The sequence below is a fragment of the Serinus canaria genome, chromosome 4 (assembly GCF_022539315.1).
Source record: "Serinus canaria isolate serCan28SL12 chromosome 4, serCan2020, whole genome shotgun sequence".
NCBI lineage: Eukaryota > Metazoa > Chordata > Aves > Passeriformes > Fringillidae > Serinus > Serinus canaria.
The window spans coordinates 4,228,173-4,298,940 of record NC_066317.1 but is presented as its reverse complement, the minus strand read 5'-3'; the positions used below and the strand labels follow the sequence as shown (position 1 = coordinate 4,298,940).

Here is a 70,768-nt window from a genome sequence, read left to right as displayed (position 1 = left end):
TGTACATGCATTGTTCTGAAATAATTACCTTATTTCACAGTAAATTTCATTTTCTATCTGTAAAGGCCTGTTAATGTTTGTAATTTGAAAACATAAGTTACATAATTTAAAGTATTGAAAGATCTGGAGAAAGTCTCTAGTAATTATCTAAGCAGTTGGGCATGGCTGCAATAGATTTATAAATAAAACTGTGGGTTTAAAAACTAAGAAGAGGCTTGATGTGAAGAACACTCACTCTTCTTCCAAGTACAAAGACTCAGGATTAGATCCCATTCAAACACAGTAAGGATGGTGGATGGATCTCAGGTGTGTTGATGGCAGAATTCCATTGAAGTTGATGGCTGTTCAGTTGGCCCTGACATTTTAAACACAGTTTATTTCTTTCTCTTTTTCCTCTAAACAAATCTGTTTGAAATACTTCTGTGAAGGATGGTCAACTTCCTTGCTCAAGAGTCTCTTAGCCTTGATGGAGGTTTGAATTTCAAGGCACTTGAAGGTCTCATGCTTTCAGAAAATGGGAAGCATTGTGTAGTGAGTTACAATTCAGGACAAGCACCAGAGTCCTGAAGGGATATTATATTGTTAACAACAGTGACACCCAGGGACCCCGTGCATGGTGGCATCAGAAGCTTCAGGGAAGCTGAAGTTCTGTTCTATTTTTGCTTTTGGTACATAGATGTTTTTCGGCTAGCTTTTACCTATTATTCATTTGAAAATATCATAGTGTTTCTTGTTTATAAAAAAATTTTGTGGCTGTTTTGTTGTGGCCTCCAGGTCCCCAGAGTGTGTGCTGTGTGCCTCAGCACACAGTGTGTGTGTTTCTATTCCAGCCAACTCTGCCTAATGAAAAATATCCTTTTGCTTCCCTTTTCTGCAAGGGCTAATGTCACTTGTCCAGCTCAGTAGGCTCAGCCTGCAGGCATTATGTAGAATTTTGCTTTTAGCTACTTTTGTACAGCCTCAGTGCTTACTTTTTGTGTGTTTGTCTTCAAAAAGATGAGTTAGGGGTTTTTTTTGCAGCCTTTTCTCCTGGGAATTCAGCTCAAGGCATAGTGAGTGGTAGTCTGTGCTCTTTGACAGTGTGGTTGCTGGGAAGAAAATGAGAAGACATCTGAAAAAAAAAAAAAAAAACCAAAACAAAACAGTGGGCATCTGGGAATTTGATATTTCTCTCCCAATTTGGGGTGTTCCCTTTGTTCTTTGAATAGCTGGGCACCAGCTGGAAATTCCACCAGACTGATGGTGAAAGTTAGTCTCGTTTTCTTACTTGAGTAATAGTGATACTTGTTTACTTCCTAAGAATACCCTGGGATGCTGGGACTTTAGTGGAGGAGTAGTGCATTACAGGGAAATCCCTGTAAGGCAAGTATAGTTCAAGTGGATTTAAGTCTGGCCTTTTTCAAACTGTAAGAAATAGCCTATGGTGAAAGTTTGGGGTTTTTTTCAGTTTTGGTTTGTGTTTGTTTGCTTGTTTTCAGTTTTCCCCCAGCTTCAGCACTCAGAGTTGAACTCATTTCCTTAGTGAAACAGGAACTTAAGCATTTCATTAACAAGTTTGGCTCTTCTGTTTGTTATTAGTAGTAGCAGGAGTCCCTTCTAACTTAGTGAAGCAAAAATGTAAAACCAGCTCTTTGGTCACATTCACCATTTGCCATGTGCAGAGTAGGTAGGATTCGAGCTTGCTTTTGGTTTTATCTCACCACAGAAGTTTAAGCCCACTGTGTGAAGGATGTGAATTTGACAGAGGGAGTCTGGTTCTGTACTGGGTGTAGTGAGAAACTGATGAGATGCTGAATTAGTAAAATATTTGCTCTGTTTCATGAGACATTTCCTTAGGCATTACTGATGGCAAGAAAGGAGCAGGGGTAATTTTATTTTATAAATTGCAGTTGTTAAAAGATGTGAGGATGTCTTGTCTTGTTCTTCTTGATGCCCTAGAAAAGTACAAATTGGGTGAAAACCAGACATGCAGCCCAATGGATCCTCAGCCAGGCAGTTCCTATTGGCCATGCTAAAATTTCAGTCAAGGAACTTGAAATTGGGCTGCATGGTGTGTTTTCATTCTGGTTTAAGCCAGATCTGTGTGCACCTCCATTGTGTTGCTGGTGTTGAATATGTGCTTGAAGGGTGTGTGATTTCCACCCATTGTTGGTTGTCTTCTCCTTCCGTTTGTGGAGCCACAGAAAAAGGGATTTTGGGCAACTAGAATTGGCAAGACCAGTAGCCAAACCAGTTCCTTCTTGTAAACTGGAGTGGCTTTAGCCTGGCCTATCAAGCAGAAGTTTCCTTGTTCCCCTCATGGAAGGTAGGAAGAAGTTTTCAGAGTTTTCTGTTTGTTTTCTCTTTTCTGTGCTGTTACTGCTTAAGATGTCTGTAGCATCTTAAAGCTTGACTGAAAATTGGATGGGTACTTCTTAGGCTGTTTTGGGTTTATGGATTATAGCTGGGTAAGGTATAAATAAAGGTCTGGTAAGGATAATAACCCTGACTGTTGCTGAAATGAATAGCTGATACTAAACTGTAAGAGTGTAAGGGAACTCTGGACATAGAGACAGAGAAAATTATCTCAGGGTCAAAAAATGGGTAAAAGAGAGGTAGATTGGGAAGGGCATTAAGGTCAGATATTTTTTCAGAATTATTTATATGACTTTCTAAGATGGTTAGGACTTGAGAATGGGTAATGGAGAATGACTGATATGTTAAGAATTGAATATGGACTTTTGTTGCTGACACAGCTTTCCAAAGTTGGAGTTGCATAAACACAATAGGAATCTGTACAACGTAGAAAATGCAGGCAGGAAATTGCATTTGGTTTGGAAAGGAGCACTAACATAAATTGATAATCAGCAGAGAGGGAGACTTGGAGAACAGAAGGATGATGAAGAGATAGAATTTTTCCTTTTATGCCTCCTCCTCTATTTATCTCACTTGACAGGATGATGCATTAAATGCCTGAGCGTACAGATAGAGTGATACGTAAACAAGCTTAAGGAATGTGTTTGCAACAGCAGAAAAGGTAAACTTTTAGACAGGTAACACCCAGACCTTCATAAACTGCAGAGTAATCTGCCAAAATGAAAAATAATAAATGGCTCTGTGACTTGACATGTCTGAAAACGGATGATGGACGACTTGGTCAAAAGTGAAATAGGAGTGTCAGACTGGTAACAAAGCAAGTGAGTATGTCCTTAGAAATCTTGGCTTTGTAGATGTGTACAATAAAGAATGGCTGTGGAGAGCTGCATTTGACAAATGGCTTAAATAGGTGACTCAGCAGTTTAGATGTTGCAATAAATCTGACAGTCTTGGTCTGTTATTTTTAGTAATGGAGTCTAGTGTTCATAGCTGTTGCATGCATTACTTTCTGATTATTCCAGGTGCCTTCGCTTGCAAGATGGTTCCATTTGTTCAGTCCACTGCTATTGTAACTGAGATTCTTACAATGACTTGCATTGCTGTGGAAAGACACCAGGGAATTGTGCATCCACTGAAAATGAAGTGGCAGTACACCAATAAAAGAGCTTTCACCATGCTTGGTAAGATTTTAAGCATCTCCAGTAATTGTCTGTGAGAAATGATCTTCAGTGTGGATGGCATGGCATCCACAGAAGGCAGTGATATGACCAGTGATTCAGAGGCAGAGTTAATTGACCTTTATAAAATAGCTCAGGGATAGTGCCTACAAGTAAAGTGTTCACTAGCCAAAACTCTCACAAGGCTTGGCATCTGAAGTCAAAAATGTACTTAACAAAGATCAACCTTTAGCAGCCATTTCTTTTTTTTTTTTTTTTTTTTTTTTTCAAGAAAAGCTCAAAATGTGCAAGTGCTGCTTAAGAAATGTCACAGGGGAAATAACCCCTCCATTGTTACACAAAGAGGTTTATTTAATGCTCCTTATGCAGATTAAGTGCTTTTCCCTGTGGAATATCAATAAATGGAGGTAGTTTGAGAGACAGAAGGCTGATGTCAAAAGAGCACGCTGTTATTGATGTGAGTGTTTGACTGATGAATACTTCATAGAAAACTTTATTATTTGCTACAGTTTTCTACCTTGCCTGACTTTTCAAAGCTGTTGAACTGTTCATACCAAATTTTGCTTGTTGGACCAAGTATGAAAAAATGTGTTTGTTTACAGGCATAGTCTGGTTGCTGGCTCTCATTGTTGGGTCACCCATGTGGTACGTGCAACGGCTTGAGGTAGGTCACATGGGGATTTGCTTATTAAACTCAGTCCTTGCTGGATCTTCCTGTACCTTTAGGTGAAATTGAATCAACTCCTGTGAAATTAGAGGGAGGTAAGGGAAGTGGAGCTTTGGTTCTGTGTGCCAGCCTGGGAAGGGCTAAGGATTAGAGCTTGCCTGTACTATGGAAGAGGGAATACAAGCAGGGACTAGTCATGCCAACTCTCCCTAATTACATCAAAGAAGAGTAATTACATCTGTGACTTCCACTGTGGATTTCTTTTGCACTGGCACACAGGAATAGAGGGCTTAGATTGCTTTTTCAGGATGACCCAGTGCTCCCCAACATCCGGAAGAACTGTGCTTAGTTTAGAATTAATCAGCTCCTCATTATAGCTGATGAGTTACCACCCATGTTTGGAGGCAGAAGACTTGGCAGAATCTGCTGCTTATGAATCTGAATGTTAATAATTTTTTTTTGTTTGGTAAAGAGGCTAACATGTGAGGTTTCTCTACATCCATCTTTATTTGCAAAATGTGTAGCCAAGGTCTCCTCTGAAGTGCAAACCAGAGCATCTCCCTGCCTCCCTTTGTCAATTTGGATTGAACTCGATATTTGATTGGAAAAGTGCTTGAAAGAATTTTGACTCTGAAAAATCTGTTGAATTTTGGTTGTTCCATTAAGAGCAAGGAATATCTGAATGTGCTTGGGATTTGCACTTGGGATAAGCACCTTAGTGACTCATCTTCTTTGCATATGTTACAGGTTAAATATGACTTTCTATATGAAAAAGTGCATGTTTGTTGCTTGGAAGAATGGGCCAGTCCCATTTATCAGAAGATCTATACGACCTTTATTCTTGTTATACTCTTCCTTCTTCCACTGATGTTGATGCTTTTTTTGTACACTAAAATTGGCTATGAACTCTGGATTAAGAAACGAGTGGGAGATGCTTCAGTTCTTCAAACCATTCATGGGAGCGAAATGTCTAAAATATCAAGGTTTGTAAGTAAAATGCACTTGGAACTTTGACTTTTTGAAAGCTTTTTTCATGACTCTTTTATTCCTCCTGAAGGGAGTTGAAAATGCCTTGCAAGACGTGCTAATGTCATGCTGCAAAGTGCTCTGCTGTCCCAAAAAAGAGAAATAAAGAGCTAGATGTGTATGATGATGCATTTTTTTTTCTTTCCAAGGGGATTGTGTACTTCTGAGCTTTGCTTGAGGGTTTTATTTGAATCTGCAGCCATCAGAACACAGTCACAGATGTAACTTGAAGAGAGATATGTAACTGCCAGCCAGTTCCCAGTGATTCAGTGTGGAATTCTTGGTGCAATTTCAGGAAGAAGAAGCGAGCAATTGTTATGATGGTGACAGTGGTGTTTCTCTTTGCAGTCTGTTGGGCCCCTTTCCATGTGATTCACATGATGATGGAGTATGGTGAGTACCTGCCGTATCTCATAGAATAAACTCTGGGATTTGGGGTTTTTTTTTTTGTAATGGGACTTGAGATTGTGAAAAGATAATGATGCTACGGCATTCAGCTCTAGAATACCTTCTGATAGCCAAGGTTGATTTCTGCTTTAAGGAAAAAACAGGAATGTTAGAGGGGTGAGCATCTCTGTGTAGATTGTTTTTCTTACCATGTCTGTTACACTGCCCTCATTTGCTGAAAGATCAAAAGGGCTTGGCTGGAAGGTATAAGTTATTTCTGGGCATAAAACATCTTAAAGATTTTAATTATATTTAATTTAACTTAACTGTTTTGAGTTAGACTTACAATGAAATATTTATCCCTTTTATTGAGGTAGGCATATTGGAAATATAAATACCGGACATCACAGTGATGATATCCAATGAATCCAGCTGGTGTTTTTCAGTGCTTTTTGCTGAAAACTGGCTTGGAAATGCCCTCAATGCTTTTGTGTTGGCTTTTTTTGCTATTTGCCTTATTCTCTGGGGTCTTGCACTGTTCATCTCCCACCTCCTCCACGGATACTGGAGCAGCCTACGTGCAGGAACAAGAGGAAATTTTCAGTAGTTGTACTCTACTTGCTAAAGGCAGGAGCTGTTTCTTTGTCTTCTATCACAAAAACAATTGTAGCAGATAAATCAATAGTTCAGCCAGTCAGCTTTTTTGGCTCATAAATTTTCTTTCTTTTGATTCTGTTACTACCTGCCTACAAAGCAGGACTCTGTGATAGGTCTTGATTTTATCTTGTTGATGAAACTCAATTGCTAATGTTAAGAGCTTCCAGCATGGGTTTTTGTTGATTTTAAACAAAAACATCTAATGCCAAACTGGATATAAAGAGGCTAAGTAGTAAGCATTTATGACATTCTGTACTTACAGCATATTTCTCTTCTCCTCTCCAGGTAATTTTGAGAAGGAGTATGATGATGTGACAATCAAAATGATTTTTGCTATTGTCCAGATCATAGGATTCTTCAATTCTATTTGCAACCCTATTGTGTATGCTTTCATGAATGAGAACTTCAAGAAAAATTTTCTGTCTGCCCTCTGCTTCTGCATTGTGAAAGACAACACATCCCCAAGCAGGCAGCTTGGGAACTCAGGAATTACCATGAGGAGGCAAAAGCCAAGTGCATCTCAGAAAGATCCCATGGATTCAGATGAAGGCAGGAGGGAGGCATTCAGTGATGGCAACATCGAGGTCAAGTTCTGTGATCAGCCAGCTTCCAAAAGGAATTTGAAAAGGCACCTGGTCTTGTTCAGCTCTGAGCTTACTGTGCACTCTGCAGTAGGAAATGGACAGTAGCATCACAAGGGGTTTGGGAATGGAGAAGTCATTCTCTTTATCATCATTTCAATAAGCCATTTAAAAGAGTTTGCTGCTTTGCATGCTGAAATGAGGGGGAAAAATAATGTGTAGACTCTAATAATGTTGGGATAGTGGCTGAGAAAATGTAATATATATTTTATAATTATGAGGAGTGAGACATTGGAAAAGAACTTTACTGTGTGATTTCTAGGAGAAAATAATTTCTTTCTGACCTAATTTAGGGCTTGTTTGCCCTCTGCTTTAGGTAAACCAAACAACTGCTGCTTGCTCCATTTATTGTGTGTCTGGACTGTACCCAGCTGAATGCCAGAAGACAGGAACTATGGAGAGAATGTGCACCTTTTTGGGACAGCTTGGAAGTCTGACATGGGGATGACGTTGTAAGATCTACTTTCTGCAGCTTTGAGGACAAAGCAACTTCAGATCTGAGTGCAGGAAAGATGGAGGCTGAGATGCAATTCCATTTTAGAAAAAAGAAGGGGAATCTGAAAGAGTTATCCAGAACATGACTCTGAAGAGATTTAAGATTTAAACATCACACGCATGTTCAGATTTTGTTAACAGGAAGCATACTAATAATTAACAATGCATGCATAATTACTGTGCTGTTGTTTACAGGTTAATTCTTGGGTACCAATTTAAATGCCATTGTACTGCCCTGCAAACTGCATTCTTCTGCTGGAAATTGGAGAAGCTGGAAAACTGCTGTACAGGAGAGTGCAGATGCAGAAGGTGTGGTCTGTAAACACTGAATTGAACTTCCAGTCATGCTTGAACATGTGACTCTCAGGTTGAAAGGGTGGTGTTGCCATTTTCTGGAGGGTTATAGGGGCCTGATCCAGAGCCTGTTGGGACTTCACAGAAGACTTTCAGTGGAATACCATGGTCTTTTGACCAGGCACTTCTCTGAAGACATGTTTGTATTTTTGTCTGTTCATCATCTTCAAAGGAGATTAATTCCTGTCTGAAAACTTGGCCAGTGCTTTGTTACTTTAGGCTTCACAGTAAATTGTGGGGTTGATATCCACATAAATTATAAATGGTTTTGCTCTCAGTGGGCCAAACTGCAAAATTGCAAAGGTATGTTTGCAAGTGTAGGACTGGAGGAGAAGTGTGATCTGAACTGGTACACTGGGATCCCATAAATGAGGCCTTGAAATACAGAATGTGCCACTCCAGCTGAGGTTAGGTTGGGTCCTTTAACAGCCTGTAAAATGTCAGTGCTCTCTTCAGTCACCCCTTGCCTCACCTATGGGACCTTGGTGCTGCTTTGGCAGTCAATTTAAGGTTCTTTTACATTGCTACTTCACACTTCATTGTAAATGAAAACTTGGGGTAAAATATCCTTGTATAATTTGGACATAATCCTTCTCTGTCTACAGATTGCAATGGGTTTGTGACACTCTTTGTTTACATGTGTATTTTTATATTCTATATGATACAGACTCCTGTGCAATGACAGAAAGCTCCTGACTTGTCCTGAGGGCCAGGAATTAAGAGCTTAATGGGTTAGCATCATAGTTTTCCTCAGCAGATGTAAAGTTTAACTGCCTGATGGTGAGAACTATGTGTTTGGATAGAATCTGTGACTGAAAACTAATTTATTTTCAGCTATTTATTTATTTGCACTGATAATTTCAGTGGCAGATTTTAACAAGCTTTTAACCAGAACTTCCAAGTATCTTCTGTTTTTGTTTTGTCTTCCCTGCTTCTGTTGTCGTTGTGTCAATGAATAACTGCTGTAGTATTAATTTTATTTTCATTAAAGTTCCTTTATGGCTTTGTTGGTGCTGTTTTGCACTAGGGGATATCTACTGTAAACTTCACTTGGAGTCCCTCTTTGTTTAAAGATGGATGTGAGCTTATCTGTGCCTCTTTAGTGATTCAATTCCAGTCCTGTTACAGTTGCCAGCTGTTCCTGTAATCCTGAGAGCTGTGATTTAAAGAACTTTACAGAATAAGGTGAGAAAGAAGAAGAAAAGTCCATGTCTTGGTAGAAAAGAGGTGATAAATATTTCAGCATAGATGTATGGGGCTATGGTTAGATTAAATATAAACTAAAATATAAAAGACAGTTCTCATGCTGTTCTTAATGATAATTATATTATTTGTGCATTTTCGACAGAGCAGTTGTCTTGAAGCCAGGTAATCTTGTCCTGGCTGCAGGGAATAAAAGATCCATTATTGGCATGAGCACCACCAGGATTTTGCCCACTGTTTTTTAAATCTGTCAGAGCTTCAGCTTTGATTTAGCCAACAAAACCAGCTGTGCTGTTGAAGTGTGTCAGTTTTAGCCTGGTTTGCCTATCCCTTGCAGTGGCTTCTACCCTGTGTGTGGCTGTAACTGAGTGCTTCAAACCAGCAAAAGCCCAGCTGTCCCTCAGCCTGCCTGTGCTTATTTCCATCTTCCAGTAACAGAATTGCATGGTTCATCTGATCACAAAAATATTCCTGGCTAATGAATTTATCAGAGAACAGAAAAAATAACCACGCTCATTTCCATAAACTGACAATATTTATCAAAGCTGTCATGTTCTTTGAGGAAAAATGTTTCTTCAAGTTTTTTATTATCTTATTTACGAGTTAGTTATAATTTCTTTGATAAAATTAAAGAGAAACTTCTTTTATTCTCAGCTGTAAGGGACTAAGCCTTTAAGTTGCAGTGAGATGATGCCAGGGACTGACAGGCTGATGAAGACAGGAGCCTGAAAAGACACAATGAACCAAACAGAGACTCTGGAAATTGACTGGATGAGGAAAGAGTGTCAGATGTGTCAGCTTGTTCAACTGATACCAGAGTAGTAACAAGGAAAACAGTGAGTAGAAAGGAGTGAACCGTCTCAGTAATTGCAACAGTAGCAATTGAAAAAATAGCCAATATCAGCCTGCTCCAAGGAGTGACCAATTGCCAATGACTGCCAAAGCAGCAGAGATGTGTGATGTGCCTGCATCCAGGGAGTAAGCACATAAATTGTCAGCCTGGAGATGTGTTAGCCCTGTCTGTGTGCTGATGACAGGATTAGCTCATGTGCAGTGGTTGCATGTGCTGCTGGCAGAGACTTGGAGCATGGCAGAAGCCATTGAAACAAGTGATCCAGCAGAGTGAAAGGGACACCTGAGAGATCAGAGAGATATATTGCAGAGGAGACCTAGATTATTATTGCTCAGAAAAAAAAGAAATAATAACAAGGAATAAGTAGAGGAAAGGATTTAGTAGAGCTGTTGACTTGGAGAGATGGGAGAGGAAGATAATCATGACAAGCTAGGTTTTTATATCAATTAGGGTTGATCTGGGTGTTAGAAAAGTTGGGAGAGTTTAGGAACTGTGTATTCCTAAAAAGAGCAGTTCTCTGAACAGAACAGCATCTCAGTGCACAGGGCAAAAGGCTGGAAGCTGCCCTTCTGGTGCCTCTCCAGGTGGGAGTAGCAGAAGAGACCCGGATTTTCGCCAGCCTAAGGAGGAGACAGGTAAATGTGGATTTAATGCACACCGAAGAGGTTAGATTGTGTATATCCCTTCAGAAACACTGACATAACAATCTCTGTATTTCTGTCTATACTCCAAGTCCTGCTTCACCTCTTCAAACTAGCTTCCAGGAGTACTGCTGGATGTTCAAGCCATCATTAGTTTCCTCTCATGAGGCTGATGGATTATGAAGTAATTTTAAATGCTCTGGTGTGGTTTGAGATGAAGGGTCACATGCTGGTTTATTATGAGGGTTTAATCTCCCCCCAACTCCTCATCCACATGAGCACAACAAAACCTGCTCAGTCAAAAGCAGTAACACTTGGTTTCTTTGATTGCAAAAAATACAAACTCACAGCCCTACCAGTTAGGCTCACACAATGTTTGTTTTGCTACAAAAGTGCTGTAGCAAACCCTACAAGCCAGGGTTGTTTTTGAGAAGGTTTAAGGATATTTGTATATATTTAGGGCTTTCATAAAAGAAAAAATCTACTAGAGATACAAACAAACTTCTAAAAATTGCATCTCTGCCCTGTAGGGTGCTTAAAATGCCAGCCAAGACTTGAAAAGATGTCTTGCTGCCTGAAAAAGGTTGAATTTTGTCTCTCAGCCTCCTGTGGAGTAATACAAAGCTTTCTATGAAAAGCTCTTCTTTTCTTGCATTTTGCTTGTTTTTCCCCACAAAGTAGAAACTTCTGCTTATTTCTTATTCTTTGGTGAAATAATCATAAAACCTTTTCCCCAAACATAGTGTGGAATATATTCAGTTGATGATAGGGACAGTGTCCTAAAATGACATCTGCTTGCATTGAAAAGCTTTTTTACATTAGCACTTCTTAGATGAAAATGTCTTTATTTTTTTAACCTTCTGTTGAAATCTCTTGACAGCATTCTAGCTTTTATTTGCTCTTTCCAATGCCATCACTAATTTTTTCTAAGTTAATTTCAGCAGGGTTTCTCAGGACTCTCCTCAGGTGAATGTACTGTTCCCTTGAACATGGTCCTTTTTATCCTCTGTCTCTAATTTTTTCCATTTATTAAATTGTATGGTCTTAGACCATCTTCCCCCATGCTCCTGAGCAAAGCCTTAATTAATTGATTTAAAATTTATGGCACAGTCTCCATAAATCTCTTGTTACATCTTGGAAATTCATGAGAAAGCTTTCAGGCTTTTTCTGTGCTCTGGGATCTGATTTGTAAATCCATTTCATTTTCCCATCTGAAATAAGCATCGTTGCTATTTGCATTTATGCCACCTTGATAAATATTCTAATGTATGGACATGGAACTGCTGCAGGATCAGGGATAGTTCTCCTGTGGTATCACAGGTGCAATCTTTTAATTTCATATTCTGCCTCAACAGTGTGCTCAAGCAAAAATTAGTCAGGGTTGAACTGTATTTTCCAGTGTTGACAAATGAATCCTTCACTGACTTAATAAAGCAGAAGTGTACTTAGTTACAAATCCATCACACTAAAGGGGAAGAAGATTTCAAATGTTTAAAAAAAAAAAAAAAAATTCCTAAGTAATGTTTCTACTTGTAAAATAAAAAGATCAGCATCATTGAGATTTTTAAGCAATTTTCTTCCTGATTACTTTTTAAGGTGTCTTTCCCTATTGTCCAGACTCTGCTGTGTGGGGTGAGAAAGCTGCTGACTGGAGTGTGTGGGAAGAGGCTGAATTATAGTTCTCAATTTGTATCAGGGCTGCTCTGCTCTGCTTGTTGGCATCCCTGGCAACCTTCTGCTTGCATGGTGTCACTGAACTCTGCAGCCTGCTTTGCTTAAGATCCCTCTTTTCCCAACAACTAAACTTGGTTTTGTAGGAAGTTGAGCTTTGACTTCTGCTATTTGCCTTGCTCCATTTTTTATATAATTGATTTGTTTTACTTTTTCACTCTTTCCTTTTTTCCCCCCTTGTGCTTTCCCTGAAGCAAGTCCTTGTGATCTTATCTCTTTTATACAGATTAGAATAACCAGGTAATGAATTTTGAGACCAAAGGGAAGCAGTCCTGTGGTTCAGAATTTTTATTCCATCAAATCTGATTATCAGATGACAAAATGCTTTACCAGTCCTAATTTCAGGCACCCTTGAAAAGACCTTGCCCACTCTACTGGTTGCATTAGGCTTGCATGTGTATATTTTGTTTCTGAATTGACTTGATATATTGACATTTTATTTCTCAGGCTGCTTATTGGCATATTTCCATTTTAATATTTCTTTCTTTGACTTGACAGATTTCTAATTCCTAGGAAGTGGAGCTTCTCAGTAATGTGCCAGCTGCACTGGGCGAGTTGGGGGTTTTTTTTCTTTAAATAACAAGTATTGATGTCGGTATCTATTGTACAAATGACAGCTAAACTATGGCTTATAAAAAGGTCCAGTAACTTTGTTCTGGTAGTCTGACAACTCTCTGCAGTGTCTTTTGTGTGTGTGTGACAACAGAAATATAATGTTCTTCTGCTTCTTGCCTCTAACACATGGTTTCCATGGAAACATCAGCTAAACACCCAATTTAGCCATTAGTGAGTTCAGTCCATAACTGAAGAATCTTAAAAACCATGCAGCCTGAGAACAAACAGCTAGAAAATATTTAGTGTCTCCACTGGTAAAGCATAAAATACATCCTACTAAATATCATATTCCAGTTTGATCCTCGGGCAGACCTGAGTTGTGGAGGTGCATAAGTGTGGCAGAAGCTCGCTGGGGTGGCTGTGGCCTCGCTCGGGCTGCAGATGGCGCTGTCGCTGCACCTGAGAAGCTGAGCTCTTCCAGCCCTTCCCTAGGGAGCTGCTATCCTACAAGCGTTTGGAAACACGAATTCCGTGGTAAGACTTGGTGAGGGTTTGATAGAGTCCTTCTTTCCCTAGGATTAGAGAGGTATTGGGGTTTTTTTCCCTTTCTGAAGTAGTGCTTTGAAGAGCAGTTGGAGCTCATGAATGAACGAGGACTAATGATATAAACAACCCAGTCAAAATTGGTTTTGTTGTATCTCAGATGTTTATATTTTCATCCAGAAGTCATCCCTTTTGCAAACTTGTTTGCCAAAACATATAAATACCACTCTTAAGTCTCTCTTGTTTTTGAAGCTGAGCATTTGAAATACAAATTAGTGAATGGATCTACTAAAAAATAATGGAGAGCAAGGTTCTCAGAAATCCTTCAAACAAGTCATTTCCAGATTCCCCTGAGTCTACTAAAAGCCTGTAGCTGTAGGCATCCCCCTTCCCAAATCAGGGGATATATTGGAGGGAAGCCAAAGGGGACAGAAAAGAAGTCTTATCTATTAGCAATCAGGAGAATTCTCAGTTCCTAAATGGTGAACTTAAAAATATAAAGTGTCTCAAAAAATGATTTTTTGTTTTGTTTTGTTACAGTCTTCACAGATACTCATTTAAACATTTTATGCACACTGAAAAAACCCCTCTAATTTCTCAAAGGGAGTGGAAGAACTTTGCTGTTCAAGTTTAAAAAAGGCAGAAAATACCCTTGGGAAGGGAAACAAATTTAGCAGCCTGTCAAGATTACCTGTAAAATACAATTCTTGCCATAGTGATTTAGGGCTCCATAAGTCCTAGGACAAATTCTTAAGAATGTAAATGGAGGATAGGACTCCTAGCCATCCAAGGTAACACAAGCCATGAAAAAAAGAGGGAAGTCTTTACATAGTTTGCTCATGGGATGATATTTTTCAGTGAGATATTGATGTCTCTTCTGAAGAAGAATAAAGCCATTTTACTGATGGGGGGAGGAGCAGAGAAGTACATAGCCACAAAAATGATTTGTTTGCAAAGTAACCTGAACAGGCAAAGGAACTTTCTGAGTTTACAGTAATCAGCTCTTTTGAATAGAAATATTTGATAACCTTGTCAAACACTGGGCAAACACTGGCTTGCCTTTTTTTTTTTTTTTTGAATATATTCATGTTCTTTTATTAGCATGTGATATTTTCTTCTCCAGTGTAAACTTACAGAGTAGCCATGTTATTCCTTCCTGGTTTTTTAAAATATATTTTGGAGATCCCAGCTGCTTCTGGAACTTCATTCCTGGAAGATGTGCTGCAACTGTGTGTATGTCAGGCAATAATCAAGGTAAGTCCTTACACCTGGTGTACTTGGGGCATCTTGGAGCAGGTGAGTGCCTCTGTTCACCTGTGAGTAATTATGCCATCTTTTAAGGCTCCAAATCCTACTGGTTTTTTAGAGAGGAAAAATTAGACACAGCGTTGTAATTTCTGCCTGAGAGCTGCATCAGAGATAGTTTTCAAATGTTAAGCAACCCTTCTCTCAAGTGAGATCTGAGGGTTTTTTTCCAAGAAAGGGGAATACAGAGGGGTGGTAGAAGGGGGAATATGGTGGGTATATTCTTTTGAAATGCAGCCCAGTAGTTTTGAATTGATGCTGTATTCATGCAGTGTTCAGTAGAAAGGGCCTTAATGATAACTGTAAATGAGGAGCAGGCACATCATTATATCTGATAGCAGATTTTTGCAAGACATCTGTGCAGTTTTCAGGGTTAGGTGTGAAAGATGAGCATGGAGCTGTGAATGATGAAAACAAAATGAGACAAACCATCTTTCCTAGCATTAGCATGGAACTGAAGCACAGCTGACGGTTGATTTTATTTCTTTTTCTGCATTGGGGTGAATTTATTGAGGTAGTTCATTAAAAGTTGGTGCCTGAAGTTGTTTGCATTTCCCATTGATCTGTGTGTACTCGCTTCATTTACTGTTCAAATCATCGCCTTGCTGCTTACAGCGGAAAGGCCCCGCTGCACCAGGACGCTCCTGCTGAGCCATTAACTCCTTCTGATCCCGTTCCAGACATGTTTCCAAGGCAGGGGGAGCCAGGATAGCGAAGGGCGCTCGAGGAGCATTTTTGCTGATGCATCTCTAGTGACACCTTGTGGGATGTTTCACAGAATCGCCTACAGCTTTTTGGGTAAGGAAGAAACTGCAAGGTTTGTTGTGCAAAACGCTGCCCAAGTAGTGGGATACACTGAAAGTTCTGCACTCACCTATAATTAAAAATGAACTATACAGAGAATCTTTCTCATCTTGAAGTTGTCCTTCCTTAGTCCATTGAGGTGTTAAACCATTGCGGGTATACATGGAGATAGATTATATATATACATATCTATCTACTTCTAGATTATATTATCTAAAAATTAATTTTAACTTGTAGAAATAAACATATTCAGATTCAGTTTGGAGTGAAACAATGAGACATGGGAATGCTGCAAATCAGTTGCAGCTGGCATCATTTAGGTGGACTCAGTACACAGCTCGTTGTCCTGCCTGGTAAAGGTTTGATGTTCTGAAGAAAAACTGACCAGGAAAAAATATCCCAAACAATTAAAATTCTGTTCAAAACGGAATATTTAGATAACTTTATTTGGTATTTTATTGTCTAATAATTCATTTTTAGAACCTTCTGGTGATTTTCACCTATTGGTAAGATCTTTTTTTCCTATTGAGTGACACTGGGAAACTGTTTTGGCTGGATGTGTTGAAAGATTTCTTTCCTGTTGCTTGCTCCCATTTTGTGGAGATGGCCAAGTCTGGGGCTAACCAAAATCTTCTGTAGAGAATGTAAAATAAAATGGATGGATCTCTTGAATGTTCTTAAAGTTCTATGTTGGTTGCAGCTTCACCATCTGGCATTTCAAAATACCTTGCACTGGTCAGAAGATGAATCCCAGCTAACCCTGGGGGAACAGAGCAGGGTTGTGGGTTTTTTTTGTTTGGTTGGGTTTTTTTTTTTTTTTTTATTTTGTTTTTTGAGACAGACCATTTTTTTAGCAAAATTTGAATCAAATTGAAATAATTTGAACCAAATAAAAATTTGAATTTTTATTGCTGGACCTGTGGCTGTGGAGATTATAGCAGGTGAGATGGGAGATGTAGCAAGATAAATTACTACATGAAGAGAATTTGGGAAAGAAGACTTAGAAGAGATTTGAAAAAGATTTACTGCTTCTTATTTGCTCAGAAGAATATTTCTTCCTTCTGTGCATAAGTATAATGAATAGAAATTTAGCTTGATTCTTTACTGACTGAGAAGGGGGAATTGGAAACTTGTAGAAAATGCAGTGGGTTGGCTTCCAGCACAGCCCAGCTGGACTGGGGTTTGTTTGTTTGTTTGTGTTGTCTAAACACTCAGCCTTTCCTTCCCTTGCATGCCTGGTGCCTCTGGCTTTCTAGCCCTCCCTTAGCCATTGCAGGCTTCTGTGGAGTTGTGTGATTAGTCCTTTAGTTGATGCCCTTGGTTCCACTGAGAGTGTTCTTTGCTTCCTTGTCTTTTCCCTAGATGGAAGCACTGGGCCAGCTGAGCCTGAGAGAGGCAGAAAGGGCTCTCAAACACCTGAATCTATGAGTCAGTCCAGAGGCCCTCTTCTATTCAGAGACCTTCCACAAAACTCTGCTGTGAAAGAATAACAGCTTTACCAAGGGGTGAGTTTGAGCTCTAATTTATATAATAATTAATGATACACAAAGAAGTTAGGGGAGGCTTTGGCCAGGTCTTCTGTAGCTTCTGTGGAGAAATGAAGCTGTTTTACACCACTTATATTGCTTTCCTTTAAATTCATGTATATTGATACTTCCTCCTTGCTTCTTGCTTTCCATGCCTGGCACTTGAAAGTGAGATATTTGAATTGTGGCTCAGTTGTGTGGTGTTTTGTTTGCATGCAGATAGCCCAGGCTGAGGGACGAGGCAGAAGACAGATTGGTCTGCTGGTGTTGTCTCCAGTTTCCATCTCTCTGAAGTAAAGAATTAGAACTTGTGTAGCCAAACTTGTACAAAGCTGATACCTAAAGCAGCTCTTGTTGAGGGCTGAGTGCAGGAGGGCCATGAGGCTGGGCAGTTGTCATTCTCCCCTGGACTGAAGCAGACACAAGTTGTGACGTGGTGAGGTAGCACTGTGGTCCAGTGGCAGAACAACCCTGGGTTCAGGCTCTGCCTGCTGATCTTTCCCCCAAAACCTGATGCCCCTGCAAACTTCCTGGTGTGCCAGTGCTCTGAAAGCCTCAACCACTGGGCAGACACCCAGTTACTAAAAATCCTGATTGCTGGCATCTGTATTCAAGGCAGGAGACAGCCCCTTCCTATGAACAGCCCACGTAGTTTGCAGCCACTCTCCTGCCTTCACTGTGCAGGGGGGTTTATCTTTACTAGAAACAGTAGCTTGAAAGTGACCTTCATACTTACTGAAAGCAGCAGAGTGCTTGGCTGTGACTCATGGAAGGAGCCCAGGTATTGGGGAATGATAGCATTTCCCTCTGCTGCTTGGTCCAGCAGTTAAACCAAGCCTGGTTCTCTGTCAGGTACCACATTGAAGGTGATGTGTGTGCTGGCTCTGTCCCTGCCAGAATCCAGAATGAATCAAAAGCTCCAAAACCACTGCTGGCTGCTGAAAGCTGCTGTGTTGGGCTTCAGAGTGAAGCCTCATGCTCTGGTGTGTGTGTCATTTCAGTTTTAGGATTACAAATCCAGTTTGGATCGTGAGCCTCCAGCTGAAATAAAAGCCCTTATTTTTTTTTCCTGTAGTTGTATTGCCTCCTTGAGGGATCCTTGGGCTCCCTCTTTACTGAGATCTTTGATGATTTTTGCCTCCTGTGATGTTCACTGGTGCTATACTTCAGTAGGAAATCCCCTTTTTTTAAAAAAAAAAGCCTTGTGATGAGTCACTGCTGCTGTTTGCTTCAAACTGAAGGGGGTTCCAACTATGAAATTGTATTATTGCTAAAATAGAATCCTGTTCCATTGCGTAGGTAGCAGCTGAAAGCAGAGAAAAGTCTGGGGGAGTTGTAGGGTGAGCAAGCAGTGTTGCTGCTAATTTGTTTACTAGGGGTCTAATGGCAATTCCAGTAACAAGTAAGCAGCTTAGGAGTCTGGTAGAGCAAAACCCATCTCTAGCTGAAAAGCAGTTTTGTATCTCTGAAGCTGAGCATAAAGAAGCAAAAAAGAGCCCCAAACCATAATAGTTTGTGTGTTTCTAGCAAAGGATATTAAAATCCATTCAGCAAGAGGCATAGTTTGCTTTGAGCTTTTTTGTGTGTCTGTATATGTTCATTAGGGATTCAAAATTGAATTGCTTTAAGAATGATTCTTTTAGACGTGGAAGATTGCTTTCAATTTTGTTCCCTCATTAGAAATCTATCCTCATATCTATATTACTGTCGGTTTAGCCCTGCTGCTTTAAGCTGCAATGTTCTGAAACCATAGTCTATCACTTTCTTTCATCTGAAGTAACTGCTGCAGAACTCTGTCATGCTGGAGTTTTGACCAATTTCCAAATCCCTGTGTGTGCATAGAGGAGATGGAAATTGTAATTTGAGGCAGGCTTTGGTCCTGTCAAGGATGCAGGTAATCCAGGTCTACCCTCTGAATGCTGACTTTGCACCCTCTTTCAGCTCTGGATTTCCTTCCTTGTTTTGAGAGTTCACCTGAGAACTGTGGCAGGATACAGCAAAACAACCCCCCCAAATTACAAAAGGCACCGTTTAAAGGCATTTTGTATCAATGTGTTCAGCATTAAGGTTTTGAAGGTTGTAGTTAGTGAGCATTGAAAAGGACCACGAGGCTGCTGATGGCACCACAGTAACACTTGAATTTCAAGAGTCTCACTACTGGTTTTACAGCATATTGCTGGAAAGGAAATAAGTTAATAAAAGCCACAAAGATGTACAATTTCCCATAGCCTTTGACTAATGCTGTAAGACAGAGAGCAGTTTAAAAAACACCCTGAGCTGAAGGTGGGGGGATTTCCTTGGGAAGAGTACTTGGAAATGGCCTTGCTCTGAACCAGACTGGGAGACAGTCAGTTCCTAACTTCCTGACAGGAGTTCCAGTGCTGAATGGGAGGACACAGCTCCATCCCTCAACCCCCAAAATGCTTTTGGATTAGCATCTCTTCAAAGGTATTTCCTGCTGAAGATTCAGAATCCCATAGCAATGCTCTATGATGTCTGATTTGCTTGGCTGCATTCCTTTCAGGTAACAGGACAATATGTGAATATGCTTTTAGGAGTTTAGGTTGAACTAACCTTGAATGCTTGCAAGATTTACAAGTATTGATCTGTCAGACTCACAGGCACTCTGCTGTGGTTTAAGGCTTCCTTCTAAATAGGGTGCACAGAGAACTACAGAAGCTTAGAGTAAGGTCATGATTAATAGGTAGATAAATATCCCTCCATTATAAAACAATCCTCAGTGTTTAATGTTTTTCTTAGGTTATAATTGCTGGGGAAGTACATAAGGGAAGCAGAACTTTCTTTGCTACAACATTTCAGTGCTCCAATAACTTGTTTTTTCTTTTTTTTTCTTCCTAAAGGAAAATAGAAAAGAAAAAAAAACCACTTTATCTCCACTTCAGCAAATGGCTTTTCCTTACATAATTTATAAAAATTAATCATTTTAACAACTTTTTTTCTTTGCTGTTCAAAGAAGTTTTACATTTTTCTTGATTGTTCCCCAATGCCTATACACCGCCTCTGTCTATGTTTTATGAGTAAAATCTAAATAACACAAGGGTACATTTTCCATAAAATTAAGGTCATATGAGGTGGAAATAGCAGCCTAAGATCAGGAGTTCCTTCATTTTTATAGTCCTTTTGGTTGGTAACAGGAAACAGCTCTAAGGCTGTTGGCTTGTAGGATATATAGGAGTGTTTGCCTTTATGGATTTGTGTGTGTGTCTACAGGCTTATGTGATGGAGAGCTGCCTTAGGAATATTTGGATCTGGCTTCTAACAGCCAGGGAGCTCTCTCTTGTGTGGTTATTAGCTTTACCACACACTTGGAGAACAATATTGCAGAGTTGCAAGCAGATATTACTCTTGATTTCACAAAAAGGGAAAATTAGATTCATATGCTTCATTGGGGAGGTGGGGCAGACAACTTCTGCTTCAGTGCTATGGAGAATGCTGGTGCTTGTGGAAAGGTCACCAGATCCTGCAGAGAGGCTGGGGAAGAGGACGACTCTCATGTGAAATGTAGATGTGTCACATCTCCCCACCTTCCTCTCCTCCAAAGTGCCTTTCCTCCTGTCCACCAACAGCCAGGACACCTCCTCTGAGACAGCCTCACTTCTCTTTGCCCTTGGTCAGCTGCAAACCCAGGTAGAAGCATCTTTCTTTATTCAGCCACCTGTACTGAGGGCAAACAACACTATTTCTCACTGGGTACATCTGGGTTTTTTCCTTTCTTCCTTTTCTTCTTTTGGTTCTTTTTTCCTTTTGTTTTTGACCCAGACTTATGTTGTTGTCTATCACCTGATTTCATTCTCAGCCCTGTCTGTGCAGGTATTCACTGTTCTGGGTGAACATAGTAGCTCATTGCATTCCTTGCTGCTGAGACAAAAATCAGAGAGCAGAGAAACTTCATTTTTGTGGTAGATCAAGTTGTTGAGAAAATTCTGAGTCCTTTGGGACCTGTGTCTGATTTTATTTTTGTAGCTCAGCCAAGAAATAGCAAAAGGCAGGGAAGTATCTGCAACTTACAGGTTTGGCAGTCCCTGAATCTGGGTGAAAATGTTTGCTTCCTGCAAAAATACCATATCTCCATGTAGTAAAGGTCACTTTTCTGTCAAACCACTAAACATTGCTTTAAGATGTCATTGACGTAGAGAGTAGTAAATTTAGAGTAGCTCCAGGGCTGACTTTTCTCTCTTAGTAATTAGCAAGCAGGTGAAATTGTGTATGCATAGGGAAGAAATCTCTCAGATGTTGGTGCAGAAAGAGAAAATGCTTTCTTGGAGGATTTAGACACTGCTTAAAATTAGGTTTAATTCCAATTTGGACCAGAATTTAAACTCTGCAGTTCTTCAGTAAAAAATGTAGTGGTAGAGACCAGTGGTTGGGAAACCAGCTCAAGGTGGCCCTATTGCCAAGAAAAAAGTTTTGTAGTCAAACCTTCCTGACACGAAGCTGCACCCTTGAAGTTTGTGGGATTGACACATGTGATGGAAGGGATGTTCCCACAAACACAAAAAAGGGATGTTCCCATGATCCCACAAACTTCGTTCCTGCTGGAACCTGCTGCTGGCTTGTGTAAAGCCTGTTTTTTGATGTTTTGTCAACTTCATGAGCATCTTCAGGAAAATCCAGTGAAATAGCATGATATATTTGAGTAGAAGCAAAGAATTCATAGAATCATCATCTAATACCACATAAAGGAGCTGTGACATTTCCAATTTTTCCAAAAGGAAGTAAGATTTTGTTGTGGGTGGTCTTCTGTTCACAGCTAAGCAGTAAAACCCCACAGTGAGCAGGAACAAAATGGGTGGGAAGTGCCTTGACTTTTAATACATCTCAGGCAAAAGCTGTTTTAGTCCAAATTAAAATCAAAGCAGTTCACTAAAATTTAAGGTAGAGCTGGGCAGCAGCATCTCCCTCCCTCAGAAAGCCACTCCTGTGAGCACAAAAATATATTTTAATAGTGTATGAAGAGTGGATAAGAGAGAAGTTCACCTTAAATTGTTTAGTTTACCTCAAAAATTTAACAGCTGAACTGGTTGTCTCACTGCTGCTTCTTGATCTGGCGCATGTGAACCTGTTCAAGACATAGGTAACTGAAAAAGAGCAGCCAACCTACTTGTGAGTGAAGCAGAAGAGAGAATTTTAGCTTGAGAGAGCCCTGAGTGCGTGGGAGCAGTTCTCATTCGTGCACCAGAGAGAGGAGGACAGCTGCAGACAGCCAGGGAGAAAGGAAGGCTTGTGTGGAGGACAGCAGGCTGCCTGGTTCCAGAACAATCAGCAGAACAATCTCCTAACACCCTAAGTGTGGAATCAAAATGTCAACTTCATGCTAAATCTCAGAACATTCCTGAGCAGCAAATCTGTCTTAAGTTGCCTCGCCAGAATACTGGAGTCTCCAAGTGTTTTGAGCACTATTGGAATTGCTTTTTCTTTCCCCCCAGTCTTCTTTCTTCTTTGTAGGGCTCTTTTCTCTCCTGAATAATACTTAGATGTCAATTAAGCCCTTTACAAGTCACCAAGGATCTGGTACTTTAAGCTGTTGTCTTTGCATTATATTAAATTTTCTCTAGCTCATTTCCTTATTTTTCCCCTATGGGAAGCCCCTAAACAAGCAGTTCTTCAGTGGACAATAAAATAATTTGATTGGCAGCCATCCAACCTGGCCTTTTTCTAGATAAGTGGTTTGGGTATGCCTGAGATCCAATGAAATTTTTACTATTCAGTTTTGTGTGGTGTAGCCAAAGGGGTTTTCTTCTTCTGAATGGGGGCAGTGGGAAAGTCAGGTAAAAAGGTGATTTCTGCTGCACCCCCACAGTTTTCCACTGGAGGTTAAAAGAAAGGGTTCCCCCTTCAAATTTTCCATTGACTGCTTTTCTCTGCCTCCACCCAACACTTTGTTGTGCCTGCCTTGCTGTGCTGAAAATGTCAATACTTTCATATCACCAATGTTTACAGGAGGTAAAAAAGAAAACCCTCTAATTGTTTGAGTCAGGAGGGCTGTGAAGCTGCTGTTAACAGGAAAGGAAGGGCCCACATGTTCATCTCCTCTTCTCTGGAAGCAGGAAGGATGCTGTGCCCAGATGGAGCATCACATCCCTGCCTGTGCCTGCTTTGGGCATGGCTGGTGCTTGGAGTAGCCCAGCAGAACAGGAAATGTCCAGGCTCAGAAGGACTCCAGTTCAAATATTTGTGGTTTGCATTTTATTCAGGGGATGTTTCCCAGAATCAATTCTCACCTTTGGTCACTTCTTTCAGCTCATGGGATGGCGTAAGGCACCTGACCCTAAAGCCTTAACAGTCCTGGCTTTGCCTTGTCCTGCATGAGGAGGAAAGTGGCTATTCCTGGTGTCCCTGGCAGAAACCACAGTGGTTCTGTTGAACAGGTGATGGATAATAAACCCAGGAGCTGCACACATGCAGAATTTTAGTTTAGCCCCATCATGGTGGAGCTGTCAGATGCTGACAAAATCACAGCCATGCCCTGAACTATTTCCAGTCCCATTGCAATTAAGCATGTTGGTTGGTCCAGAGGTGAAAGCTGTGTTGAAGTGCAGTGAAAGCCAAAAACACAGAAGGCTAAATTCACTGTATTCTGTGTGAATGCATTGCTGAGTAATATTTAATGCTATTCCCTTCTTATTCAGTCATCCAGTGGGAAAAGCATTTTTCTTCAGAGGATTACCTCTTGGCTTTGATTCCTTTTGCTGCTTGGATTTGAGTATGTGTCACTCACCTCCCAACACTTTGCTACTGAGCCTTTTCTGGGTTTCAAACGTCCCCTGTCGAGGCTGTTCAGCTTTTTATAAATGCTTATGTAAAATTAAACAAGAGGTCAGGGCAAGAACAAGTGACTGATGTGGAGCTGAGTGTATAGGATGTTGTTCTGAGAAGTGGAAGATGTTGATGCTGTTGCATTTTTTTTAATTTATTTTAAGCAGGCAGCCAGTAAATCTGAGCTCTTGTTGGTAAATGTGTGAGCCATCAAACTGAAGTCATGAGTATTTTATCTGAGAAAGTGACAGTAAATGCTTCATATGGAGTGGAACACTATTGCAAAAGACTGGAGAAATCACCCTGCATCTCCAGTAGTTAAACAGGAGGTATAAACACAGTAAAACTCCCTTCAGGAAAAGGCAGGGGAAATAACTGGACCTTGGTTTCCTACATCCTGATCCTGGCCTGTTGTTTCCTCTCTTAGAATTGCAAATGCCTGCAGAATAGTTTTGTTTGAACAAACCTGCAGTGAATTGAACTTGAATTTGCAAATGACTGTTGGTGTGCATGTGAGGAGCTGAGTAAGTGCTTTGACAGAAAAAGCTGCACCCTGCTCTCCTGAGCAACTGAGACATTTCTGCTAGAAGGATGGGAATGCTCTCAGGGAGTTACATCACCAGTGTTACAGCAGGAGTCTCCTAAAAATCTCAGCAGGGTTTTTAGTCCTCGCTGCAGAGCTGCACAGGTTTTGTTGTCATCAAAACCGAAACTGATACACCAATCAGTCTTAGAGATGAGTGTTTTTCTGAGCTTGCCTATCGTGAATCTCTCACTTCTAGGTGACAGCACGATAATTTTTATCATCTGTGAAACTTGACTAATCGACTCCTGTGTGCAGTGGGCTCTAGCCTGGAATGAATGGTAGATTCTTGAAAATGCTGCATCACTTCTTGTCTGGTGAAGGGGAGACATTTCTGCAGCCTTTACCTCTGTAAGCACTCTTCCTCAGAATGAAAATCAGATATGATAGGGAGGTGTTTCTGGTCAGGGGCAGAGCTGAATGTCACTGCTGATGAGGAGACTGTAGCTGGTCAAACAGAGCACTGATTCTGTAAGGGAAACCTTTAGAATAAATTCTCAATAAAAATACATTCCTAGAAACGGCTCCCTGACCTATTTGCCCCTTACAGTAAATTCTTCTGCTTCTAGATTTGATATTTGTGTTCTATTCAGTTTGAGTTGATGCAGCTTTTCCACCGTGCCAGACCACCACTTTTCCCACAGAGCAGCTCTCGCGTGGGTGAAGCGTTGTGTCACTGTTCCGTGCTAATCTGGGGAATGAGAGGGAATCCTCTGTGGTCTCTTACAAGCAGTGCTTTCAAGTAGATCTGTGTGGGCTGTGTTTGAGAGAGATGAATGTGCACTCAGTGCTAGAATGACTTTAGGAAAGGGGTTTCCCTTAAGCCTGGGGTGTAGGTTAAACCTTGAGATATATATACACAGATACACTTATGCCTCCAAACCACTTAGTTCTCATTTGATTCAGGGAGCCTTACTTTGAGACTGAGATGTCCTAACCTGGCAGTGCAGAGACAGACACCTTCCCTAAATATGGTGAGTAACAGCTGCATTCATTGGAAATCTGTACAGGTAGGTCTCTTCCTAGCCTCAGAGTGAAGTCATGTGCCTCTTTTCCCTTCCCATCTACCAAAAAGACCTGAAATCCAAAACCTGGTGTTTTAAAAGTGTATTTTTTCCTAAGTGGCTTTGTAATTTCTTCCTACTCTTTATATAGAATGACTATAGGGATGTTCTATTTACTTTTCCTGAATAAAGTTAGACAATGAAGAGTACAGCAATAGTAAAGGTTATATTGCCATATATATTACTATGTTAAACAGGTATTATTTACCCCAATTATTTTGGGGTTAATTTACTGGTACAAAGATTCAGTGCACCTATACTGGGTTTGACCAAAATCCTTCTTTTTGAAAAAGGTTTCTGCTGAGAATTTGGCAAGTTTCATCTGTTTTGTGAAGTTTGGGATGTTCCCTGAGCTTCTGACTCTGCCTGGAGCAGGCACAGGATTCCCTTAGGCAGTTCAAGCATTAGGACATCTACTACAAATTATTTTCTATAGTCCACATAGCATTTGAGAATGGGCTAGGTGATATTTTCCTTACCTTGTGGCTGTAAATTGGTATTGAAGCTGCACCTCAGAAGTTTTGATGCATCCTAACCTTGAGTTAGGAATACTCGGAGCTGCAGTATTACAACTTCCTTTTCCCAGGTGGTGTTTGCTGCCAGAGGGCACACTCCTGTTTGTTCTGTGGCATCTGTAGGAGCTCTAGACTGTTCTACCTCCCTCCCAAAATGGAGCAGAAGTTCTCATCTTCCTTGGCTCAGTTCTGGATCCTCAGGACAATGTGATATGCTGCTGGCACAGTCCAAATTTCTGGCAGCAGCAGTACCACATGTCCAGAATGTGGGAGTGCTGGAATGTGTGGAAAGCAGCATGTGCTTCTGAGTTGTGTAGGACTGGTGTTCCTGCCAGTCAAGAAATGCCAATGATTTTTTGCTACTGGCTGGTTGGATTGTTCCTACCTTTCTGTGAGCTCTTCTTTGTTTCTTTCTCTTTTGTTCGTTTTGTGGTTTGTTGTGGGGTTTTGTTTGTTTGTTTGTTTGTTTGCTTGTTTGTTTTTGTCCTGGGATTTTGAAGTTTGTTTGGAGGGCATGAATCTTACATAGAACAGAGCTGCATTCCTCTTCTAAATCAACTCTTCTTGTCCTCTTGCTGTTAAACTTCCCTTCTTTTTGGTGCATTGCTTTTTGTAGCAAGGGCTGCCTCTGCCTTTTTTACGGACACGTGGCTCCTCTACCTGCAGCATTCTCCTTTCTGTTACTTTTTATATTCCACCCCCTTATACTGCACAGATTTGATTCCAAAGTCATGGATTTGATACTTCTTAACTTTTATCTCTTGCTTTGTATTGTACAAGCAAGTTTTGTCCTTTCCTGTCAGGACATCAGTTTCACTGCAGTGACATCTCTATGAAAAATTCTTCAGCAAAAGCCCCACATTTTGGGTGCTATCAATTAATATCATAGTTATTAATCTTGCTTTTATCCTGCAGCATTTTTCCTTTTCACTTCTGTATTTTATCTTTCTGAAAGCTTCCTATCCATGCTTTTGTAGTGAATAATAATAAAAAACCCATTTTTTTACTATATTATTTTCATTTGACATTTAACAAATAAGTAAGTACTTCCTTCCCATCTTGCCCACCTCCAAATAATTTGTTGAGCAAATTAAAGTTAGACCCAGATAATGAGAAAATAGCATTGAAACTATATTAATTGTTGAGGGCTTTGTTTTTTCAAAATATTATGTAGTTAAAAAAAAATAATTTGTATTGTATTAACAATTTGCTTCCACAGAAATTGTGTACAGTAAGTGTGCAAAAAGTATCATGGACTTTGTACCCAGACCTCTGTGCACTACTTGGCTCTAGCTGAACTGAACATTTGCCATGAAGACAAGATTTCTTCTAAATGTATTAAAAATGAGGAGTCTCATTTTGAACAGGAGAAGTACTGAGGGTGTTTTGAGGTAGGCTGTGTGTGACTTTGATGGCTTAGTGAGATGATCTTTGCAACTTCCTCTGGTCACTTCTTATGTGACTCTTTTGCATGTTGGAAGTGTGGTCATGATATTTTTGGCACTGAGCTCGTGTTTTGTGGCCTTTCAAATGAGTCTGTGTGCTTTAAACTCACTTGTGCAGGTGCCTGTGTGGAGTGGCTGACATGGTAAGCCAAATGTAAATGTGTAAAATGTAAAATGTGTGTCACCCAAGGCTGAGAACAGCTCTGGTGGCTTTTTGGTGGCATCTGTGTACTTGATTTCAACTTGAAGAAAGGATTTAAACTCATTGAGGAATCATCTTCTGACTTTTAGATCTTCTCAATTCTTCAGTCCAAAGATGCTTAGAAATTTGCTGATTGGCAAAAGGAAAAACATACCTGCAAATTGTTACTTGAACTGGAACTGAGACAAATCAATTGTTGTACTGATTTTGAATAAGGTCCTGTTGTTTAAAGCAGTGTTTTGCACTCACCACTGACATGAACTGGTGTGTCAAGAGGAGCATTTTCTCAAACCCAGTATGGGGGAGCACAGCCCACACTGTTTATGAAGTTGTGGATATCACAGCTCCATGGGAGGGCATCTGGGAATTAAGTTCTTTGCAGGGATTGCTGCTCAAAATCTGCTGTTACCTTAATAAAGGAGAATTGTACTTAACATGGAGATCAGCTCAAGGTATTCAGCATTAAATCTTCCTGCATCACACAGGGCAGGTACCAGTTTCATTTTGTCCAAATTCAATTAGGCAAGACAGAACTATCTACTCTACTATCTATCTACTCTAGGAAAATATCTACTCTTTATTTTTGACTAAAATCAAGTTTTGGATTTAAAATTTTGGTTAGAAACTGTCTTAAAATTTCAGCACTTTATCAGGAAATAGCAGGGGGAGGAGACAATTGGCGGATCTTGCTGTGTTTGTGGCTTTTTCTAGGCAACATTTGTGTGTATGAAGCTGCATTTTCAGCAAAGGGCAGACAGACATGCAGGGTAATGGCTGGCTCAGGTGCAGCTCTGAGAGCCAAACCTGAGAATATCTAGGTAGGGGGAGATGGTAGAAATGTTCTGTGTTTGATTTCTTCATCAAAAAAGTCTTGAAGGCTTTATTCCTGTTTTAGATTAGTTTCAGTGAGTGTTGCTTTAGGCTCTCTTTCATCAAATGCTCTTTTATGTCTCAGGTTGTTCTTCCATTTTGATCACATTTACTGTAATAATACATTTCTCCTTCCCACTCCTCCTACACCACAGCCACACACAAATAATGTGTAACCTGCTGGGTTGTTTATCAACAGCACTGGTGATGGTGATTGTTCCACTTTGTTTTGGAGCTATTTTGCAATCTGGGTAATGCTTAAAGGAGGCAAATTTACAGCTTCCCCAACAGAAAAATGTGTATTACTGGAAAGGTAACTTATGAGTGGGTTTATTCCTTTTGTGAATTTTGTCAGCATGTACTTTAATTTATTTGGCATATTGTTTCTTTTCTGTTCTCTCTACTGGGACAATGTCTGGTGATGGTGGTGATCTATAAAATTGACCCATGGAGTTGATCTAGGCAGGAAAACCAAATCAAACATCTCATTTTCCCTTTTCTGTGCTTTTAGTCTGGCTCATCTCTGGCATTTATTTTACATTGCATTCCTACAAAATATTGCTTTCGTACAAGTTAAATAAAAGTGAATTACTGGGCAAGTATGGGTAAAATGAGCAAGGGTTTTGAAACATCAGATGCTCTTGAGCTAGAACTAGACTTGGGGAAAGAAAAAGAGAATGGAGCAAGAGCAGTGCAGGATTTAACATTTACAATAAGGATGTTTGTGAAAAGCACTTTGGAAAATATTTGGAAACATCAGTGTGATGAGTGCCTCTCTGGTTGTAATCAATTTTACAGTTAAGATTTCATTAGGATTAGTGAGTCTCATTGTCCTTCTTGAACAATGTATTTTTTTTCATCCCCAAATGTGTTTTTTCTATGTGGGAAACTTGTTTTTAATGCAAATTAATACTCCAGCCAAACAAGTGCCTTTTTGACCTATTCTGGGTGTATCTACAAAATACTTAAGGCTTGGAGCCGTGATAAATTTGGTGGGTGAGCACCAAGGAAATTCTGCACACTTTTTAACAAACATTTCCAATTATTGCAAAACCCCATAAATCTGTGAGCAGGACTGATTCTGTTTTACTTCAGGGTGTTCCTGTTCTTAAAAGCCTTGACAGAAAGCAGAAAATTTATGCAATTCTGGGCAATCCTTACATGACCATTACAACCCTCTTTTTTACAGAGCCTTAATTCTTTGAAGTAGCTGAATTTTATCCATCTAGGCTTCAGTCTGCCAGATCTAATAAAAACCTACAGCATTACCCTGCATATTATGATTGTCAAAACTTCTGATTGTCCTAATAACAAACACTTGCACGGGGCACAAGGACTGGGTTGCGTCTCTTTGGTTCAGGTTCTCAAGTGGAGATTTGGATTTTAGCTGCAAAATCTGCATATGACTAAGAGTCAGGAGATCTGCACAACCTCCCCCACCCCAGCAGTGTGAGCAGCAGGGCTTCTGCAGAAATGCATGTTTGTGCTGCCTGGGTGTGCAGCTGGGCCATGCAGGGATGCGGGACTCGTCAGCTCTTAGCAGCTTTTTCTGTGTTTGCCTGGCTCAGTGGAGCAGGGACACAGGAAACCCAGAGTGCCCTCACTGCAGCCCCAGAGAGCTCCCCAGCAGGGCCCCCAAATCTGGCTCACACTGCAGAACCAGGAAAGAAAAGAACTGAATGAATATTTTTGTTCATTCACTACTGCTTTTCTCCTTTCCAGTTTTTTATTATGTTGCTTGCTTCTTACATGACTTTACCAACATGGGTGTCATATTTTCAGTAACATTTAACCTGCATCCTTTTCATGTGGGCTTCAATACTGTGCCCAGCTTTGCAAATACATCTGAAACTCTTGAAATGTCAAAGCTCAGTGGGACAAATTAGGGCTGGAGTAGCAGTCTGAATTCTGTGGTGTTCTGGGTCAGTGGTTTTTTTTTTTTTTTTTCATTCTGCTTCCTTTTAGTTGTTTTGCTTTTTGTTGTTGTTGTTTCAGTGACAGTGGAGTGTTCATTCCAGGTCAGTGTTTTTCAAATTTTATAGTTTTTAGTCAGGCAGATGCAGGCCAAGTTCAGGCACTCCAAAATAAGGCTTAATCCTCACTAGTCCCCCGTGTCTGCTGCTCCCATTGAAATCAATCAAATGCAGCTTTCCATACTTCAACGTGATTGTGTTATGATTAAACAGACACTCATAAAACTCAGACAAGCTGGAATCAAGTTTCACATGCAACTGAATTGACTTTTTTTTCCTTAATAGGATCCTTGTAATTAGTGATTACCAGATGCATTTAGAACGTGTGAAACGCCTGCAGGAATTGGAATTAAGAAGGCAGGGGGGATGCCAAACACCTCAGATCTTCTGATGGCAACCTTTCATTTTAAATTTCTGCCCTGCACATAGATGAAGCAGCATGGTTTCCATAAAATGTTCAGCTGTGGTTTCACATTAAGTTGATGTTACCAATAAGGAGAGTGACTTGTAATTGAAAACTGATTTGCTTATAAATAGCAGGTTTAGCTCTGGATGGCTCCCCTCTTCATTTCAGTGGTCACCTTCTTGTCCTTAGGATAGGTCTGATGAAACCTGGCAATTTTCAGTTCTAGCAATTACCGTAATGATGTTGTTTGATCTAAAGAGAAGAATAAGGCTTCTGGACTCCTTTTCTGATGAGCTAGAGGTGTCTGAGGAAACATCCCCAGGGCTGTCACCAGCCTGCAGCACAGGAGCAGAATGTTTCCTCTGGATGAGGTGATGTTGGCTCACTCTTTGTACAGGGTCTTCTTCCACTTGAGATGGAGAGGTGGTGCTTGCTTTTTTTCATGTTTGGAGTTCTAATTCAAAATCTCCAGTTTCAAGGGAGTATCTTAATGTGGACTGCTTACTGTTACCCTGTAGCAGCACTTTTCTCTGGGAGCTTGGTTTGGGATTTTTGATTTGTCTCTCTTCTCTTTGGAAATGCAGTGCTGGAGAGTAACTTGCCTGACCAGAGGGAAGCTTGTTAGGAGCTTGTAGAGTGCTTGAAAAACACACTCATTCTCAATAACTTACATGTGGCTCCTTTTCTCTCCAAGTGCTTTAGATCAGAGTCATTACTCAAATTCTCTTAATTTGGGGGCAGTTGTTTTATTGGGCACTTCCATGAAGCATAGGAATTTTTTGGACAGTGTGAGGACACGCTTGAATTCAAGAGTATGAAAAATAATTGATCCTTTTAGGATGATTAATAAAAGCCCTTTTTGCAACCCTTCTAATGTTCCTGCAACTGCTGGCAGCTTTGTTCCTTGGGTAGATTTTTGTCACAGCAGCCAGAGATTGTTATTGCTCCTGCCCTTGCAGAACTGTCCCTGACACAGTGGTAGACTTAACAGAGTTTGGTGCTGGGAAGGAGGAAGTAGATTCCTGGCTTGCTTGTCAACCATTTGTAGTTCATGAAGAATAAAATAGAAATACAAGACACTGTTACCTGTTCCCATTGTAATTGGTTACTTTACTTTTTCTTCTTAGATTGTTGATTTTTTTCCTTCCCCTTAAATGCTCTTTTTTTCTCCTTCCCTGTTCCCAATAGATTCACTGTGAGGAGCTCAAAATGAAGAAGAAAGGTGAAGAGGATTGCATGGAGCTGTGCCCCCATCAGTGTGTTGAGATGGAAAGGTACTGTGTTAATGTTACATGGAAAAACTCCTTTTTAAAATTTTTTTGGGCACCTGCAGTTTCACAAGGTACTGTTAGTCCTACTGCTGACACTGAGAGTATTAAGTGTGATGCAGTGAGTGTCCTCTGCCTTTCAGCTGAGGCTGCCTGGCAGCCACCACAGGCAAGGAGCTGATCTGACTTCAAGAGCTGGTTGTCCCCTGTCAGCTACTGTATATTACATTTCCTGGCTGCATTTCCAAATGGTTTTCATCTGCCTGTCCTGCTTGTGCTGTTAGATCACTGCAAATACCTCAGCTCTGTGTGGTAGACGCTGACTCCAGTGAATCATGGGCTTGTTTTCCTCCAAAGGCTCAGCCCAGCTGTGAGCCCAGCTGTGAGCCCAGCTCAGCAGGGCATGGGTGAAGCACCCCCATCCTGGCCCAGGCTGAAGCAGGAGGCACAATGGGCTGCTTGTGGTGATGCCTGATTTGAAAAGAGAGCAGTGGTGTCAAGTACCAGTTAGAAATGTCAGCTCTGTGCAATTGCACTGCATCAGAGTCACAGCTTTCCAGAGGAACGAGCGCATGGAAGACATGAACAGACTCGTGGGGCTCCAGCTGAATATGCAGGGCAAGCAGGCAATCCAGAAGGGGCCAAGGGAGGGACACCATTCCAAAAAGGCATGTACTGAGGCCAGCAAAGTGCCCTGACAGGGGCACAAGCTTTTCTAGGTGTTGATCTCCTCAGAAAAAGAGCGAGCACTTGAAAACATCTCTATTTGCCTCCCTTCGTGTCCTTTCAGCTTTCAGTTCTTTCAACACGTTCCTGCCACCTCCCCACAGCTTTCTGCATGTGTGCCTTTCAGTGGGGGAGTTCATCTGCTCAGGCAGCACGTGCTGCTTGGTGGCTCTGCTTGGCCAAGCTTTCCAACTGATTGATTTTCTGGGCAAAAAATCAATTCCCTTTCCCCTGGTGATCCACACGCAGCTACGTGAGGCCTTGGGGATGGGTCTGGGTGACAGTGCCCCATTTGCTGCCTCTCCAGGGAGGCAGCTGTCTGCAACTCACTCAGGGCTCATTTGAAGCCTGAGAAAGTTGGTGGAAAGAATTGAATTGGCTTTCCTGAGGTTTGAATGCAGCCCAAATGCTGTCCATCAGGAAGACAGTCAATGTCTTGGTAATATAACGAAGTGGAAGATCCAAGGGAAAGGGGGATGATGCTCTTTTCCTGATGTACAAGCTGTATAGAGCACAGGAGTGAGGGAGCAGCGTGGAAACTCCCCAAGGGACAGGAATATCCAAGCACAGAGGGAACAGCACCATGTGATAAGTAACATCATTTAATGCAGCACAACAGCCACGGTCCTCTTGCATGCAACAAATTTCCTGAGGGGAGCAGTCAAACACAGAGGCACTGGGTGCCTGTCTATCAGTAGCTTTCCTTCTCCTCACTGAGCTGAGATGGATTATAGGTGCTGCTTCACTTAATCACTGGGTCCCCTCTTTTGGTTTGTTTTTTTTTTTTTTGGCTTGTTTTCTGAGAAAACCAGATGTGTTTCCATTAAGAACATGCCCCCCTTTTGTTGTCATTGGTGTAATTCTTAAAATTAAGCAAAAGTATTAAGGAATAATTGTTTCTGCTCACATTAACAACACACAGCTTCTCCAGATGTGGCATTTGACAGCCCAACAGCTGCTGGCTATTAAATGTGCCTTAAAAGGCCCATTCCTTTGTCATAAAGGGAACAGAAGTGTAGGGACGTTTATGGGGTGAGAGGCAGATGTTTTGGCTACATCAGATTCGAGGGAAAATTTTAAGTGGTTTCTCTGCTATGGTCACAGTGCATGTTTTAACCCCTATCACACACCTTATGGAGCTCTCTTCTTGGCACTGGGCTGAGATTATTCCTAATGCCACACTGACCTGTGGGACATCTCACTCTGAAGACAGAGCAGTTCTGCCAGGTAGATCTCAGTTGGTGCTTGGCTGGCTTTCCAGCTATGCTTCTTGAAACACTGGATAAATTTTCGGGGCTGAAACTCAGGTTAAAATATTAGGCTAGAAACAATTTCAAATAATGTGTTGCTGCTTTTTTTTTCCCCCTAAACTCTCTTTTTAAGTATCTACTCTTAATCATCAAAGGCAGGTGTTCTTTTTGTGTTTGTCCCAGCACAGTATGTTTTATGCCCAATAAACTATTTTTTATGGTGGTACATGTGAGGTGGAACATGGAATGAGTGGAGCTCAATTTCAAAAGTTCTGGCTCAAATTTCCAAGCCTAGACTTTGAGTAGAGTGTTGAGTACTGGAATAGCACCACTGGTCCTTAGGGAGCTGCACCACTTTTTAACTATTCCATATCAGCTCAGAGTCTGCTGAACTTCTAAGAGCTTACAGGGCTGCAAAATTTTTTTTCAGTGACAAAAGTATTTTTGTTTTCTCGGCAAAATTTTGAACTTCCTATTGCTTACTGGACTGGAAATTCTTTGCTGTTTTTCAGTCTTAACTGGAGAAGATTTCAATATAAAAATCCTAATGTATTTGCATGAAAAAAATAAATCTAAGAGTTCTACAAAACTGAATTAAAAAGAGAGAAAAAGTTCTGCAAAATTACATGGAACATAAGAGAATAGGCTTGTTCTAGAGATAAACTGTCATTTTTAAGGAATTATATCCCTATTTTTATTCCTATTTTAAGTCTATTTCTAGAGCAAGTTAGATTAAATATTCTGTAACTCAATCTGATTCTCCCCCTTATTCTACAGGCCTTTTTCTGGTATGAAGTCTATTATCATAAATAAGGGAAATATTAGCTGAAACAATTTGTCTTGAAATTTGGCACATTTTAAATTTATCTGACTAGTTCTTTCTCCATAATTCAAATGCAGAAGTTTCTTTTTTTTCCATGAATTTACTTCCTAGGCTTAGCCAAACAAGAATCCTGCATCCCAAATGCCCACCCAAGGGGATGAAGCACATGTTTTACCATTAAGCTCTGGAATTGATTTCCCATCAAAATATGGCTCCATGGTGTTGGCGTCTGGCTGTAAATCCTGACTTAAAGCCTTTTTTCACAATTGTTTATGGTGTGTATTTGTGCTTTCAGCACCACAAGAGAATGACCCCAGCACACCAGCCTTGAAATTAATATTTAAAATAGAATTATATGGCTTTGGTATTAGTACTGTGCCACAAATGCCTCGGGACACCTTGTAGGTATGTCCATTGTTGCCCTGTAACTGCTACGAGCAAGGAATAATGCCAGGTTCCAGTAAAAAACAGGGAGAGCCAAGAGATGCAAAACTGGGACTCTTAGGGACCTTCTACCTTCTTATTTGAGGGACTTCTGTTATTCAGCCTTCAATCTATGCTACTCAAACCCAAAGCATGGGGCAGGTCGTGTTCTCACTCTGCACTTTAAACTGGAATTGCTGTAAAAAGTATGCAATCATTTATGAAAAAACAATCATTATTACTTAGAGCATTACACTATTATAAATAATATCAGAAATTATAAATAGGTAGGCCAGTGGAGCCTCATAATTGAAGTGGTGCAAAGATGTACCATGGGGCAAGAAGTGGAAACCATTTTCAAGGCAGCAAGCTGAACAGGTGGGAGAAATGAAAATAGCTTTAGTGGAGTGCACAGTGAAATTCTGCATGGATATAATAACTTGAAAACCCGAGGGAATATGCCTAATTTTTTATTCTTGGAGGACATGGCTTTTCAGATCTGACATGGAAATTATGAGGAAGGTTGGGCTCTCTTCTTTCCCTGCAAGCTGCTAAAAGTTGTGCTGGGACACCAGCTTCCTTCAAGACATCTGTGCCTTCTGCTTCCATGTCAATATCTTAATTTTTCAAAAAAGGAAATTTTGCAACTAACTCAAAGTCTACAAAGAAGAGTTAACATTCTAATCTTTTATTGCCTCCTGCAGCAATCACAGCTTGCTAAGAGTTCTACATAACTTTTAGTAGCTTTTATAGGTTTTGTAGTTTTTATATCTTTGTATACTTTTAAAAGCTTAAGCTGATAGAAGAGTTATGCTTTGTCTTGTATAACCACAGAAAAATGCTTTGAGTATTTTCTGACAAATTTTAATTGTGCAGAGGTGTACCTGTGAAGTCCAGGAAACCAAAAGCAGTTTTGAAAACTGTTCTGTGCAGAATCTGAATGCTGTGTGCCCTCTAGAGCTCTCTGGGGGAAGCTCTGCTAGTCAGCTTTTCTTGGTCTGGGGTAACTCCTAATCAGGAGTCCCTTGATGTATTTGAGCACTCAGAGCATCTGTGTGCTCTGAAAATCCAGATTCTACATCAGATCTACACAGCAGATCTGAATGATGTTCTAGCTCACCATAAATGTATCCTTCTGATTATCCAGGTGGCTGATAATAAAGTACAGATAAATGCAGTAATAGTTCCTCAGTCTAAAAATGAAGTCACTTTCTGACTTTCATGATAGTCTTCAAACACAGAGGAGAAATTGGTTTGTAGAGATCTGAGCCTTTTGTAGTTCTCTTTCTTTTACCCAGGCACAGCTGGGTCCTGCTCTTGCCCAGGTAAGTCCAGAAAGAGGAATGTAGGGACAGACAAGGGTAGGAGCAGCCAGAGGTGATTATCATTTACAGCTACAACATCAAACTGTGGTGAGCAGAGGAATAAGCACTTCCTGGCTGAAAAAATATATTAAAAGCCAACCCCCCATGTTTATGGGGTATTTCTCAGCTTGGTTCATGCTCTGACCTCAGGAGGTTGTGGTCACGCATCTCCACTTGCAGTGGCTGAACCAGCAGCAGAGCTGAGTGCAGCCTTCCTGAGCATTTGCTGCTGCACTCCTGCCCCATTGCTGCTCATCTTTCACAGTCCCCAGGGCTGCACCCAGGCATTGCTCCTTTATTCTGAGCATTTTTTTCTTAGGCTTCGCTGCTTCATTTGGCTTAAAAGAGTTTGGAAGCACTGGCTACTCTGCCCGAGCTGGGGGAATAGGCTGTGCCGGCAGCTGGGGGTGGTGAATTGCAGCAGCGAGTGGCTGCTTCCGTGCTGTGGCTTTTCAGTTCTGAGCAGCCCCGGAGGCAGCGAGGGCTCTGCCCAGGGCATGTGCACCTCTGCTGCACAAAGCTGTCTCAGACAGCATCAGGAGCTGGAGTCCAAATGGGCTGGAGGTGCTGTTTTCCATGGAAGTGCACTTGAGAGTGCAGAGTGCTTGCTCTGCCTGCTGCTTGAGATACGGGAACCTCAGCAAAGAATGGCTTAGAAAAAGTGCCACTTGCCCTGGTTTATCCAGGATTTTGCAACATTTAGCCAGCCAGAGGAGGGCTGGATTTCTGTCGCGGGGTTGTTTCCTCTCTCAGTTTTCTCCTTGAGCTGCCCCGCGGTGCCCGTGCTGCTGCTGGGGCTCACCTGGCACCCACGCACAGCTGAGCCTTTGGAACCCCCCACCAACCCTCAGAGCTCCTGCACCACCGTGGGGCTCATGAAAACGTGCCTTGGGAAGGTCTTGCTTTTCATCCTCATGGCCATGAAAGTACAGCTTATCTAACTACCAGCAGCAAGTCAAAAAAAACCCCAAACAACCTAACTCTAGAATTTTATTAGCCTGTATTTGCTACTCTTGGTATTTTATTTCCTCTTGAAAATGATTTTGTATCCATGCTTAGTGAAAATACATTTCTGCTATGGTCTCTGTGTTTTAAATATGGAGCATTAAATGAATCATTCTGTGCTATCAGCATGAAATTCACCACACTTACTTACTGTTATGATTAAGAAAAATGGGTTTGTTTGTTGGGCAATTTTATCAATTTCACTTCAAGAGTTTCCTCAGAACCTGCGGTCCAGTCCCTGAGGATTGCCGGTCTAAACTTCAGGAAGTATAATTGACCAACTCCTACAGCTTTCAGTTTTTCTGATGATTCAAATATTTTCTCTTGAAATCAAGAAATAATCTTGCTATAACACATTGGTGATTTTTTTTTGGAGCCTTGCAGTTTGCTTTCTGGTCACGCATTAATTATATTTAAAATTGGTTTAAATTGTTTAGGCAATGATGTCTAAGCTTGCAAAAGAGATTAATCTTTCTTGATAACTTGTGTTGATCTAGGAGATTTAGGGGCTTGTGCTAGTTGTATCTCAGTTAATTATCTGGAAGTCACATTCCACCATGACAGTGTATCAGGTGAATCAGCCCTAGTTGCAAGTTTGTTCTGTGAATTTGGAACAAACCCTGATGTGCACCTAAGTCCTGCATGTCCTTAGCAGAGAGACTGAAAGAAAATAATTTTCCACAAAAAAAAAAAATTAAGTGTTCTCAACAGACCAATTTTTTTTACAAGATGTGAATGTTTTTAAAAAGAATTTTCAAGGGAAAAAAAATTTGAAAATGCATGTCAGGTGTCTGCTACGAAGTGTTAGAGAAAACAAAATGTGCCATTAAAAGACTTTGTGAACTTTGAGACTTTTGAACTCAAAAGGCTTTGAGCACCTAGTTTTGGAGTTCTAAACCCATTCAACTGTTCTGATTGCATTTTGCTGAAGCTGAATTTAAAACACTTGGAACTGTGAGTGAGTGAGGTTTAGGGCACATGGTGGTCTTCATATAATCCCCAAAAGTGTTGATTTGGATTTTGTAGGTGAAAAGTGGTCAAATTGATAAAGGCTTCTTGTGTAAGTATTTTAAATCAATGTCTGCCACAAAGCACATGGAGATTGTGTGTCACTGCCCTGGTGCTCTCTGCTTGTGTTACCAGGAAGGAAAGGAGCTGGAGCCTGGTGCAGGACCAGCTCTGTTCTCACATTCAGAAGAAAGCCTCAAATTCTGGTGTGAAGTTTAACATTGCTTTTTCTTCCCAAGCAGGTGTGAAAGTAAAGAGCTGGATGTTGAAATAAGGAACCTGATAGGGAAGAGCAACACTTTGGAGTCGTGTCATGAGCCCAAACCTCTTGCCCAAGAGAGGCTGAGCCCTCAGAGAACTTCGTGTTCCCTTAAGGTAATCACAGTGTGCTTTTGCAATGTTTATCTGCCAGGAAAGAACTTTCAGGGGATGTTCTCTGTGGGGCTTGACTATGCATGAAACTTTAGGATTTCTGAAATGATGCAATGAACTTGCTACACATTTTTTTTCCTGATATAGCTACACTCTGGTATGAGGAAGAGTGACTGAGAAGGTGCATTTTATAGAGCTTTCAAAGGTCAGCTAAACCCACTGGTTATTATCCTAAGTGTCAAACCCTGCAGCCAGATGTACCTTTTGGATAACACAGATCCTTAAAACACTCAAAACCCTCAAAACACTGTCATTTTTGATGCATTTGCAAGTTCTGATCTAGCTGGGAATGAGCAGAGGTGTGGGACACAAAGAGCTGTGCAAGTGTCAGAAAGGCTTTCAGATGAATAGGAAGAGAGGAGAAGGAAAACGATGATGATTCAAACCCACCCTTCTGTGGTATTGCAAACAGAAAATCGTAAGCCACCTGCTAAGGCAATTGTCTTTGCCTGCAGTGAAGCAGTGGTTAACAAGCCTGACAGAAACTTGTTCTGGGTTTCCCTCTCAGTTTCACTCCTCTCCCCTGAATTAGCGAGAATAGAAGGAATTTCCCCGTTTTCCACTAGCTAGGAACAGGAGGAGGGAGGGGAGGAGAGGAGAGGAGTGATTAAACCGTGAATGATCCACCTGCAAGGGATGGCGCTCCTACCTGTGTGACTCCAGGGGAGCGGGGATGGGGAAAGAGAGCTCTGGAGGCTGCACGCCGAGGCACGATGCAGGAAACTGGTGAGGAGGTAAAAGGGAGATGACTCTCTTCTACGAAATCCGAAATTACACACAGCTCCTTTCACATGCAAACCGCCGTGTCCAGAATGACTCATGACCTCGGGGCACGGAGTTGAGCCGAGCCTAAGGAGACGCCGCAGGGTCAGACCTGTGGGCTTAGAAACCAGTGGGGGAGAGAGAAGCCACAGGGAGGGATGGGGATTCCCGGAGCCGGGGGAGAAACGAGCGTGGCGAAGCATAAGTAAATGCAGAACCAAGCTGTGAAATTACAAGCCACAAATGATCCATGGAAATCCACATGTTAGCCTCTTTCCAGCAGAAGGAGACCCAGGAAAGGTTTTGGGGGATATGGGCAATGTGAGGAGGAAAGAGAAAGGATGTGGGGTCCAGCACCCCCTCAGAAAGGGACCTGGACCCTTTCTGAGGGGTGCTGCAATGCTTCACACAGGAGACTGTGGCAGTATTTCATCTGTAGTGCTCTTATGCTCTCTGCATTTATAGCCCTTCTTGCCTGTAAAGTGTGTGTGTGTGGTTTTCAGAGTTAAAAGAGGGACACTTCATGGTATTTCTGCACTAGACACATGCTGGCTGTTTTTTATTTATATTTCCAAGTCAGGCAGGTTTTCACTTGTCTGGGTATTGAGCTGGGCTTCAAGTGAGTGACAGCTTGTCAGTCCTGTTGAGCTTCAACAACCTCAGTGTAAGGTGCTAGGAGTACCTGTCTTGGATTGTGTGTTTTGGGAAAGGAGGTCATAGTTTTAACACCTAGTAAAATTTGTGAAGATTATGAAATAATGCTAAAAAAAACCCCACACCAGAAAATAACTGTTTGGGAAATTAAGCTGATTAGGACTTAAAAAGAGGGGCAAATGAAATGTTTAAGAGTTAGGAAAAAGTAAATAATGAAACAAAAGTGTACCCCTCCATATAGTGTCAGTTATTCATCAGGAAGTTATTTGTCAGAGACAGCAGGTCATTTTCATTCTGTAACTTTTGCTGGAGTGAGGAGTACAAATTGTACTCTGCAGAATGGCATTTCAGTCGGACCTTAAATCATATGAAGACTAATCTATAAGTGTTTGTAAACAAATTCTCCTTTTGCCAGGATTTTTTTTGCCATAAAAATTTATGAACTTCTCAGCACATCCTTCAGTCTATGATTCCTTCAGTTGCAGCTTGTCCTGATGCTGCATTCTCCATTCCAGGAAAGGGAATAGATTTGCATTTTTTAGATTTGCAAATTGTCATCCAATTATTTTCACATGGCACTTGGATTTTCATCAGCAGGCCTGAGTTGGCAAATGCTGAGGTACTTGGGAGGCCATGCCCTTATGGATCAAGGAAATCCTGAAGTAGATGCCTGTGCTCAAATATTTTGATTTACTCTGAAACCACGTCTTGCTCCAATTTGATCTGGTTCCCACCTATTAAGACACAAATTTGCATCTGCACCTATTTTTCTGTCAGAGGGAACATGTAACAGAGGAGCACAAAAGGCTGACACACTTACTGAAGGGAAAATCCCTTTTTAGCACACCTCTCTGGTGAGCCACAGGGGCCAGGTTGGAGCAGGAAGAGGCAGATTCTTTTTCTGGTTCCAGAGCCAATTTTATTCTTCAGCTAAAATCTCTCATTTTTTTACCATTTTACCACATGCCTCTGAATGGGAAAATGGATATTGTGGCAGACACTCCTGGCATAACAGCTTCAGCAATAAAGCCAAAACCAGAGCTCAACTGCATCATAAGCAAAGGGAAGGCTCCCCAAAAGCCACCAAATTTTAAGCCAAGTAATCTCAGAGTTCATCTAGCTTCTACAAGTCTGCAACTGAACAGTAAATTTTAAAAAAATTATAATAAAAGAAAATCCCCAACAAACCTCACAGGAGATGCATGGCCAGCTAGGAAAAAAAAAAAGACTTTGTCATTTTGTATGATTTTGTTATCATCAAGGAAAGCCTCACATTTGATTGCATCAGGCCTTTTAGTGATTCTTGGTTTCACTGCAGTTACTGAACAGACAGAATTTTCAGAAGTGAGAAATGGTTTTCATTATCTGAATTTGAGGGATATTTTGTAATACTGTGACACAAGTTGTTCCCAGAATTAAGATCCAGCATTCTAAAAATGAGAACTCTTATCATCTTGTGGTGCTGAGGCTTGTGAGAGGGTTCAGTGCTGGCCACAGCTCCAAGGCTCTGATTTTTCTCCCACTGCAAGCTTCCCAAAGATCTCTAAAAGGCCTTTATGCTCAGGAAGCTCAGGTCATGCTAGAATACAAACTAAAATATTTTTCATTTTTCAACAGGACATTCAAAGAAAACAAAACAACAATCTCAAAGCTGCTACTAGTAGAAATTACAGAGTATCATGGAAATAAAATTAATAAGAGGCTTCTAAGTTGTTCTATGCCACTTGGGAATTAACTTAGGAAGTGTGAGGGGCAGCAAATTTTCCCATTTACTTCCTGAGCAGTTTTTTCCATACTTGGCAGATTTTTAGGTTTGTGACTGCATTTACGGTCTGATTGACAACTGGAATTTTCCAAGCAATTTAAAACTGTGTGTTTTGCTCAATAGCTTCAGACCAAGTACAAATGCTTTAAAAGATTTGTGGGGCTTTTTGAATTCTGAAGCTTGATAGGTCTCAAAGTGTATGTCTTTGAAGGAGACAAAGACATACACTTTCTGTATTTCTCAGGTTTCTGCAGTGTTGTTGTACAACCAAGCTTTTTTTGATAGCAGTAAACACAAATGTCGTGTCTTTATCCCTATGATATCAATGAAAATGAATTTTGTCATCTCCTCTTTCTTTTTGGTGTAATGAACTTTTCACAGAGACAGGCAATGATTTTGCTTCATCCTCCCAGTTTTTGCTGGAATAATGCCACCACCTCTGAAGAGATGGAGTTTTTGTTCCTTACTCATTGGCATTTCTCCTGTTCATACAGATCTCAGACACACTCTTCTCTCTCCAATCTGTTTTTACATGCAAAACAGTTATCCCCATGGATGCTAAACTGGATGAGACAGGCACTGAAAAGTACTTCAGTCTTAGTTCTGTTCTGTCTAATTTTGTGTAAAATCATTCCCTTTAAGTGATCATTATTGCAGTCATGAAGAAATCACTAACAAAGGACTTGGTGTTCTGATGTCCAGGTAGCTTTCCAGGAAACTCCTCAGCCCTCCAGGAAACTGTTGTGACCTAAATTACAGAACCAGCCAAGGTCTCAACCTCATCCTCTCTTCAAAGTAATTTGAGCATTAATATCTTTCAAGTGGGAACTGTGATTCATGAGTGGGCTGAGCCCTGGGTTTGCTCCTCCGTCCCCACTGCAGGGACCGCTCAGCGCCTCACTCACCGCATCCCAGCCTGCTCTCACGAGGAAACCAGAAACTGGGGCTGCTGCACCTTGCAGGCCAGACCATAAAATGCAGCTGTTCAACCTGAGCTTTCTCCTAAAGTCAACGTGCTGCTGGGGTGGGAATGAGACTGCTGAGAGTGGGAGCTGGGCAAGGGACAGAGTCTGGGCTCGAGAGGCATCGCCCTCAAGAGCAGACGTGCGATGTGGAAAGTTGCTGATTGTATTTTGATTAATCAGATGCCCAGTGTTGGTGCAGTTCTGCACCATTTTATAGTCTTCAGTGCTGTACCTGATATGCTCAATATCTACTTTTGATCTAGGTACAGATGAAATTCTTCCACTTTCTTCATTAAAATACCCTTTGGTTTTGAACTTTTCTCTTGATACGCCACAAGTTTTCCTCTGCTCCATAAACCAGGAGAAAAATGGAATGAACCTCGGGGTAGCAGGACATATTTCTTATGCAAATATTATAAAATAGCTTTCTTCCAAAGTGGGGGTTGTATCTTGCAAAAGAGGAGTTGCTTAGTCGCACATTGTGAACCAGAGATCTGGAATGTGACTGAAAAATTTCAGCATTTCACAGGATTTCTTTACTTTCTCTAAATCTGTTTTTGGAAATTGAAAGAGGGGTTTCTATTATTCTATGTCAAATTTCACCGGCTAGCTTCCATTTCATTCCTTCAAAAGGAAATAAGCAACCTTTGCTGCCACTGAAAAAGCCATAGACCAGAGATCTTTGCATAATAAGGAGCAGAATTTTTCTTTTATGCCTCCCTCTGAAATCCATTATTATTCAGAATTCCAAGACTGAAGACGAGAACATTTTGCACTTTTCTGTTTCATTCTGACTTTGTATAGGAGATTTGTGGAAGCCTTTTCTTTGTTCATCTTTTCTGTGAGTTTCTCTTGGTAAGGCTGACATCTTCCTCCAAATGGGAAACTGAGGCACAGGTTTGGAGTATTGGGTACCTTTAAGTGCCCAAGTCTTGGGTGTCTTGAAGCTGGATCCCTGCTCAGGTAAGGCAAATGGCAGACGTGCAGATAAAAGATCTGTCATTCTTCATCTATGTGCAGCTTTTCTTTGGGGAAACAAATCAATTTTCCAGTGTTGGTTTTCCCCTAAACATCTTGGGGTTTTTGTATGGGGGTGCTCTTCCCTGTAGCTGTTAACTGACTTTGCTCTTGCTCCTTTAGAAGCATGACTCACTCATTTTTCTATACTGATAGTTCACTCTTAGTGTCAATAATTGTAATTACTGAAGTTCTTTTTTATAACTGGAAGCAAGGATAGAAAAGCCTGTCCACTTATTTACTGAAAAAGCAAATACCCTTCCTTCTCTTACATGCAACTTCCTCTCAGGGGGGAACTGGCCAGGCAATTGTGATTTCCATGCACACAAAGCTGAGAGCTGCCTTGCCTGGCACATTAGTCATAGGCATTGTGCTTCATCCATTCTGGGAAGCCCCAGCCAGGAAGGAGGAAAAGGTTAACATCAGAATTCCACCCCTACTTTCTGGACCGTGGCTGCTCCCACAGGCAGCAGTCCTGGATCTTTTGGGTCTGAGAGCAATTCTCCTGCTCCTTTAGCCAACATAAAATCTGTTTGATTGCTGTTCTTCCTCCAAAGAGCCACAGTGAAGGAAGCGCTCCAGGCCGGCTTGGATGCACCTGGGCAGGTGGGAGTGACATGGAAGCTCCAGCAGAACCATTGCAGGTAAGGGGCTGTGTTGGCTGTTCCCTGAAGTGTTTTCTGATTAACAGGAGCTGGTGTAGGTCACTTTGTAGATTGACATTTATGGACTGATCTTCGTGCTCTACTAGATTTTTCTGAGTTATTTAAACTGTGTAAGAGTGGAAGGAAATGTTAGAATTATTTTTGCAGATGGCATTCTTAGAAAGAAGCCCTTTCCTACTGGGGTTTTTTGCCCCCCAGAAGCTGCACAAAGGGTGCAAAGTGGCTCATTTGAGTGGCCCCACAACTTGTGTGAGCAGTATTTGGGCTAGTTGGTGCCAAGTGTATGTGTAGTTGTTAGATTTGTGAGTTGTCCTATTCACTTTATTACTATTCTTAAACATGCTCTTCAATATATGCCTAAGGCCCAGATGCTGAAAGCAATTCAGCATGGGAATAACTCCATTAGCTGCCAGGTATTGCTTCAGATACTCTAAATAAAACATGTCAGTGAGCTACAAGAAGAAGGATTAAGTGTTTTCTGGCTTGGATGTCAAGGGCTCCACATCAGAGTTCAGCAGGACTGGCCATGGGGCAAATATGTGGTTGGGATTTTTGCCTTTGAAAAGACACAGCAAAACTGTCCTTTGGTCTTCATTGGTATTCAGCATTAAATTCTGTATCTACAGAAAATTTATTCCAGACCTCAGAAGTGCTCACACCATTATTCTTGTTTTTCATACAGTGGTTGAGAATTTAGGGAGGGAAACAAAAATGCCTGAGCATGTGTCTGACCAAACCATGTTCTATTTTTATGAGGCTGTCTCTTTTTTTCCAGTACAGCTCTCTCTCGATTGCTAATAGATCACATGTTTGTTTTCATGATAATCCATGGAAACTTCTTGGAAATTATGATACAGAACACTGCCATTATAAAAGTGAGGGTCTAGCTGCTGCTGTCCTGCATGGGTAAAACTCCACACTTGGAAAAAATGGAACAATTGCAGTCTGGTCTAAATTTCTCCAAATGGCCTATTTGTTTTTTGTATGGCTTGCAAGCACTTACCAGGGGCAATCCTACTAATTATTCTAGTTCTTGTAAATGAGGGGAATTACTTCCACCCTCTCCAAGTCATGCTCAACTCTTGTGGCTTGTACTACTTGCTTGTATTGCCATCTGCAAGGTAATTAAAATCCTGTTCTGTGTTCTGTGTCTCAGATGGTACAAATAGATACAATTTTGGTTACTTCGGTGGCTGTTTGCATAATGCTTCAATTAAAACACAGCCTGAGTGCGTTTAAAGCAGATGTATGCTCCAGAATCAGCTGCCAGCAGGTGTGCAGGTGTTTAGATACAAATTTGGTGTAGCAAAATGTTTGTTTCAGTTTCTTTAAGTGCACCTGTCAGGGTGGATGGGAGCTTTACATGAGAATCTTGAAGAGAACAGGCCAGAAGCATTAATTTCTGAGCATTGCTTTTCTCCAGTCAAGGCACACATTACTGAGCAAAAAGAAGCCTTTATCATCCAATTCTCTGGAGCAACAGATCCTCACACTGGAAAGACAGAGACGAGAGGTAATCCTAAATATTCCCTTAAGCACGTGGTGCCTGATTGTACCATGCCTATGGATCTGGAAGAGCAGAGGTTTATTTAGTACAAAGGGCAGATCTTATTAATGACCACTATTGCTAAAGGCCAAGGAACAAAAAGCAGGGTTTGCTCTCAGGAGTATCCCAGTCAGTGGGGGTCTTCCATTCATTTGTTTGAAGTCAAAGACCTTTTTAATTGGATATATGTTCATGGAACTTGTAGAAAACTAGCAGGAAAGCCCTTGGCCGTTTGGGATTTGAAGCTTGGGATTTGTGCAGTGTTGCAGATGATCCACCTGTAGCTTGTTGTGTATTTGCATGTTTCCTGAGTGCTGCTTCCTGGATGTTCATGTGCTTTAACCGAAATACCAAAGCACTGGCAGATGGGCTGCAAGGCTTGCCAAACCTTCAACTTGCTTCTTCTGAAATAAATGAACTGGCCAGATGATGAGGAGGTTGGGAACACTCACTGACAGAGGATTAGAATGCCAGTCTGTTTTTGATTAACCGTAAATGTTGAAATAAGTGTTATTAACTGTGCCTTCCTGGTAATTACAGCTTTTGGAGGTGAACAAGCAATGGGATCATCAATTTAGAAGTATGAAACAGCTTTATGAAAAGCAGGTAACAATGCTGACAACTTCTGTTGCAATATGTGTGCCACCTGCTGACAGTTAAGTCTGTGTTTCAACACCAGCCAGCCGTAGCCATGGTAAATATCTTACTTTGTCTTGAGCTCATAAATTGAAAAACCTTCATCATATAAAAGTGAAGCCAATGTGTGTCAGTCTTCAGTAGGACAAACTAACCAGACAAGCAGGGTCTCCCTAAAACAGTGGGTCATGGTGGACATGATAGCAGAGATCTTCATACCCTCCACACTGTAGTGAAATTTGCTTGTAACTGAGAGCACAGTTAACTGAAAATCAGCCTGGCGTGCCCAGCCCCTGATGCACATCACCGCACTTAGGCTGGTTCTTGTCCCATCTCTTGTGAAGTCTGGGTAAATTCTCCAGGAAAATTGCCCTCTGTAAGCAGAGACTCTCAAAATGAATTAGAAAGAAATATTTTGGTTTCTGGTTTTTTTACATCCAAGATCCAATGACATAGCTTTTATTCCCTGCTTATGGCTGTGTGGTGTCATTGCTGCAGACATTGTCATCAGCTGCCTGGTGAAGTTCAGTGCCTACAGTTTTGTCTGTATTCCAGAACCCAGGTTGGTTCACTGACTGACACTTCTCATCTTCTGTTTCCTGCGATGAACAGGAAGTTTATAGAATGAATTCATATGCTTATCAGGAAAAATTTCTCTCCAATATTTTCCAGAAAGATTTGCTGAGATCTGAATCATTCCTTTTCTTTTTCCCCCAAAGAGAAGAGGAATCCAAATGGCTCTTCCTCATTTACTCTGGAACTGTTTTATGCCTCTGGCTCATCACCCTGAAGGTGCTGTGCCTCTCAGAATGCCCAGTGAGCCCCTCATGGTGTGTCACTTGCTTTTCAGCTGGCAGAGATGAAGGCAAGGCTGGACGTGTCGGAGAGGAGAGTGAGCGAGCTGGAGCAGGAGAGGCACTGGCAGCATCCAGAGCAGGAGAGGTGGCAAGTGCTGGGCAGGGAGAGGCTGCAGCAGGAAAAGGTAGGAGGGTGCCCTGTGGCACCCCTTGTGTGCTCTGGGCTGAGCTCTCTCTTGCCTTTCATCTTTCTCCCCTTGCGTGGGTTGTGCACAGCCCAGAGGTGAGACTGTGGCTCCTCAGTATCCTACCCAAGGCTGCTGAGCTGCCTCATCACAGAACTGTGTGTAGAGAAAGAGTCATTTCCATATGAGTGGCAGAGAGCACATCAGTGTGTGTGGGTGTGGGGGAGTCAAGAGCCAAGAGCAGGTTGATTTCTACTGCACAGATTTCCCTCCTCACAGTTCAGCTCAGGGTGAATTTCTTTGTGGAGGGAAATGCTGCAGTTATTTCAAATGGAAGAGGAACAGCAGTGCAGATGTTACACACAGTGCTTGGCAAGAAATACTCAAGGTGTGAATGCAGCTCCAGCCCCACCCAGGCTTTGGTCTTGACAGCACAGGCTCTCATACATGTGCAGCTGTCTCAGCTCCCTGCAAACATCAGTGACACTGTCAGTGCAGTAATCAGGGCTGCAAGTGTCTGGGCTGACCAGCTGCTCCAGAATGGTGTTCACCTCACCCTCAGAGTGGTTGGGCAGCTCTTTCAGGACTCCTTGGGCACTGGCTCTTGTGGTGGGCTTTTGCATCTCAATTTAGGTCCCTGAGCTGGATTCCCACCTCAGTAAAACCACCAGCCTGAATGATGGGAACCTACACAAACCTCTGTGCTCCATTTTAGGAACCCCACAGAGGGGTGCTTCCTCTTCTCATTCTGCTTCATGGTGTCATGTACTTCATGACCTCTGGTGAGAGCTTCTGGATGGTGATAATGGCTGAAGTTGGGTTTCTCTATTCACAGGGTAACCTGAAACAAGTTGCATCACTTCCAGGCTCAGATGAAATGCAAGTTAGCTGCTGCAGGAAAAGAAATGCAACCCCCTTAGCTTACATCTGCAAAAGCACAACATCCATCTTACTTGCTTATCAATTTGTTCCAGCTAAGCACATACTTGATTCCAAATCCATGGAGCAATTTACAGGTTTTAAGACAAACTATGTTATGTACTTGCTGAATCACTGCCTGTGTTTGCTCTGAGTGTTGATTCACTGTGAGACAGTCCATCTTTTTGTTCATGTTACTGCCTGCCTTTTAATGTAGGATACCTGGGAAAATAACTACCATTTTATAAAAATAAGGATGAGTAGTACACTTTCTATGATTTTTTTTTACTGCACACCTGAATAATGAACTAAATGACAATATAGTCCAATTTTTTTTTTTTTTTTTTTGGTGGGAGAAATTAACCAGCATTGAACTTTGGTCTTAAACCAGCAAATTTCTTGAAAGTTTCACATTCAGCCAGTAAGTGCTTGTCAGCTTGAGCTAGCTTCTGGATGAGTTCCTATACTTATTGCAGATACCCTGCTAGTCTTGCCTGGTTTTTGGAGAAAATGAACTGTCCCAGCTGACTTGGAGCACAGCAGAGTCAAACTTCCTCATGTACAAGCGAGATACTTAGGGGTGTTTTTCACTGGCTCAATTAGCACACAGTGATGAATTTCTGATGAGCCCAAATTGTGACTGGCTGCACAGAGATGAGCCTTTTACACAAAAAAAATCCATTCCTCTGGTGTGCTGTGCCTGTGATTGTTGGATCTCACTTTTTTATTTTCATAAAGCAGCTGCAGAAAATATTTGAAATACTTTTTTTTTTCTGTTTTCATCTTCAAATTTGTATGGCAATGGGTATGGCTGGGCCCTCCACTAACTTTACCCCTGGTCTTATCCTCTGAGTACATAAGAGAAATGCAGATCTGGGGTAACTGTGGATGTGATTTTGATCTGCTTGGCCTGCCAGCATTCCCATGCCTTTGTGCAACTGAAGAGAGCAGGGGTTTAGTCTGGTATGTTGTCTCTGTCTGATCCTATGGTGAGTGGTCAAAACAATTTCTACAGACTTTATCATATCTGGGTGTGCTAATGATCTGCCTCCCTGCTGCCTCCCTTCCCAACTGTGTTTGGGACAACAAAAATGCAGCACATCTGTCAGACAGAAGATTATTTGGAAAATTGTTCTTGAAAAATGCTTCCATCTGCATTTCTGCAGCATCTCTCTGTGGTTTTGCATCCCAGAAAGATACAGAGGTCCTTAGTGAAGCTCTCCATGAAATGAAGGAAGAGAACAGGCTCCTGAAGCAGAAGAATGCCTCAATGAGCAGGAGGAAGGAATACTATGAGAGTGAAATAAGTCGTCTCAACAAGGTAGGAGCAGGAGTGAGCTACTGATTCCTCCAACTCTGGGATCTCTGTTGTCACTGGCCTGCCAGATAGCAGCTTCTCAGTTCTGGGTGAAAAACCTGGTGGCAAACCCATGATCACCATTTGGGAGCTGGGGAAACGAGCAAGAGCTCACTTCAGCTCAGACCTGTGCATGCAGGGTCTCATTGCTTGGCAGGTAGCAGGGTTGCATTGCAAGGAGAAAAATTCAGAGAGTATTTGGCTTCTCCTGTGAAACCTCTCTACATGTCATGTCTAAGCCCCTTTTACATCCTCCCTCCTCAGAGCAAAGAGGAAATGGCACAAAGATGCTTCTGTATGCACCTAGTGAAGGACTGTGGTTGAAAAGAAAGGTCACGTAGCTTAAAAACTCATTTAACATGTGTTCTGTCTTTGAGAATGATGGCTTCTCTTCAGAAGACATGGCCCTGTCCTAGTGCTTAAATCCATATGCACACGTATTCCTACCTATAATATTGTGTGTATATATGTCTCACTGAGGAAATTGTCATTAAATAGCTACATGGAATTTTTTTTTAAACTGAGGGAAAGTAATAAATGTAATTTTATTTAATCAAAAGATCACATAAAGCAGTGGGTGTTTTCTAACAATTTTGTATTTAATGGTGAACCACAAACACTTCCTGAGGAAATGCATGGCAGTAACCATTGCTGTGTAACTTGAATAAGTGCTTTAATAAGCTAAAGGGCCATGATGTGCAAAAGTCAAGCCAAAAACATAATGCTGCCATAAGAAAAAGTCTGACAGAACCCATGATCTCTAGCTCTTTTTGAAATGCATTGACAGGACTTGCTCAAAGCTCCAGTCTAACTCTCATTCAATGCCTTGTTTGTCAAACAACTTATTTAAATGTTTATTTTGCTGTCTTATGATGTGGCTGCAATAAGACAGATGGGGTATATAGATCATTCTTTTAAATGAAACATCAATTTCATATATGCTTTCCCAACAGTAATTTTCTGATTTTCTGTCTGTTTGCATCCTTAAAATCTCATGTCATGAATACACATGAGACAGGAAGGGACCCCCTGTGCGCTTTTAACTTTAGTCCCCTGCTATTTGAGGTTCAGCTACTTGAAATTATTACAAATTCTCTGAAATCAAACAACTTTTTCTTCTTTTTATGTGAATGGATAAAGCAAGGTCTTGCAGTATTGTGTCCAAATGCAGTTTAAAAATAATCCTCTCCTTAGCATTAACTTTTTGAAGATTGATTTTTCCGGATTTTTTCTTTTTTTCCCCATCTGTAATTCTGAGTTGTAGAACCTCCTCAAAAACGTATTGAAGGGGGATTCAAAGGGGCACAAGAAGGGTTAATCAGCAATCAGGGTCTCTGTATTTTCACCCTCACCGTTTTAGGTTCAACCTTCTGAATATATTGGCATGGAACACCAACTTTGCCACTGTTTTAACCAGTTTCACTTCTGCACAATTCCTAGGGACAGCAACTCATCAGTTAAAAAGCTTTCCTTTTCTATGCTTCCATGGAAAGTGCTTGGTTTTCCTTGTGCTTTGGGTAATTAATACCAATCCTTGGATTACTTTGGATGCTGGTTCTTCTGCTTGGCCACTTCTTCCCTGTTTGCCTCTTCCCCCTCCAAATATCTTCCATCCTTCCTGCCTGAGTCTGGGAGCAAGGGAGGGCTGAGGATCATCAGCATGAATTCAACTTCTAAAAGGGATGAAGTCAGGGATTCCTATTTTAGGTGAGAGAGAAGGAAAAGAACTGAATGGTATTTGTGCTGGAGTAAAGAGAATAATATATAATTATAATGTGTAGTTATAGACAGAGAGATGTAGGGGTGACTTAATTATTCCAATCCAAGGGAGAGCTGTGTAGTACTGTAAAAATGAAGTCTGCAAAGAACTGTGGCAGAATTTAGTGTAAAACAGGTAAGAGTGGTACCAGTGTTGTGTGTATTCGTAACTCCCTCTAGTGACAAGCTATGGAGACGGCACGACTTCCTCTCAAACAGGAGGGTTTGCTTTGCTCCTCGTGAAGGAATTCCTACTTTTAGTGCAAAAAACGTTTCAGTCGGACTTTACTGTAGTAAAGTGGGTTTATATCCAGTGTATATAATTGAAACAACTAAAAGTGAAGGGGAAACCTCTTCCTAATAATTTCCAAGGATCTTTTTTTCTTTTTCATGTAGTGAATCTCTGTTTAGTAATTTTGCTGTTTGATGTTGCAGGCCCTTCTGGACACGTTGAAAAAGCAGCACCCACCTGTTGTAGGAACTCCTCCAGGGAAGGGTGACAGGAACAGCCTTGAGGAGATGAGAACCCAACTTGAAGTTCTTAAACAGCAGGTAAGAACAGCTCAAGTGAGCCTGGATGGATTTCACACAGCATAATTTTGCCTTCTCTCCCAGGGATTGTGCTTGGTAGTCTTGCTGTGTAGAGCTTCTGAAGGGAAGAGGCAGTTTAGCCACAGTCCCTTGGAATGATGTTTCCCCAGATGCTGTTATCACAGCAGAGTCCACACAGTGAAACTGAGTCCTGGCAAAGGACTGGAGCAAGGACTTGTGGAGGACTCAAAGCAGCAGAATGGCTCTCCTGACTCCTGGAGGTGTCCTGCCAGCTCTGTTAGGGGCTGGATGTCATCCAGAGGGAATGCTAAATTTCATTAATTACTGGTTGTGTTTTCTGATCCTTTTATCTTAGAAGTTGCCAGTGTAGAGAATTATCCAAAGATCCTAGTCTTGGAAAACTAGAGCGTTGGCACTGCAGTTTTTCTAAGTGTGAGTCAAACCATTTGCATTCATAACCTGCATCCCAAGGACTATAGATTTGTATTTATTTACTTTTTAATCTTTGTTCTGAGTAACTCAAATGCTTTGTGCACTGGTTTTCTTTCCATATGAAAGAATCTGTTTAAAAACAATATAGTTTTCAGATAATTTTAACACTTCAGGTCTGTTGTCCTGGATAGTGTCAGGGTTAACATTATTGACACACAAATGGATGTGATCAGAATGGGAATTTTATTCAATGGGAATAAAATACTTGTTTCTGTCACGTTTGACAGCAGAGCCAGATTTTGCTCTCTAATGTAATGTTTGCCACATGCTGGAGAACAAAATCCTGCACTTGATTGTACAGTAATGAGTTATTTCATTCTACACAATAAAATAGAGTAAACCAGTTTTTTTTCCAAAGTTCTCATGGGGTATCCATTTTATGAATGTGTTTTTCTAGTTGTATAAATCAGTACAGTGAGTCCAGACTTCCTTCTTCATGGAATGGAGCAGAAGGCTCTAACTGGATGGAGGAGGGACTCCTGGGACAAAGAGTGACGTGGCAGGGTCCCACAGGAGCTTGGCTGTCATCAGCCCATCCCTGGTCACAGCAGTGGAGATGAAGGCATTCATTCCTTGGGAGGTGTCCCCTCTTTCTCAGGGCAGCAGGATAAATGACAAAACTGTGCCAAAGAGGTTCCCTTGCAGCTCCAGCAGATTGTACAGCTGGGGAGTGGGAGGGAGGTGGGACAGCAGAGCAGGAATTGGGAGAGAAGAAATGAGGAAACACTGAGAAGCGTGTAGAAGGACAAGGGATGCAAGGATTTCTGCAAGTGACAGTTTTGTCTCTGCTTTGGAGGGTCAGGAAAAGATTTTATAGAGCCCTGTGCTAACCTTTTTCTTCCCCTGAGGTATGAACATTTTTCTAGTCCTTCTGTGAAGTCATAGCACTGCTTCCAGCAAAAAGAAAACTGGATCTCTCCCATGGGCAGGGCATGAGCCACAGCAAGCAAGTTTTTTGGGAAGAGACTGTCAGCAGGCTTTAGTGAGCAACCAAGAGGACATGAAAGGGCTTCTGAAAGTTCTGGTGGTGGTTCCCACCCAAACATGCCTTTGCTGTTTTTTGTCAGTAGAAGTGCCACCAACGTCCAGCTTCTCACCAGGTGGATGCCTGCCCCATTAGCTGAAGAATTAAGGCAGTCATCTTAACAGCAAATAATTTATGGATTTGTATTTTCTTTCCAAATCTGTGTGCTTGCTGCCTGTGTCTGGGGTGGTCAGATAGTTTCTTTAATGGGATGAAGCTCTGTGATTCCTGACCACATAAAAAAGAGCTAAGCCACTGCACCCTTCAGCATTTGAAAGGCAGCTTATTTTCTAGGAACAGGGTCAAACATCTGTATTTCCACTGGGAATTGTGTACATTCCATTCCACTTGGAATTGTGTACATTATGCTCCCCTCTGCCTCTACACTGGGCTGGGGAGGTTCTTCTCTGACTCCTTGCACCTGAGATATACAGGAGGGAGTTAAAAGTGCCCATAACTGAAGAGACAACCGAAAAAATGTTTGTAAAATGTTTGTCCTCCTACTGCTAATCCCTTAAAAAGATGGATACTAGTATTTGCTATCTCATTCATAATATTTGAAACTGGTATTTGCCAGTCAGCTTTTGGAGTGCAAGGTTGTACAAAAACCGGCCCTGGGGACTGTTTCAACTTTCAATTTCGGTTTCAACTTTGTATCAGACACAAAAAAAGACCAGGGAAACATTTGTTTGGAGGACTGTAGGGAGCAGGGATCCCCTTGGAATTCACCCTTCTGCTTGGGCAGTGTTTAGAAAGCAACCAAACCACAAAGTGGCCCTGCTGAAGCTCACACACTGTTGATGACGATTGCAGGTCCAAATATACGAGGAAGATTTCAGGAAGGAGAGATCTGACCGAGAGAGGCTTAATGAGGAGAAAGAAGCATTGCAGAAAATTAATGAGAGATTGCAATCTCAACTGAGTAAACTCAGCTCTCAGGTATGAGTCCAAAGAAAGCTTCTATTGCCAGCACATGTGTATTTTATTTTTTTTTTCTCACTTTCCACACAACTCAAGGCTTTCTGGCTTCCATTAATTGACATTGGATTTTATATGAGGTCACCACCTGGGATGAAATCATTCTGAAGTAATGCAGTAAGAAGATGAGAAACGATTAGAGAAGACTTCCAAAATAAGTAGATGAAGGGAGTACTTATTGCAAAAACTTTTCAAACCTATCTGAAAATGGAGGAGGGGGAGGGTAGACACAACCGAAAACAAGTTCAGAGGACTTTGATTGTTTCACTGGCACTTGATATAAGAGCTGTAAGATCAAACCAACTTTTGGAATAAAGAGCTTCTGTAGTTAATCCTGACCTCTGCAATTGAATTACAGACTGATGTTAATATCACTGAGGAAAAAAATGCTCTCCATACAAATTAGCTGAGCAGCCTCTGCAATAATTTTTTTCTTGCAACATTCTTTTTATCTCTTCAAAGTAGTGTCAGTAGGAAGCCATAGTAAAATCATGGCATGCAAAACTCAGAGCTTTCTCAATCCTCATTTAGGAATGACGAAATTCCGAGGTTTCCTGTCTTGACAAAATTGTGCAATGCTTTAAAAGAACGGCTGATTACCAAAATGCTCTGCGGTGATTTATTGTCCTCCCCAACATTGTTGTGACACACAAACTTCAGGATTGTCTTATTCTCAACCAAGCCATGAACCAGAGGTAGTAGGGTCTTGCTGAAGTGTCAGAGGCCAGGTGCTGCCCAGTGCACCAACAGTTCACACTGGAGATCTTCCAGTTTATCTCTTCCTGCCTCGGGATTTGATTAAAGAGAGCTTGTGGAGGATTTTAAAGATGAGAGCAAGCATATAAAATATTTATTAGTTTGTTTTCTTAAATCAAATTATTTAGTTGTGACTCATAGAGTCACAGAATATTAATCATCTTTTACCCCTCCTTACTCTGTCCTTAGGCAAATTGCTGTTGACTCTACTGGAATGCAGAGGGCCTAAGAAAAGGCAGACCCAAATCTGAGGGAAACAACTTTGGTCCTATACCAGAATTATTTACTTATCTTGTCATGCAAGTGACTGTCCCTGTAGTTCTGCTTCAACTATTGAAAGCAACTGTGTGTAATGAAAGTACAGAATTGGTTTTGAATATAAAAGACACAGTAATGTGCTTGTCAAATCTTGGGATCAATATTTTCCTCACATAAAAGGTGTCAAGACTGTGGTGTGGCACAAGTCAGCTGTCTTAAATAATGTTTTTAATGATAAAGTAGTATGAAGGATCTAAGCAAGCAGCATTGCAACCCCCTTGTACCTGAATGGTCTGTTGGTCGTATTCCACTGCTAACGCATTTATTCTTGTTCTTATATTCTTGGCAGACAAATGACCTCCCAGTACAGCCTGAGAGGCCCAGTTACCCAGCTCCCCTCTTCCTCTCCCCATGTGTCAGTTATGGGGGCTGTGGGATGGTTCTTCACTGCCCGGCTCCTCGGGCACACCCGGCGCCTCGCAGGGCACAGCAGCAGCAGCAGGGCTCGGTAAGGTCCCCACCATCCCCTGTGTGTGACAGGGACACTGATTTCCTCACAGCATGGGGACCACAGGTGCTATCACCCTGCCATCCTCAACAGCAACTGAATCTGTGCTTTCCTAGTGTTTTGTTTAGTCCAGATCAAGATCGAATTCGCTTTGGCAAATACTTTTTATCTGTAGCAGCACTAAGAAGAAAAACAGGGTTCCTTTACATTTGTGTGTTAATTTAAAAAATAAGGCTGTCTCATTGGAGTCTTGCTGATTTCTTAGATGAATTTATTCCCATGACAGATATTCAGAGCTCTTTCTAGCTGTCTAATCACCCTACTTCAGAAGTGGGGATCTGCTCTGAGCCTTCAACATAAGATAATAAAAACCAAATCAGCAGAAGTGCAAGTTGTAGCTGAGTGTGGCTAACACAATGGAAAATGTGCCTTTTTTCCTGGAACACAACAGGGTCCTCATGTCTTCCTCAGCATGAAGAAGAATAGCTTTGCACTGGAGCAGGTTCTGTGAGTGGGAGTTATTTATTCCAAGGAAAATACTGCTTCAAAGAACATTTTTGATGTGCTTTGGGTTATCTAAGTGAGCTGGCTTGTTCCAATCTACTGAGAATGCATTTAAACATGGTGAATGTCATTTTAAATAGACAATATCTGATTCTGGCTATAAAGCTGTCACATATGGAAAGATGCTCATTATTTGAGAAATTATAGCTGCATTTTTGCAAAATGCATGTAAGGCTTTCGGGCTGTAGAAATCCAATGGAAAAGCTGTGGTCAGACAAGTCATTTCTGTGCTTCAGGAGTGTGCTTATCTGCCTATTTATCAAAGTTGGAAGTATTGCAGTATGTTTTTCCCTGCAATTTGGACACTGGCCCAGATTATTTTGGCTCCTCTCCCTGAACTTTCATCATCTGGGTTTCTAATTCTGTGAGGGATCACTGGGTTTACGGCTTTGTCATTCCTGCTGGAGCACCGGTGTCAGTCTCACTGGTTGCTTTGTAACTCCCAGTTTCATTCTGCCCCTTTTTTTTTCAATTCTTTGCCTATGGGAATTGCTGCTCTGAGCTTTGGGTACCTCCCTGAGCAATTTGTTAGCAATGAAGAAAGGTGTTAGAATTTAATGGGTGTCCTGATACATAATCCTGCATGTTTAGGCTGTGCTTTTGCTTTTTCCTTCTTTTTCTCTTCTTGCTTTTTTTCTTTCCTTTTTACACTCCAGTAGAAGTGTTTTGCTTAGTCTGATGTGAAATACACATCTTGTTCTTGAAATTAATTCAAGTTTGCAGGGTGCAGGTACATAAAAACAGAAGAATTGATCAGAACACATAAAATTCACGAGAAACTCAAAAAAGCAATGCAAATGAGTGTAATTTGAGCCATTGGTGGAAAAACTACCTGTGCTAAAAGCTTTGTATCAAAGTCTTTGTTTGCACACAAGCACAAAAAATTAGTGAATAATGTCTGTGACTGGTACAATTCAAGATGAAATGCAATAGCTCCTTTTTTTCCTGACAGTGTGTGAGAGTGATTACTGCTGTATAAGCATGAGTGACAGCAAAACATAAAAGTTAAATCTGTTTTCTCTATCTACAGCTTCACCCTGCCATCTTAATTCAGGCAAAACTTCTGTAGGAGTATATGAAATTTGTTCCCTGCAAATTGAAATCTGCAAGATTCCCCTTGGGGCTACTCAATGATTTTGTCAGAGTAATTTCTGCAAAACATGAATCATTTTTCCAGTGTAGCTAATTTGAAGCAGCAATTACCTAGACTTTGACAAGCTTGCATGGACTTACTTGTTCCAGACAGACAGCCTAACTCAGCTTCAGCTGAAATGGCTGGTTCCAAAGTTGTTTTCTCTAGTGGTAATTTGCTACTCATTTGCCACAGTGGGTGGTATAAACTATAACACACTATTTTTTCCAAGATTTCCCTGGACAAAACTGTGTCTGCATGGACATAACCTTCCCAGTCCTTCCTCTTAGGAGAAAGATGGGAATTTTCCCTATCCCACGGTGTTTGCAGGAAGTTATTTGATAATAACTAGTGCTGTAGAAACAGCAGTGCTAACCTGTGAGCCAAGGGAGGAGGGGAGAGAACTTTATTCCATGGCTCATTCCTGTCACACTGGAGCATTTTCCAGCTGCTACAGTTGCATTCAAATTGCAGCAGCTTCACCTGTTGGGTGGGCCGGGTTTCTCTGGGGTTCTTTGGCAGAGGGAGATGCCTGCTGGTATCTTCTGCTGCACTTGATTCCTTAGCCCTTTTCAAGTCTGGTTTGGTTCTCTTAATGTGTCATTGTGATTTGTGGGATCTAGAAAGGTTTACACAAGTTTTTCTAATGTCATAGGAAAGGAAGCAAGCTGGAAGACTGGTGGAAACAAACCTAAGTATAAGATTTTGTTTTAAACTGCTTTTGTATGGCTAATGAGAGGCTTCACAGCACAATTATGTTTTTATCATGTCACTGCTCTTTTGTTTGAAGTGCCTGTGAAGTCCATATTGCTGCAATAATGTTTTATTGTTCTGTGCAGCCAGACTATCAGTGGTATGTTCCTGACCAGCTTCCGCCAGATGTGCAGCACAAGGCAAATGGTAAGACAACAGCTGTACAGAGCGTGTATTGAATGTGCTTTTTTTTTCAAAAGGAGCCCTTTGAGGGATGTAGAGTAAACTTTCCTGTCTGTCTGTTGAGTGCTTGTGTGACAGCTTTGCCTGGGAGAGTCAAGGTTGGTGTGTGTGCACCACAGGTGATGTTTCTGAGGTAATGCCCTCTATGTTACAGCTTTGTTGCAATTCTTAAAATGTCTCTATTACACATTATGGGATCACACATTTGCCTCATTAAACACCTAGCAATAGTCCTAAAGAAAAGATGCCCTCAGAATTCTCCTTAGAGCTTCTGTTGCTCCAGCAAAGACCAAATTTAATGATGTGCCAAAATAGGGGGCCAGCAGGGGCAGTTGTAGGAGTCCTTGGTGACAAAGTGCAGGCTTCAGGATGTTGTTTCACATTAAGGACAGAATGCCCATTGCTGTTCCTGGTCTGTTCTGGTAGTTCAGGTGGCCTGAAAACAGAGCCATGGAAGTGAGCAGGGCTAAATACTTGCCAAAGGGTCAGTACAAACTATTTTTTGGAAATGGGGAGGAGTAATTAATATTTGTATCTGGATTGGAAATCATTCCTGGGTGTTTTGAAGTACTTGTTTCAGACCACTCAAAAGATGGACACCACAAGGAATCTCTTCTGGGTGGGAATCTGCCATCCCATGGTGCCAGTGGGTACCACATGGGATGGCAGGGACTGCTGAGTCCAGAAGCTGTTGTGTTACATCTGGAAGAAGAAGATGGCTCTAGAGGAACTGTTCCATTATTTGCTGTCATCCATGTTTGCCCAGAAGAGAGGGTAGAGTGGGAATGTAGCTCACCAAAATGGCTGATGGGCATCCCATAATTACACAGCAGCTCTTTGGAGAGTTCTGATGTGGTCACACACAGGGAAAGTAGTGCTGTGCCTGCACAACAGAGCAGGAGATTAATTTTACCATTCCTCCCACTCAAACTCCAAGTGATTTACTGCACCAGAGGATACAGGGAGGATGTTTATAACAGGGAATGAAACCAGTCCTGCCACCAACTGCAGCTGTGGTCCAGGGCAGTGCACTGGGGGGATCTGGAGAAGGAGAGCTCTTCTTCCACCTTGCTTGACTATGTCACTTGGTTTCCCTCTCCCTGAGAAAAACTACCTGAAAATCTGTGCTCTGTCTTTCTGTTTCTGTTCCTTGCCCAGAACATCCAAACACCTCCTTCTCAACAGGACAGGGATACTTGAGCTTTTCCCTTCCCTTTTTGCTCCAGCCCCTTTAAAGAGGATTTCTTAATAGTCCCATCATAGTGCAGCATTGGATGTCTGCTTTAACACCCTCTGGGCTCTTATTCTCTTTATCCTGGCTGCTGAAACAGATGATTTTGATCATTTACCCATTGATCACACAGAGGTCAAACCCCCACTCTTGAGTCACAGCCTGGCTTTATGTATTATATATAGTTGTCTGCATTAAATCTGCCTGTAAGTATTTTGGGAAAGGTTTCCAAGATAGAAGCTCCAAGAATATGTGATGAGCAAGAGTTCTTGATGTGCCCATTTCTTTGCTCTATTTTGTACGAGTGCTAATTACACTGGTGGGTCTAAATGAGCCAGTATGTGCAGGAGCATTCCTGATTCTCAGTTCTCATCCTTCATTTGCTCAGTAGATTATAAATGGACAGATAAATCTTCTCTCTGCTGAGCTAGGTCATCATCATAGGAAACAAATCAGCAGTGAAGCAACTTTAGGCATAAAACAGATTCCTTTAGGAATGCTATTTCAGTAGATTGATGTTCCTAGGGAAAACCTTTAAATTTCCCTTAACAAATTTTCCTTTGCTGGGCATTTTTTGTTAAGTAATAATTATGAAACACAGGTCACAGGTTCTAACTTCAGAGCTGAACACAGTGAAATGAGTTAGGAAGCTGATATTTTTGATAATATTTCATTTTAAAAGCCTGGTTTAGAGATATCTGAAATCTGTGAGAGTCTCATAATGTGACTGGGACTTCAAAGTGTATGTCACTAAGAAGAACTTATTCATTTTTTCTGTACTTTGTATAGAGGCACCTTCATTGTGTTTTCCTCCCCCTCCTGTGAGGGAGGAAGGTGCTTGCACTCAGGTACTTTGGCATTCAGCTTGGGTTCTGCAGGGCTCCTCCTGTAACCAGCTGCAATCTCACATTTTCTGCTTCTCCTGTCACCATATCTGTGCTTTTCTTCTGACTGACACTGTGCTCCTTAGCTGCTCCCATGGTAAGGGGAAGATGTCTCAAAGGACTGCTGCCCTTTTTAAGCCCTGTTTGTCTTTCTATTTTGTCTGAAAAACATTTTTTTTGCCCTCATCTATAAATATAGGATTATCTCTGAAGAATATTTTAAATGAAAATAAACCCCAACCCTTTGCTACAGATATTTGATGAATGCTGTTTGATGCTGTTTTCTAAAGTTTGCTCTCCAGACTGTCATTTTCCCCAGAGATGTATTTTGGGAGTTGGCAGGGGACCACTTATGCAATGTTGTCTCCAGCACTGAGCTCTCATGGTTGTGTGATGGTTTGGATCTGGCTCTTTTAGATTTGAGCCCTTTCTAATAAATTTGGAATAAATTCATCAGAAAACAGGAAAGGATGAGGAAAATAGGGTGGGCAAAATGAGAGGAAATAAAAACCCCAACCCTCAAAAAGCTGCTTAGGACCTCAGATAACTCATAGCCAAGTTCAGCTTGTCTTCCAAAAAAGCAAAGGTGTTTCCTTAAGGTCCCAATATATTTCCAAGAATAATCTTTCTTTCCCACCTCTGGACTGACCCCTCCCCAGGTACCTTGCTGGGCAGGAAATCTTAGTCCTAAAATGTGCTTAAGTTCTCCCAGCCTTGTCTTGTTGGACCAGCAGTGCTGCCTTAGGAGGAAATTTAGCTCCTAAGTCTCTCTGTGCTCTGTTACACTCCTGATGTCAGATTCTGACCTTTTTGTTCTTGGTTATGTTGTTCTGTTTGGTTTTTGTTGTTGATTTGGGTTGGGTTTGTTTTTTTTAATTTTTAAGGAGCAAGGCAAAAAGGTTTCCAGCAAATGTACTTAATGTCATTTTACTTGGCAGGCAGTATTGACTTCCTTCCTTTTTTAACTGTGCAAAATTGAAAAGACAGTTGTAAAAAAGAGCTTGATCTTGGAGATTTTCCCTGGACCCAGATATTTAATGCAAAATTCTCTGGAAAAAAGGTTTATTGCTCAAAAGCCTACTCGGGGCAAGAACCCTTTTGGATGCTGCAACTGCTGGCATGTCTTGGCTTTTTCATTTGCACAGTTGATCCTACTGCATTTCTTTCCTTGGCAGAAAGATTTAAGGACCCCAGTTACCCCTTCAGAACATCAGATATAACCAATGGGTTTCTCCAGCCTGAGCTGGATGTTTTTACCTTGGATCCAGTGATGCCAGGTGTGGGGAAAAGCCCAACTGGACCCTTTTGCTTCCCTCTCCAGGGGTAGCTCTGGTGGCTTGTGGCAGCAGCTGGTCACCTCCTCATCTTGGCAGGCTCAGGTAAAGTAGAGCTCCACCTGCACAGCCCTAAGGGTGCCCAGATGAGCACATGGATGGGCCTGCTTACTCCCATTAGAATCTCATCTCCTCTTCCTTTCCACAGTCTGCTGCTTCCCAGATTTTTGCCCTCGAGGCACCTAATTTGCTGCTAATGTTGTTATAATTACAGCTAATTGGAAGAAGAGGAGGGAGAAGTGTGGGGTTTGCCACTGAAAATAATGACATCTGTAGGGAGAGGGGGGGAAAATATGAAAAACTGAATAAAATGGATTTGTGGAGGTCTTCAGTAAAAACCAGACAGGAAAAAAAAAAAGTCAATTAATTGACATCTTAATTTTCCTGGAAAAAATCCCAGACCCCTAACATTTTTGGTATTAGCGTGTCCTCAGTGCATACATTACGTGAGAAATTATCAGTGCTTCCAAGCAGTCAAGACAGATTTAATTAGCAGCTTGCCATGCCCATTGGGAATGAAAATGGGATTATTTTCAGCATTTTTACTGCTACACTTGATTTCTGCTACTGCAAAAAGGCCATTAGCACACTTCTGATTCCTAACTCCAGAGCATGTGAAGTTAAAGTGCTTTTTAAAGTCAGCCTGAGCTGAAGATCACAGAATGTGTTGTAGTTCTTCAGAGTACCAGGCAGAAAATTCTCTTGGGGAGAGGAACAGGATATGTGATTTAAGCAGCTGCAGGATTTGATCATTTTATTTCTATGAGCCAACAGATCAGGATTCATCATTCCTGATGTTTTCTCTTTAAGTGAAACAGTGACTGCATTTGTGCTTGTGCTACTAGAGATGTGTCAGAGCATTTTTCCAAAACCTTTTCAAGCTTCAGGAAGCATGTGTTGCACCAGCAATGGCATCTTTCTTTTCTTCAATTTTGTTTTATTTTCCTAGCTTGAGTGACTTACTATCAAATACATTTTTGGACACAGACACCTGCTTAGCCACGGGTACTCATTATTCCCTCTGTCAGCTTTAGCTGCTCTCTTGGGTGCACCTAATGCCAGTGTACCCCTCTGAGCACTGCTCAATGCCAGCTGATCTTTTGGGAAGTCTGGAAAGATTTTACAGGGGTCTTGAAGCCATGAGACCCTACTGTTTGCTCTGTGTCAACCACCAGGATTAGAGGAAGGTTGAGGCAGAGACTCCTGGAGCACTCTTTGCTCTCCCCACTCTCTTTTGCTTCTTCACTCCTACTGCCCCTTGTACTGGTTTGATTACAGCCTTGTAATGAAGTGCAGTGCTGGCTTAGGGGGGGTGTGTGTGAAAGTGTTACAGAATGGAGGAAAATGACTCCTAAATGAGTTGGATTTCTCAATGTCCCAGTAATTCCCATTGGTTTTGCTTTTGCAGATTCCTCCCTGGAGAAGGGAGCCCATCACTGACAGCCTCCGGCCTGGAGAAGTGTAAACCAAAGGCTGCAAGGGACTCTTGCAACTCCATGATTCTGTTTTCTTCTGGGTTTTTTTTGCTGCTAGCTCCTTATCTCTTCAGTGCATGTGATTTATGTCTGGTAAAATCCCTGTGAGGACAATAGCAAAGCAGCTCATACAGGCTGGAGATCCTCAGGATCCAGTTAAATTCTGCTGGGAAGCGTTACTGCCCTTTGTTCTGAAGAGGCTGTTTGTGCTGCCTTGTGAGAATCTCTTAAAAACCCTGATGAGAAGAGATGCAGTTCTTGCTGAGGATTCAGACTGTCACATCTGGTTTGAATTCAAGAGCTTATAAGCCCAATAGTGGTCTGATTTTTTTTTGGTTTTTTTTGGTTGGTTTTTTTTTTTTTTTTTTTTTTTTTTTTTTTTTGTTTTTTTTTTGGTGGTTGTTGTTGTTTGGGAATGATGAGGGTTTTTATTTGATTCCAAGGAATGGTTTGTTGATTGATCACCTTGAATTCTGTCCTCTCCTTTTTGGTTGGTAAAAAGGAAATGTGCTTCACTGTTTAAACCCCTTGGTGTATTTGTGATCAGGGTACCACCCATGGCAGGCCAGCTGAAAGGTGCCCACTTCCCCTTTTGAGTCCAGGTAGATCTCCTTTTGTTTTGGCTCTCAAATTACATGTAAAACACAATCACATGGGTTTTTTTCTGTGTGTACTTATTTGTATTGCAGGAATCTCTGTAGAAATATTGAGTGGGTTTAACTTCTCGGTGAATATGGCTTTATATTTCCAAATTATTCTTGTAATGAATATCAACATTGTCATGTAACCTCTAACCAAGAATAAAACCTGGCTTTTTAAGTGAAATTGTATTTAGACAATAATTTTTTTCAGAAAATTTTGCTGGATGAGGGTCCAGCAAACATTACCTGATCATCTACAGGCAAGATTGTCTCTTCCCTTCAGGCTTTTAAGAAGGCTGCTGTTGACAAACAGGTATCCAAACCTGCTGGGACCCCACCTGAAAGGAGAATCAGATTTTTGCAGGACAGGAGATGTCCTGCCTGCTTTCCTGGTAGCTCAGGAGTATTTCATGTGGGTTTAAGTCCTGACACAAACAGTTTTTTGAGCTGTGCAAAGACAGAGTCATTGTCTACGGGACGTGTCATTTCTGCTTCTGGAACAGGTATTTCCATTCCTTTCAACATTCAAAGGCCTGTGCCTAGAAATAATAACCTTACAGCATTAAACATGTCCAGCATTTGATTCTGGGCTCAGTGGGGAACAGTCCATGGGAAAGGCTTCTTCTGCTTTCCCATTGTAGAGCAATGCTGCTTCTGCCAACAGGGATGAAAGAGCTGACATTGCTGACTTCGAGTTCCGACTCAGGAAGAGCAGGAGCAAAGCACTGAGCCAGGCAGCCTCCAGAGAGAGACTGCTTTTGGTGAACTATTGAAAATTAGAGTTTGACTGCAACCTTAACTCCACAATGGACTCCCGAGTCTCTGCTAGAGAGACGGGAGTTTTTATCTCGGCGTGAATTTGGGGCTGGCTCGCAGACCCCGCAGCAGCAGATAATGTAACAGCGCACAATATAACCCGCTCCTCCCGATGAGCCATTCGGCTAATAAGGGTGAGATCATGGAAAATGCTAATGCGCTGCCTTCGGAAAATCCAATTAGAATGGAACCTCCTTCAATGGGAGCTCCCAGCAGGTGACCAGCGCTGCGGGCAGAGCACCCCGCGCTGAAAGGCGCCGGGAATGCCCGGAACAGACGCGCTCTGTGCGCTCGGTGCGGGGGCGGCCGCCCCGCTCCATTCACCGCCGCTCTCCTCCCCAGCCCTCCGCCGAGCTTTGCGCCGGCCCTTCGAGGCTCTTCACTCATTATCTGACAGCGTTAGCCGGCCCCAAAGGACGAGTGAACGCGAGCTATTCACAGGGAGAAAATGGTGTTTGCAGGGCTATCTTTGTAGTCACGGGCTTTTAATGTTTGTCAGGCTTGGGCACAGGACTGTAAACTTTGGCTCACGCCAATCCTGATATTCCTGGTGTTGTACGATAGGGAGTTGGTGTCTTTTAAAATGCACGTGAAATGCCTGGAAGTTGCTTTTCTGCTTGATTTTCTTGGAATGAAGTGTGTTCCCCCAGTGCAGGTGCTGTCATCTGTCTGAATTAGCATTGCCAGGCTCAAACACCCCCGAAGGAAATGCTTTCTGCAGTGATCCAGACAACTCTTAGGGGGTGAGTTATTTTAGTTAAAATCAACCATAGTGTTCTTAACAGGGATTTTTCCTTCCTCGAGCTGTGCCAAAACTGGATATCAACACTCCCAGTTCTGCCTTAAAAACTTGGGGTCTTTGGGGAATTTTTGTCCCTTTCTTTTTTTTTTTTTTTTTCCCTGTGGAGAAAAATGTTTTGGTTTTATACCTAGTCTTATGAATTATAGCAAGAACACACCATCCATTAAAATATTTTCTTTTCAATAAAATGAATGGTGTAAAAGCAGAACTAGAAATGCATGGTGAACACTTTGGGTGAAATAATGCTCTTTTGCCCTTTGGCTCTGGGTCCTCACAGCCAAAGACTTGCACTTCATTATCTTCACATCATCCTCCCAGCCTCCTACCAGTCACTGCTTGGTCATGAGAGCAGTTCCTAGGTAATCAGGATTATGGTGTGCCCAACACTTCTGGTCTTCATGCCCTCTCTCTCTTTCAGTAGTCTAGAATGGAATGAGAAAAAGCAGGTGGTGTATGACTATGCAATTTGGCCAAGCAACCTCAGCTTCCCACTGTCATGGATGGGGAATGTACCCTGGAAATTGTACCTTGCCCATAGCACCCTGTGCTGAGCTGAGAGGGTAATTCTAATCAGATTCAAGTTCTCTCTCTCTTTTTTAAAAAGAGTAATCCTGAAGTCTAAGAATGGTTTCTGTGTTTTAACTGTTGTGAGAATGACAGAAGAATTTCTCTGATTTGTGCAGATGCAAGTTTAAAGGTCTGCAAGACACCACGGGGTGGGAAGCATTTTTCTGATTAATAAAACACTTTCCCCCCAGGAGACAGGATGGTGTTAATGCTGTGTTTTCACTTAGAGCAGCAACAGCCCTGCTTCCACCTGCCCTATAAAAGGACAGCACCCAGGTGCTTCCTGTCCAAGGGCTGCCTTGGTGAGAGCCCCAGGCCCAGGCTGGCCACGGGCTGGCAGTGCTGAGAGCAGGGCTGGGGCAGCCAGCCAGGGCACCCAGTGGGTTCCTCGAGGTCTTTGAGCAGTGCAGGGGTTGAGACCTCACAGCAGTGAGACTGTAGATTGCAGCAGTTTTGGTCTAATGGGAGATATCAGCCCAAGGAAGGGTCTGAGGCTCTTCCCAGGGCCAAGAGAAAGGATTTGGAGAAGGGAAGTCTCGTGGAGCAAAGCAGGATGTGTGCTGCTAATGTTTGTAGTACATGACACAACTGAGAGAGAAGTGACAGCTCTGGCAAATGGCAAACCTCCTCTGCTGGCCTTTTTATCACCTGGGTGGTTCCTTTCATTTAGGTGCTTGCTTTAGCTGGGAGAAGAGAGGGAGATGGTTTAATTTTCTTGGAGGAAGTTTTCCTGTTGTGCCTTCCTGTGTTCGGGCATCCCGTGTGTCAGCTGTTGGTCATGGTAATCCCAAATTAATCCATTTAAGACAAGGACATTACCCTGCAGGGCTGGCACATGCAGAGACTCTTTGCAAGTCATTCACCAAACCAGCTCTAGCTTTGATTAAATACAGCAGTCACTTAAAACTCTCACTTAAAGTTAGGCACAAAACACCAGCCAGATGATTTCCCTATGCTAAAAGTTAGGAAAAACTGCACTTGTCTGAAGGTTAAAGTGAGAGCTGGTCTTTTTGCAATTCCCATTCTTTTTCCCTCTTTCTCCTCGGTGCCAGATTTGCAGCCTGTCCTTTATAGTCATGCCCCAGCATGGAATCTGTAGAAATAATGTCAGCAGAAACAATCCTAATTATGGAATGGAGGGGATTAGCAATGATAGCAGTAAAACACAGTCATGGACACCAGGATATTTCAAAGAAAATTCTTTCTGTGTAAGTGACCTGTTCAGTCACTAAAGCAGCTTTGGAGGGGGCAGTCAATCTCCCCATATTTCCAGCTTTCTTTTAGGAAAGAAAAGCTTAACAGGAGAAAAGCTGATCTCTCCTGAACTGGAATCACAGTACTCTCTTATGTTGGCAGTAGCAAGAGAGGGATTAGTTAATTCCCTGTTAAAATTCCCCTGTGGTCAAGAATTAAGTGAGGGTGGGGATGCCAAAGAGGGGACTTGGAGCCTCCAGTGATGTGCTTGCTCCAGAAGGGAAGGGAACTCACTAAAATCAGGTTTGAGGCATGAATATTGCATTACAGTTAACTAAAAGCAGGCTTGACTCTGGCTTAGCAATGCCAACAAAATTGGTTGCTCACAGGGTTCCTAATCCTTAATAGAGATAATTAAAATTCAAAGAGTGTGTGTGATGTTGTTATCTCACTGCCCATGGCTTCTGAAGAGACATCTGACTTCCCTGAGGATTTGGGTGTGGTTGGGTCAGAGCACTGGAGCTGCTTTTCTCTTCCGGGGTGATAAATTAATAACACAGGACTTGGAAACACAGCTCAGAAAGAGCTGCAAAACCAGAAAACCCCCTCACCAAATCAAACCCACTGCATTTCAAGATACCTGTTGGGACAACTGGAAAAAAAATTAAAATCCTCAAGAAAAAAAAAAAAAAAAAAAAAAAGGCAATTAATCTCAATGTGCTGTTAATTTAATAGTATTCCCATGTGGAGTCTTAGTGCTACTGTCACAAGCTGGCCATAACTTCCTGCTGTTCCACAGATGCTTGTGACAGGCTCTGCTTTTCATGCTCCTTTTTTTTGCAGCCCTTCACTTTGGAGTCACAGCAGACCATCTATTTCTAATTTGTTTTCTTTTTTTTTTTGAGTCAAACAAGGTTTGCAGAAAGTTTCCTATTGGAAAAGAACTTAGGTGCTGCTGTACTGCCAGGATCTTTTTTCCAAATAATTGAGTTTTTACTAATAGGCATTTCCACTTTGATGAATGCAAACAGTCAAGCTATGGCATGCTGTGTGGCTTTCTGTATCTGAAAGCACAGATAAGAGATGTGGGAAATGCAAACAAAAAAAACTGAGTAGTACCAGGGAGGGGGAGGATATTACCAAGGAATATCCCTTATGAGTTCCTTGTTTGCTTTGTTCATATTCATTCAGCCTATTCTGCCCAAATTTGTTTAGTTTCTGTATGTAAACACCACTACTGTTCATGAGCAGTGTTTCATTTTGGTTTGGAACAGCTTCAGTTTATGACAAGCCTTCTGTCAGCCTTCCTTCTGGGAAGAAAAGGATGCAGGCATTGTCCCTCCATTTGTGGCACTGGCAGGGTGTGACACTGGCAGGGTGTTTCAGGACTCCTGAGCAGATGCCATTCACCTCAGCCAACTGCTCTCAGAAATACAACATTTCAGTTGCAGGCATCTAAATCCCCATTAAATTGGTCAGGCTACTTTAAGCTTTGACATATTAGCCCCTGAAATTGTGCAGGCATTCTGCCTCTGAAGTCCCCAGGGGGAGGGCTCTGCAGAGCCCAGACCGAGTCTGGCTTTGCTGAACTGCATGGATTTTCCTTGCTCTGTAGGAAAAACCTGTGTGGAAAACTCAGGCTCTTCCAGGTGGTCTAGGGCCTGATGTTTGTGCACAGCCTGTGCTCCTGTGTGCACTTGAATATTTCTATTTCTATTGCATACATAGGGAACAAGTGTTCACTTCTGAAGGTTTGTGTGTAAGAGCTAAATATGTCCCTACACGTGCTCTTCCCTCCAGGAGAGGAATCTCCAAGAGGTTTAGCAAGGTTGCTAAAGCTTTTACCCTGGCCACATAACAAGAGTGAGTGTCCCCAGAGCAGAGTGTTGTAGTGAGAGAAAATGAGGGTTTCTCTTCAGCCTGGAGTTCAGACTTCACCAGGCTCTGGTTTTTTCAAGTCTTCCCAGGCTGAGCAGTTTTGCCTGTGGTACTTGTTGGATGTGCTGCCCTCAGGGCTGGCAGAGCCCACTCCCTGCCACCCTGCTTGCTTTCTCAGTGCAGGCTTTATGTCTGTCCTCTGCTGAGGGAGAGGTTGTGTTTCCTTTGGGGTTTATTTACTCTTTTATAAGACTACTCCCAGTTTACTGCTAGAATTTAATTGGGCTCCAAAGCAGTCTCTCCTGCTCACAAAACTGGGCTGTTGCTCTGCTCCTGGTTTTCCTTTGGAAGTGAGGGGCCTCTGGAGCTAAACCACTGTCTCCTCCCTGCCTGCAGGCTGTGGAAAGGCTCCTGGTGCATCTCTGCAATGGGAATGGGCATGGACACCATGGACACCTTTCCTGTCCTCAGCCTCCTCCACCCAGCAGTGTGTGGGGTTTCACCAGGATGGGGAAGGTCAGTGCCCCCCCAGCAGAGCTGTGCTCACAGCTGAGAGTAAGGATTTGTCCAAAATGACATGATTTTAGTTCAGCCTGAAAAACCCTTCCTGGCAATCTAAACACTTCTCTTTTGCAGACAGAAAGTACAGCACCAAAACTGCCTTCC

The 70,768-nt window shown here is 41.8% G+C and overlaps 2 protein-coding genes across 6 annotated transcripts in view; both read left to right on the top strand.

Moving 5' to 3' along the window:
- The window catches only part of QRFPR (pyroglutamylated RFamide peptide receptor), a 13,883-nt gene extending 4,883 nt beyond the window's left edge, over positions 1-9,000 (top strand). Inside the window, exons 2-6 of one of the 2 annotated variants that reach the window (XM_009096291.4) lie at positions 3,378-3,536; positions 4,136-4,197; positions 4,948-5,183; positions 5,522-5,619; positions 6,556-9,000. In XM_009096291.4, the coding sequence (XP_009094539.1) occupies positions 3,378-3,536; positions 4,136-4,197; positions 4,948-5,183; positions 5,522-5,619; positions 6,556-6,959 (959 nt within the window). In that variant the 3' untranslated portion in view covers positions 6,960-9,000. The remainder of the gene's footprint in view (positions 1-3,377; positions 3,537-4,135; positions 4,198-4,947; positions 5,184-5,521; positions 5,620-6,555) is intronic. The other variant, XM_030239619.2, reaches the window with a different exon arrangement.
- A 5,851-nt stretch (positions 9,001-14,851) lies between these two features.
- Positions 14,852-64,582, top strand: TNIP3 (TNFAIP3 interacting protein 3). 4 transcript variants are annotated; one of them, XM_050974092.1, is made up of 14 exons: positions 14,852-15,389; positions 16,758-16,900; positions 31,945-32,030; positions 38,866-38,998; positions 44,776-44,862; positions 46,307-46,396; positions 46,970-47,035; positions 47,916-48,047; positions 50,158-50,286; positions 52,516-52,632; positions 54,962-55,087; positions 56,490-56,648; positions 59,184-59,244; positions 64,138-64,582. In XM_050974092.1, exons 3-14 carry the CDS (start codon positions 31,966-31,968, stop codon positions 64,167-64,169), a joined length of 1,197 nt encoding a protein of 398 aa, XP_050830049.1. In that variant the 5' UTR covers positions 14,852-15,389; positions 16,758-16,900; positions 31,945-31,965; the 3' UTR covers positions 64,170-64,582. The 4 variants fall into 4 exon arrangements, with proteins under 4 accessions (XP_050830049.1, XP_050830050.1, XP_030094587.1 ...); XM_050974093.1 differs by lacking the exon at positions 14,852-15,389 and having other exon boundaries at positions 16,749-16,900; XM_030238727.2 differs by lacking the exons at positions 14,852-15,389; positions 16,758-16,900 and adding an exon at positions 25,130-25,255.
- The last annotated feature ends 6,186 nt before the right edge of the window (positions 64,583-70,768 follow it).

Bases quoted from the DNA above. Each gene is read 5' to 3' on its own strand.
- TNIP3 (XM_030238727.2), top strand. The intron at 38,999-44,775 runs GTAATCACAGTG...CTTCCTCCAAAG, and splicing joins GAACTTCGTGTTCCCTTAAG to AGCCACAGTGAAGGAAGCGC. The intron at 50,287-52,515 runs GTAGGAGCAGGA...TTGATGTTGCAG, and splicing joins AAATAAGTCGTCTCAACAAG to GCCCTTCTGGACACGTTGAA.